Raw genomic sequence first — 61,634 nt, 5'->3', positions numbered from 1 at the left:
AGGGATCCCTCCCCTCAGAGACCCCTATTCCCCCCCAAGGCCTCTATTTCACCCCAGGGATCCCCTCCCCTCAGAGACCCCCATTTCCCAGGGAAGACCCCTTCACCTGGGGAGATCACCCCACAGGGACCCCTTCCCTCCAGTGACTCCCTCCCCCACAGGGACCCCCTTCCCACAGGAGGATTCCTCCCCCCTTCCTCCAGTGACCCCCTTTCCTCAGGGGAAACTCTGCAAACCCCACTCCTGCTCGTGGTCCCCGAAAGGGTGAGGAACTCCTAGCCCCTCTCCCCTTTCACCTTCTCTTTGTTATGGGGGTTATGCTCCAGCCTGACCGCGGCCCCGTTGTGCTGGGCACTGCACAAACACCCAGGAAGATGCAGCCCTTGCTCCAGTGAGTTTCCAGTCCGGGTCTCAAGAAGAGCTTGGTGCCTCCGCCCAAGGCAGCAGTGGCGCCTAACAGTAAGCGCTCCTGGGTGGTACTACAGGCGTTCGAGCCATTATTAGAATATGTTTTTTCATCTGGGTGCAGAGCTTTGCGTGCGTCTCTGTTAAAAACATAAGAGTGGCCAGACTGGGTCAGACCAAAGGTCCATCTAGCCCAGTATCCTGTCTTCTGACAATGGCCAATGCCAGGTACCGGAGAGGGAATGAACAGAACAGGTAATCAACAAGTGATCCATCCCCTGTCGCTCATTCCCAGTTTCTGGCAAACAGAGGCTAGGGACACCATCCCTGCCCATCCTGGCTAATAGCCATTGATGGACCTCAAGTATCAGACTGGTAGCCATGTTAGTCTGGATCTGTAAAAAGCAATGGAGAGTCCTGTGGCACCTTTAAGACTAACAGATGTATTGAAGCATAAGCTTTCGTGGGTGAATGCCGTCTATGACGGCATTCACCCACGAAAGCTTGTGCTCCTCCAATACATCTGTTAGTCTTAAAGGTGCCACAGGACTCTCTGTTGCTTTTTATTGATGGACCTATCCTCCGTGAACTTATCTAGTTCTTTTTTGAACCTTGTTATAGTCTTGGCCTTAACATCCTAATTGGGTTGGAGTCCCAATTTTTCCTGGCCTGGGCTGGTGCTGGAGTGAGGGGATGCAGGGTAGCAAGTCACCCCCATGCCAAAAGCCACAATATCAGTGTTACACTCCTTATGGTCTTGTGGAGCTTTGATCACAGCTTTTGCCCATGTGTCATGGCATAGTGTAAATATGGCCTGATCTATGTTAGAAAAGTTATGCCAGTATAACCATGTGGTTAGAAGTGTGACTTTGTAAACCAATATTGTTATACCAATGTAAGTGCTTGTGTAGACAGTTATATCAGTATAAAGGTTCTCAATAATGGTATAGCAAATTTCACTTCCCAAACCAGAATAGGCTACATAGTGTAGGCCCTTTAATACTGGTATAACTGCCCAAACTAGGGAAGGGTTTGCTCCTTTAACTTTATGGGTATAGTTAATGTGGTGAAACTTTCTAGGGTAGACAAGCCCATGGGGTGCTTTATACAACAGACTTGAATTCACCCCCCAGGGACCTCAGGCTCTCTTCTTCACAATATTCCCAGGGGTCTCGGAAGGAGTGCAACATATGATTAGACAGGCATAAAGTACCTGGAATTAAGAAGTAATCTAACATTAAGAAAATATTTTGAATTGCTCAGCTTATCAGTGAATAGATACTTGTGTTTAAAAACATCTGCCATAAACCTACAGAAAGGGATTGTTTTTATTTGTATTGTAGCAGTGTCCAGAGGCTCCAGTCAGGATCAGGGCTCCCTGCTATACAAACAATCAAAAAAACCCACCCCAGCCATAAAAAATCCCCAAACCCAACCACCACCAGTGCAGTACAAAAAGGAGGAGGATATAGAATGTAAAAGTAACTAAGAAGGTTTTCAAAGAGTAGTAGAAACACAGACAAAGCCTGTCTTTATTGAGCATTATTTAAAGGTCAGTTTGTTTGGCCTTTGTTGCCTTACGATTAATTTAGGGTGCAAAATGCACTTGTTACTAATAACAGGTTCGTTTTTTGGCAGCTATTTAAAGATTAAGTGTGAAGAAGATGATTGGTGACACACACAGAGACACTGAATTGTATTAATACCATAATCAAAATTACAGAACTAGAAAATTGTAGGGTTGTAGCTGTGTTTGTCCCAGGATATCAGAGAGACAAGGTGGGTCAGGTAATAAATATCTTTTATTGGACCAACTTCGGTGGGTGAAGGAGAAAAGCTTTCAAGCTACACAGAGCTCTTCTTCAGGAGGAGAACTCTCTGTAGCTCAAAAGGTTGTCTCTTTCACCAACAGAAGTTGATCCAATAGAAGATATTACCTCACCCACCTTATCAAAACTAGAAAAACAGGATAAAGATGACAGAAGAATTTGCATCGTGTATACACTCTCAAATCCTCAGGGCTGTGAGTTTCCATTAAGGTGAGATAAATGTGAAGGTTGCCAACATCCTGTCATCCTAAGGACCTGCTGAGGGTCATGTTTGGTTACTTTTTATGCACCTATTACTCACACCACCCATTTCTTACACCCACCTATTTCTGAGACCATATTTGATTAAGTATTGGCCTCTTGTCCATGTTTGTCATTACTGCTATCTGGTTTTGGGGTTCAACGGTTGTCGCAAGCGTTTGTGCTAATAGGAATTGCTATGTTTCTTTATGCAATGCTGTTAGGAAAGTACCAAAATCTGGCTAGATAAAACCTGAACTATTACTTTGTGGTCTAACAGTCTACCACAAGATACATATTGCTAAATCTTCTGACCCAAGGTTACTTATGCTAACTTATATTAGACCTAATGTGGCCTTATGCTATCCTTCTTGTGTGAACAGAGAGCAACAATACCTGAACTCCGAAGGTGCAAACAATTTGATGTTTATTGGGGTGAACTTCCAGCAAACTTAAATCCAAGTTCCTTTTCCCTTATTTTCAAATCCCCATTTACTTCCTGTTTGCCCCTAATTTATATAGTAATATTTTCAGCTATACCTTAACCAATCATTTTACTGAAATGTACCTAACCAATCCTAACCTATTGTAACATGATTAGCTAACCAAGTATATCCCACCACCTTAATCCGTTTTACACCCAGCCAAATTAATTATACAGCAGACAGAAACAATCACAGAACCAGACCGAGACCATGCAAATAAACAATAGCAAAGTGGGAACTATAATGACAAAACAATACAGAAATGAGGATTTCACAACTACATCTATCAAGGCATGCGTCTGATGAAGTGGATATTCACCCACGAAAGCTTATGCTCCAATACATCTGTTAGTGTATAAGGTGCCACAGGACTCTTTGCTGCTTTTTAAAGGCATAAGGGTTTCCCAACTATGTCTATTGGTTAGTGACTTCTTACCAAACCGAAAACTATCAAACTAAATTTCCTTTTACATCTTCTAGGCTCTTCCCTTTCTCTGCAGTGATGGATCGGATCCCCTTTCTTACAGCCCCAGATTGCCTGAGTTCAATATGACTAATTTGAAATGTGTGATGACATGACGCTTTCCAGTTTATGGCTGCTCCCACTGCTTAGCCAAAGGCCTTAGCTTAAGAACAGGGCCTCAGACTGTCACAGTGAGAAAAGGCCCTGACACCGGCAGACAGTGATTTTGATTCTTTTATACCTCTATAACTAGCTAAGTGATAAACATATACCTACATTCTTAAAGTATAGGCGTTTACAGATAGGCCTGAATATCTATATCCTAACACTCCACCTCCCCTTTTTTCATTCCTTTTCTTTTGGGATCCTCCTGCCCAGGTATCCCTGGAAAAGCATAGGACATATGGCAACACACTTCCTGATAGGGCCAGGAATCAAGATGGAAGGTGTTGATATTCCATCTGCCCCTTGTGTAGTACTGTGCCCTGCACCTTCTCTCGTATGAGCATACCATGCCTATTCCAATTAGTGTTCCAGACTTCCCATTACAGTGGGCCTGAGAAGGTTGGGTCCAGGCTGTCTAGTTGAGTAGGGGGGAGGGCTTACTACATTACTTATAGGTTATAATTAGTGGCTGTTCTCTAGGCAGTTGTGCCCCCCGATGTTTCCATACGCAATGTAACATTGGGGTTGGGGCACGGACTTACCTCCAGCGGCTCCCAGTCAGCGGTGCAGCCAGGGTGCCAGAGACAGGTTTCCCACCCGTCCTGGCACTGCGGACCATGCTGTGCCTGAAGCGGCCAGCAGCAGCTCCAGCTCCTCTTGCCTGCAGACCCCCCCCCCCCAGCTCCCATTGGCCGGTTCTGCCAAAATATGGCAGGTAAGCTCACGACATCCTGGGCCATGGGTTCTTGTGAGAGAACCTGTTTTAATTCTTGGTTCTGGTTTCTCGCTTCCTTTGGCTGCCAGACAACTTGCAACAATCCCCTTCTCCCACCTACTGATTTAGAAGCAGCATTGAGGAGATATGAAGAGAGTCTCATCCAGATCAAAGCGAGGTTGCTACAGTGTGTGGATGTGTATAAAATTGGGGATACTTTTTGTAGAGAAAAACTCACTTCCCATACTCAACCTCAGGAAATATTTTTTTCAGTCTTTCTATTGACATCCTTTCTAATGTGAGGAAAGGTGTCCTGTCTACTCTGCTCTAGACAGAAGATGTAAAGCATACAAGGCTACATACAATGCACTGAGGGCTGAGAAAGCAGCCAGGTCTCCAGTCCCAGTGAAAGAAGGTCCATTTCTCTGCAGTGTTACTCCACCCAGCTCTATCATTGCCTTGGTTATGTTCAGTTCCTCCTCTTGCAGGGAGGAGACCAGCTTGGCATCCAGGCTGAAAGCGTCGTTCAGGTGGAAATCTTGCTTCAAGATGCTCTTGACCTTTGCAACAACAAAGAAGCAAAATCAAAATGTTAAATCTCTGGCTGCTACAGGAATAAGCCTCTGCCAGAAATCACCCGCAGAACTCAACTGGAGTCACTGCAGTGGATGTAAAAATGATCTGTCTTTCAGTTTGCAAAGTGCTCTGAGATCCTTCGAGGTGAAAGGTGCTGGGGTAAATGTGCATTACTAGAACTAAGATTCTTATTTTCTGTTAAGATCATGATAAACACTTACTGATTTCCAATTTTTCCTGGATTAGTTGTTCCCTAAAAGTGAGTATTTTGACTTTAAAGCAGGAGCGTGACATACAAATGCAACCCACAGCTAGGTTCTCCCAGTAACTGCTGAGTGAGGGTAAAACTGGGTGTGATGGGACGACTAGGGCCCTGAGGCCCCCTGCTGGAGGCATTGTGGCCCTGCCACACCCCGCCCCAGAAAAGGGCAGTAGATAGGTCCTCCAAGCTGCCCAGAGCAGCTGTGTGGGAAGCAGCCAATCAGGGCCCAGCAGGGCAGTATAAGAAGAGCTCCGGGGCCAGAGCAAGTTTAGTTTCTTGCTAGAGCAGGAGGAGAGTGGCTGGTGCTCCAGGCTGGCTGCTGGGACTCTACGAGGACAAGGGCCTGAGGGAAGGGTGAAGAATGTGTGGGAGCCATGGGAAAGTGGCTAAGGGAATTATAGCAGCAACACCGTTTATTTCAAGGGATGTTATGGATGGCTGCTATCTATAGGGTCCCTGGGCTGATTTCAAGGGATGTTATGGATGGCTGCTATCTATAGGGTCCCTGGGCTGCGACCTGGAGTAGAGGGTGGGCCTGGGTCCCCCTCCGCCACCAGCCACTGGGAAAGTAGCCTGGACTTTGAGGCACCCCAGAACAGGAACAGAACTGTAGTGGCCCAGCTGAAGAGTTGGGGCCAGAAAGGCCCTGGGAAGGCGAAGACACTGTCTCCAGCGAAGGAGCTTTGGGGCACTGCTGTATTCCGGACAAACTGAGAGAGACATTATAGAGGGCACTGAGAGAAGCCCTGTTAGACTTGTATCACGAAAAGGGTTTGCTTTGCTTTTATCTCACAGACGGACTGTGTATGACTTGGCCGGTGGGCTGAATCAGCAAAGACCCACCACAAACAGAGAGAGAGAGAGCATTCGGGCAAGGGGTGCTCACGAGAGGTGAATGCAACCCCGTTACACTGGGCAACAGCACAGCTAGAACATGCTGAATTCAAATTACAAAGTAATTTCTGTTCATCTTTTAAGGAGAATAAAAATTCCAACAATTGGTAGGGTTGCTTCTGTTCAGTTTTTTAGGCATATCCTGTATCTGCAATCTAGGTGCCACCCATGGCTTCCTGAGTAGATGCCATGTGGCCCTCAGTGTCAGAAAATTTGGGCCTCTGTGTTTTAGTGGATCTCTCTGAAAGTGGGCAGTTATGATCCGGGCCTTGTTTGAAGCCTGTAGTAACCCTTCCTCCTTGCATCACTTCAAGCTGTGGTGTTGCTGCTTATGCCCTGATAGCTTTGCTTTAATACCACAAAAGGGAAGACTTCATTGAGAGATGTGTGGTGCTGTATTTCACTGGCGTTCTCTCTCACCAGCTCGAGCTGTTCGGATACAATCTGCTTCTGCACAGACTGTGCCAGCCGCAGTAACTGATCCTCAGTTAGCTCTGGAAAAGAAGAAATCATGTGAGAGAAGGGTTTCTTTCTGGGCGGTGAGAGGGCAAGTGCAGAGGGTGGACAAGCCCAGGTGTATAATCATCAGTTGTCTGCACTCCCTTCTGATGATCTCAAAGCACTTCAATAATTGGACTAAATTAAGTTTTACTCTCCTTGTGAGGGGATGAGTGCTTGAAATTACTATTCCCGTTATACAGATGGGGCAGCAGAGGCACAGACAAGGGAGGAAGCGGCTTGCCCAAAGTCACAGAACAAGCTGCGGCAAAACTGAATAGAACCAGAGAGTCCTGATTCCCCCACTCTTGTTACTTAACCACCCTTCCTCAGGTTCTTGCTGAGGTTTCAGGTCCTCTGTGGGCTATGTTCTGGTTCCCCAATGCATTGTGTTTCCAAGTGGGTGCCTCAATAGGGTGCCATAACGGGATGCAAACTCCATCAAAATGCTACGTCTGGCAAATGGTACACTGTGTTAGCTGGCAATGGCGTCCAAAAGCAGGTCCAAATTCTCAGCAGTCTCTGCACCCTGCCCAGCCAAGAATCATCCGAGTTCGCCTTCCTCATTCATTCTGTTCTTCATAGGCAGACTCATTTCTTGTATTCTGGTGTGGTTGGGTGCCCCCGTTAAAATACCCAGAACTTATTCTTACCACCAAGTGCGTGTAGAGTGTAGAGAACTGGCCCAACAAGGTAAAGATGTATGCTTCCTGCAGAATCCTGTAAATTGTTTAGCAAGTCTTCCAAGTCTGGATTCTCACTCTTTAGCTCACGTTTATCAGCATCTTCAAAAGCCTCTTCTAGCTGCAGGTTAGGGGAGGGGGAAAAAAGCTTCAGGACTGAGAGTTGGAGGCTACAGATAACTAATCCAGTGTGGTCATGTGATGTACTGAAGTATGCATCTGACTGTGCTGGGAGGAAAGGGGTGTTGGATGACCATATTTTTCCTAACCTCAGCTATCTACTGTAGTACAACTGGGGATTAGGGGAGTTGAATATTCAAATTTGCTGCTGTAAGATACAGGATACTGGATGAAATGGTCCATTGGCATATTCAGATGTAGGAATATCTGTGCTCCTTTTTAAAAGATACTCATAGAAGTTAGATGGAAGAGGCCTACCGAGTCATTCTGTCTATCTTCCTTCCAGAGCAAGGCTGGGGTTGTGCGTTTAGTTATCTACTTATATGGCGATGGGGGCCAGATCAGAAGGTGCTGGACTGACAGATGGTCACAGGATAGGAAGGAACTCCGAGTGGGGGAGTGGGGGGGGGGGGGGGGGGGTGTGTGTCTCTAAACCCATAATGACTGAAAAAAGGAGCTTTACCTGGAGTGAGAGTTCTTGCAAGAGGTCGCTGTTTATTATCACGGCTATGATTGATTTTAAGAACTTGGCACGCAGATCTGTGGACAATTGTGAGAGCTCTGCACATTCTTTTTCAACGTCGGTCTGCAGGTCTTCCATTCCTCCATCTGAAAACAACGGAGGAGAGTCAGAATGCAGGATTACCTGCTAGTCCCCGTTCAAAAGTGTCAGACAGGACTCAAAATTTAGATTTGGAAAACTTAAATTTGGAAAGGCTTCTGTGAATATTCAGAGAATCACATGTTACTTTGTTCTCAGTTAATGCCTCCTATCCAAGGATCTTGATACGTTTTCTTATTAAAGTAAATATTTTTCCATGTTACAGAAATAACTTGTCCAAAGTCACATGATAAGTTAATAACCGAGCCTAGAATAGAATACAAGTCACCTCATTCTAATTCCTTCACTGAAAAAAAGATTAGTCCATTAAAATATTTCCAAGCCATAGTTTAAGGGTAGCCTATATGAAATGCACAGCAGCATAAACCATTGCTTTGTCAAGAAATTTTGTACGATGATTGTCAGGTTTATACCACTTTACATTGACAAGTACAGCGAGAGATGAAATGGTTATACAATGACATCAAATTTTTGTTTACAGACATTCTGATGCTGCTTTCTGATAAGTGAGAAATACCCAAATCACATGAAAGTCAACATAAATTGTCACTGGCTTATATAAGCCACTTAAACGGTGTCAATTTTGATTTTCATGCTGTGGCATCTGGTGAAATTTCAGATCCTGCGTATGAGATCTCTGTATGAGAGATGACAAGAATGTACCTTGTGAGCATGATTCCCCCACTCCTTTGAACCTTGTGTCATCACTTACACCTGTGCAAACAATGTGTGCATCACTTACACCTGTGCAAAATGGATGTAAAACATTTCAGTGGGTATGAGTAAGTTCTGAATCGGTAGCAGTTGACATCCATTTTGCACAGGCGTTCGTGACTGTAAAGGTGCACGGTTGGGAAGCAGTCAGACCCTGAAACTCAGTATACAGTCCAGAAACAAATCTTTATAACCTATGTGGTGCAGACAGCTCTGGAGTAATATTTTTTCAAGCTGGCTTGTGGCTATTTCCGTAGTCTGTGGGGACCTTTCTGGTAGTTTAGAGTGAAATGTTCTGAGACTGAAGCAGTGGGATGTCAGAAGAGGTGGGTCTGTGAGAGGATTTCTTTGTTATGAAGTGCTCTGCAGAGTGAAAAGTCTGGGAAATCTACGTATCTCTAGGTGGCTTCCCTGAGCAATGACTTACAAGGTCAGAACCACCCTGAAAGGGTTTGTCTACATTGTATCCTGATGTTGGATGAGGATGTTATAAAGAGCTACCTACCTGGGGAGTACTTAGATTTCGCTGTTGCACCTGTGAAGGCAGAGAGGTGAAGAAAAATTACCATTGAAGTTGAGCTCTTGTAATTATGAATTGTTGTCAACACCAACGTGCATTTATCTTACCTCCATTTTACTCCACTCCACTGTGTCAGTATAAAGGCTACATATATTTGAGGAAAGCCATTTTCCTTGTTAATAAATTTAATTTGTCATGAACTGACTAAAAGAATCCCTCTGGACTAGCTTTGTTTACACTGGAAATTTTCAAAAAAATTCCCACTGTTGCTAAGATTGGTTCAGCCACATCTGTATTAGCAACATTGGGGGCTTGTCTACATACAGATTGCACTGGTTTAATTTAAGAGAATTTAAAAACAGATTAAACTGGTGCAAGGCCCTGCAATGGTTTAAAACTGGCTATATCAATTTAGTTTGCTCCTATAAACGTACTGGTGCAAGGTAAACGGTTCTAAGCCAGGATTAAATTGATATGAGTGTCCATATACAAAGTTACACTATTTTAACTAAACTGATTTAAAAATCATGCTTTAGAGAGAGAATTAACACAAATGAAGATGGCAAAATGTTCTATTTACCGTCTGCAACAAATGTTTCATCATCCGGATGATGGGAAATGCCTGGGAAGATAGAAAAAGGGAAATGACCATTTATAACCTTTGAAGAGTTATTTGATGCCTCAGGTTTGGGTTTTTTTTCTTCAGATTTTGACCAGCAGTATTTAGGCCTGAAAATACCACTACCAAATATCTGTAACACACAAGTTACATCTTGGGAAGTTCATTTCTGGTGTATTGCTTTTTTTCCCCCCTAGTGGATGAGCTGGAGTTTTCTGGATGATACTTACCCCATGATTCACTTTGAATAATTAGCGGCTTGATTCTGAACGCTAGGACACAGTCCTTAGGGATAATTATGACACGCTTGCTGCCTCTGGTGCCCTGGTTCATGGAAAGAGGAGTTAGCGAGCTCACACAGCACAGAGATGTGCTAAAAAGAGGGGGCTATTCTCCCCCCCACACACACATTTCCTGAATCTAGATAGAAATGGAACCTTTAATGAAAAATGGACACAGATGTCATTCAGAATGTTGCCTTCCATGGTGTTGGCCTTGTATAATGTGCTCTCCTCCAAAGCCTGTACAGCCTCGTTGATCACATACAAGTTCTCTCTGCGCTTCCGTAAATCCTTAATGATGGAATGGTGCATGTTGATTTTCCTAAAAAAAAAAAAAAAAAAAAAAAAGTGGACTCTGCATCACTACTGAGTTTCTTTCTGTAGGTTAGTGTAGAGTCTTGATACCGGCTCCCCTTATTCTTGGATTTGCCACTCTGGGGGCAGAAATCAAGAGGAAAGCTGGCTTAAGTGTCCACCAGGGAATTCCTATGATCTAAGCAGAATCCCTGAGTTGCACAGAGCCATGGAAGCCTCTATTCCATCTCCTTTCATAGTACTGGTGAGAGGTGCAGCCAGGGGAAATGAGATGTGGCCCTGTTAGAGCTAGTCTCAGCAGCTGACATGGGCCCATGGGTAGCTACAGTAACTCCTCACTTAACGTTGTAGTTCTGTTCCTGAAAAATGCGACTTCAAGCGAAACAGTGTTAAGGGAATCTAATTTCCCCATAGGAATTAATGTAAACGAGGGGGTTAGGTTCCAGGGAAATTTTTTTCACCAAACAAAAGAAAACACACACACACACACACACACACACACACACACACACACACACACACACACACACACACACACACACACACACACACACACACACTTTAAACAAACAATGTAATACTAGTACACAGTGGTGATTGTGAAGCTTGGTTAAGATGGAGGAGTCAGAGGGTGGGATATTTCCCTTACTGCTAAATGATGAACTAGCAATTGGCTGAGCCCTCAAAGGTTAACTCTCTCACTCTGCAAAGCAGCAGGAATGGAGGGAGATATGTGCATTTCCGTTAAGTACACTGCCTTGTTAATTAGATCAGCATGCTGAGACGGCAGCCCTGGTGTGTCCCCCCTGCTCTGTGGAAGATGGGGTAAGCAGGGGTGCAGGGGGGAGGGGGACACCCTGACATTAGCCCCCCTCTTCCTTCCCTCCCGGCACAGCAAACAGGAGTCTCCGGGAGCAGCTCCAAGGCAGAGGGCAGGAGCAGCACGTGGCAGTGGGGGGGAGGGACACAGCTGAACTGCAGGCAGCTGCTACACAGGGAATTTAAGGGAGTGGGGAGCTGATGGGGGGCTGCCGGTCCACCCGGGTTCCAAGCCCCCACCAGCTAGCTGCAAGGGGCTGCTCTTCCTGCAAGCAGTAGACAAAGCAGGCAGCTGCCAAACGACGTTAGAAGGGAGCATTACACAACTTTAAACGAGCATGTTCCCTAATTGATCAGCAACATAAGAACAGGTTTCAGAGTAGCAGCCGTGTTAGTCTGTATCTGCAAAAAGAAGAACAGGAGTACTTGTGGCACCTTAGAGACTAACAAATTTATTAGAGCATAAGCTTTCGTGGACTACAGCCCACGTTATGCAACATAACAACGTTAACCAGAATGACTTTAAGTGAGTTACTGTACTGCATAAGTTAGAGATTTCCTTCCTTCTCCCCATTTGTGCCAGCCTCACCTTTCTCCTTGTAGAAACTCGAGATCTGCTGGGCTGACCTCTACTCTTTTCACCTTGATGGACTTCACTTGGTAGCTGCCAGCATCTAGCTTCATTTCCGTACTCACAAAGTCTTCAGGCAGCTTAATAGTCCACTCTACTCTGCCATCAGTGCAATCCTCAACAGTGAATGAGTGTGAATCCTGGATATCTGTGGGGAGGGGGGAGAGAGAAACCCTGCAAGAGTTAACACATTCTCTTTTATTCTCTTTGTACCATTAATACGTAATTATGGCCCATAGCTCCTGTGCACACAGGAAGGATGTGGCCTGACAGAGCTCAGACACAAGCTGCATAATTCCCTGGCCAGTCGCTGAAAGAAAACAGCCGCTCAAGCCCAGGATGCTGCAGGCAGTGTTGCCACACTGGACGGGTAAATAACGTGGGAAGACTGGCATTACCTGGATTTCTGCTGTCCTGTCCAGGTACCAGAATGGCACTGAGCTGAACTCCTGTTTTGTAGTAGCAGTGACGAGTCATCCAGAATACCTTTTTTGGTTTCTTTCGAACGAGGTATAGGGGTCTGAAGTGATCTTGGTCAATAAGGCTGCTAACTGGGAGCAGATCTCCATCTGGAGCCACCTGCTTTACCAGGTCTTTGGTTGCCTTGTGAAACATCCTGTCTGCAGCCTGATGTACCTTGAACTGAAGCAAAATGTACTTTTACCTTAGGAGGCAGAGACAAGTGAAATAAACACATTTGAAATCTGAACTGGAGGTTGCAGCAAGGTATTTTGCTCTTTGACAGCAAGTTTTACTGCTCAGAGCTCTTAAAAACAAGCAAAAAACCTAAGGCCATGTTGACCAACATTGTTGATCTAGCTTACGCTAGCATACAGCCACTGTCATTATTACATCACTTGTATGAGTGCACACTGGGGTCGTTGTGTCAGCAGTGTGTGTCCTCAACAGCAGTGCTTGTATTGATTGCATTGTCAGGGGAAGCATTGTGAGACTGCTCCTGGAGGCCAGTAACAGTTGATGTAAGCAGCACGGTGTCTACGCTGACACTGCGTTGACCTAATTACATTGACTGTGACTCTACACTGCTTGGCAAGGTGGTGTTACTAAATTGGCGTAGCGACGCACTTACAGTGGTAGGAGCCAAATTTAAGTGAAGACGTTGCCACAGCTAGGTCGACACAAGGCCGTGTAGACCAGGCCTGAGCTCCACAAACGGCCTCTGAGGTGGGCTGCTGCTGTTACACCCAATTGGAGAGAGAGACATGATTTGCCCAAGATCAGATACAGTGAGTCAGTTCAAGAATTGTGAACAGGACCTAGATCTCCTGAAGTAGGTCTGTTTAATCGTATCCTGTCACACGGTATACTTTCTGATCCTGGGCGGGGAGTGGAGCCCCCCTTAGGGGAGGTTAGCCCCTGACTGTGCCCCCCCAGGAACCCTCCCTACAGCCAGAGCCCTGAGACCCCCTTCCCTGCAGCTGGAGCCACAATTCCCCGAAAACCCCCCTCCCCCCCCCCGACCTGTTCAGAGGAGCCCCAGCCACACCTCCCATCTCCAGGCCCCAAGCCTCTCATTCTTTTCCGAAGACACTTTTGATATGCCCCATGCAGGTTCTGGGGTGGCTGAGGAGGGGTATTTGCTACTCAGCTTCCTGGATTCGTCAGTAATCTCAAATCCAGGGAGATTACTGATGAACCCGGGAAACTGAATAGCATATATCGCCTCCTCAACCGCCCCGGAACCTTCATGGGGCATAATAAATCAAAAACTTCCTCCAACGCCCCGCAACCGGGGATCTGGCGGCACTACCAGCGCCAGCCCTGGCCTATTATACCCGCTGCCCATGTTTTTGATCATGTAAATTGTTTAGGGTCAGAGAATGAAATTAGTTTCTAAAGGAATTTGATCATTACTCCCCCATGATGGGTGAACAATACAAATGAAATTTCTTGAATGATCTCAGATTAGTTGAAGAGGATTCCAGACAATGTTGTCCTCTCCCAGTGCTGGGACGCTAGCAGACCACTATACCTTATCTTTAAAACCAGTTGTCACCAGCAGGCATTCAGATTGAACTATCAACATCCATATTTCACAAAATATAGAGCTAGAGAAATTTCTTGCTGCAAAGAGCTTATGATCTAAGGAGGGCAATAACGAGCTATTATGCAGGTACTTTTCATCAGTAGATCCAAGAGCACAAAGGCAGGTTACTGTCACTGGCATTTCACAGAGAGGGAAACTGAGGCACCGAGTAGAAATAACTTGCCCAAGGTCACAGAGTGAGTCAGTGGCAGAGCTGGGAATAGAACCTGGAAGCTTTCACTAGTAAAAGCAAATAACATTTTTTAAATGTTTAAGAAGCTTCATTTAAAATGCAGAGCCCCCCGGACTGGTGGCCAGAACCCGGGCAGGGTGAGTGCCACTGAAAATCTGCTCATGTGCCCCCTTTGGCACGCGTGCCATAGGTTTCCTACTGCACTAGACTCAGAAAGGCAGAGCAGTCAAAGATGTGGGTCAACAAAGATGGATTAATGGATGCTGCATATAATAATATGTATGAGTAGGGTCCACAATGTAATTAACAGTCCCTGTCTGTGCTGTATTCTGATCATTCAGAGGTCAAAAGAACATCCTAGCGTTTAAATGAATTGTAAACACGGGATACCTCAGTATTCATCTCTCTTTGAAATGTACCGTGAATGGTGGAGGAAAAAAGCAAATGGCCTTATGTTAATTCCTATAACTAAGTCCTCGTGATGGACCTCCTTCAAGGTCATCCTAATGACCGTTTTTTCTTGAGGAAATCCCAACTTGTCAAAGAGGACATTAAATTGTATAAAATATCAGATCTGCTTAGACTTCATCAGGGGAAGTTTGAGTCACAAGACTGAGGTCCCAGTTATGCTGGTACGCCCTGAATATGAGATTTGGACATTGGACTCTGACCTGAACTCTAAAGGAACTCTTTGCAACTACAAAGCTCACCCTCTCTGCTGTGAATCTGAACCTCAATTAATTGAACTTCTGTCTGCATGTGTATAGATCTTTTAACCATGCTCTTTTTTGTGTTTTAATAAATTTTAGTTTAGTTAATAAGAATTGGCTGTAGCGTGTAAGATCTGAAACATTCATTAACCTGGGAGGTAATGTGTCCGATCCTTTGGGAGTGGTAGACCCTTTTCTTTTATATGATGAAATAAGATTTACAGAAGTTTTCATCATATTTGACGTGGGTACCTGGATGGAGGCCTGAGGCTGGATCACTTGAAGGGAACTGTGTTGTTTGGACTTCTTAGTAACCAGTAAGGTCATAAAGAAGCTGTTTTATGCTGGCTTGGTAAATCTAAGTATTGGAATATCCACCAGCTTTTGGGGGTTTGGCTGCCCCAGTCTTTGCAGTTCACCCTAATTGAGTGACGGTAGCTGGTTTCTCACTCAGACCCCGGTCACAGTGGCGTAGTCGTGCGTGGATACACATTACCGCAGGCTAATTGGGTTTTTGGATCAGAACCGCCTGCGTGTCAAAATTTAATTTTGATATTGGAGAGTTTAAGGGTTAAAAATCAGTTAGTGAGTGACCCATGATCAAGATCCTGATTGAAAAAGCCTGGAAGAATTGTGCTCACAGAGAGGATTGTATTTTAAGCAAAAGGCCGCAGAGCAGGAACTGAAAAATCTGTTAATTGCCAATGATAAGGAAGCAGACTCAGCGAAAATGCTTCCAGTGCAAAGCCAGCAGCTAGAACTTGAACAAAAGCAAACAATAGCTGATAAGGAAGGAGAAGTTGAAGAAGGAGAATACCTGGGTTTTGAACAGGAACAAAAAATGGCAGATATTCTATTGTAGGAACTAGAAGCTAAGGCAAAAGTGGACAGACTTAAGCTCCTACTCAAGAGAATAAATGAACATCCTGAATAACTGTGTCATCCTGAAAAAACAGCTCCTCTAGACAGCAAAGCTGGGGATAGAATCTATCCAGTTTGTAACAATGTTGGTATGTTTGACTCTAAGCCCTTGTGTGTAACTAAATTTATCCCAACACAGCCACCTTTTATGTAAATGCTTTTACTGTGAGCTTTGGTGAAGGTAACCCCATAACTTGCGCAGAGAATGTAAAAGTCAATGGGAAAAGCTGTTTAGGGCAAATTATAGCTTCTAACATCACTCTTGTTAAAGCACATCTTGTCAGAGTGTATATTATAATCCTCTGAGTTTACTGTAAGTGTGCCTTTAGCCTGACTCCATCTTGAATGGAATGGTGTTAAATGTGAAGTTCTAGCTGGGGTAAGAAAGTTATTGCCTAAGGATCTTTTGATTGGGGATGATATTAAAGCTTTGTTCAGTCAAGCTGATGACATAAACCAGTCACAGGAAAGAAATAATCCTGAACCTGTGTCTACTAGGGGCAAGGATTTGCCTATGGAGGGTTTCTCCAAATGTTTGGATGAGGAAGGTAACTGTTTATCTGTGCAAAGAAGCAGGGCATATGTGGAAGAAATTCCTGAGTGCATGTCTGGTATCTCAGAAAGATGTGGTATGTTCTATGGTGACTCAGGACAAAGTATAATATGATTAGCGATTTACAAAACTAAACTTGCCCAGACAGAAGAAAGTTACGTGCTTTTTCTCTGTGCCCAGTGAAATTTCCCCTCACGGTTAGGATTCAGCTCCTATGGAGAAGGAAGGAAGGGTTGCTCCTCCCCACATTTATACTTCAGGTTAATACTGTCCACCCCTCCTGGAAAAAAAAATCACTGTTCTTTTCTTCCAGTGTTACACATAACTTGCTTTACTCCTAGCCCGTAAGTGGTGGTTCTTTTAAAAACCCAACACTCCAGTAGCGTGGCTTTGTTTAAAGAGCAGAAAGGCACTGATTAGAAATCAGAGCAGGAACCGGCACAGGGTCTTTTTTTGTCTGTTTGTTTTTGCACTCCAGTGGAAAAAGGAATAGCCCTCCCCCCCTCAGTATTACCCTAAGCTTGCATCATTATTACAGTCTCTTGATTAAACACTTACCACGCTGTCTGAAGACTGGAAGAAAGGAGGGTCTCAGCAGTAGTTAACAGGCAGCCTGTGTGCCTGCGCCTCTCTTACTGCAAAACTCACTCCGACAACAACATACCGACGCCTTGTGTGTTTCTTGTCCTTCAGTGGTGTCTCATCTTAGAAACAAACTTGGCAGAACTGTTTGTTAGTGCTGCAATCAGCTATGTTTCGTCATCTCAGCATGGCCTCATATAGTTTCATTTTTTCAGCAGTTGAAATAAAAATCCCCCACTTCCTCTCTACTTCCTGTGATGTATGGGAAGTGTGTGCTTGTTTCTAGTTCTGCCTCCAAGCAGCTTCTCGTTGTTTTTTTCCATCTCAGCATTTTGGCAAACTTTCTGTACTTGCAGCAAACTCCTGTTTGGCATTGCTCGTCCTATGTCAGGGGCCCAGAGGCTGTACAGTGGACTTGGACAAAGTGCCTCCTCCAGAGTTCTACAATGCCACTTTAGGGTGTCATCTACAGCAACTCCAGGCCCCAGCAGCATGCACTGCTCAGTATGGACCCTTGGGGGAGAAGCAAATGGGCAGAAGTGGAGTTGTGGATTGTATGTTTTAAACCCCATCAGTTACATATACAAAATTGTGTGTTTACTTTTGGAGGGACATCATATAAGACAAGAACCTAGACAGAGTAACTCTTTAAACGGGCAAACGCTGGACCCCCAACCTCAAATGGCAGAGGCGGTGTGAAGGGCGTTTACTTATGAAAAAAAAAATCTCCGGGAGGTGAAAACCAAGCTCAGGAACTACCGTGCACACTTATGATACTCCTCTCCACATTCTCCATGATCAGGCTCTTAGACTCTGAACTCTTTGGGCAGCGTCTGTCTTTTTGTTCTGCGTTTGTACAGCACCCAGTTAATGTCTCTGCCCAGTTACTGCTGTTTTCCCACCAGTCCCACAGGGAGGTGTAGTCCCCCACATAGACCCAGCTATGTCACCCAAAACCAACATCCAGGATCAGGCAAATTCATGCGCTGGCTCCATGTATATCACAGTGTGAGAAGAACAAACAGACCAGAACCAGCAGGAGCCCAAATGACATAAGCCAGGAGGCATCTCCATTAAGCAGGGGTCCTGGTTAAGGGTTATGGCCCCAGCCCACAACTGAGAAAATATTGATGTCAATGAGCCAGGTGCCCACCCTCCCCCCCTACACACAACTAACGAACCTGGCTGGGCACTGGGTAGAGCTTCCTGTCTTCCCCCACATGCTGCCAGATGAGTCTGATCAGACACGTTCCTCTGAGTGACAGGTTTCAGAGTGGTAGCCGTGTTAGTCTGTATCAGGAAAAACAACAAGGAGTCCTTGTGGCACTTTAGAGACTAACACATTTATTTGGGCATAAGCTTTCATGGGCTAAAACCCACTGCATGCATCCGATGAAGTGGGTTTTAGCCCACGAAAGCTTAGGTCCAAATAAATGTGTTAGTCTCTAAAGTGCCACAAGGACTCCTCGTTGTTTTTGTTCCTCTGAGTGTAACTTTCCAGGCAGCTCAGTTCTCCTGGCACAAATAACTTCTCTCTTGCAGCAGATGTGAGCCAGAAGGCTCCACGCTCATGGAGGCATCATCTGAGCTGCTCCGCATTGCTGAGGTGGATTCTCAAGAGATTTGCATCCACCCATTAACTCAATGGCCTGATGCATTGTAACCCCCCCTAACCTGCAAAGCACACCAGGGCTTTGAACTGCTGCATTTTTTCTACGTAGGTTCTCCTGCTGCCCTCAACACTGTAGTATGCAAGTGCCTGCCCATCATGCATTAAGCAACGTGACTAACATCTGTCCTGTCCTTGTTCTCTGACCCTCGCCCTAGGGAGAGAAGTATGTGAGGGCCGTGTTTTGTTTTGGAACATTTGGGGGCTTTTTCTCAGGACCACCCCCTTCTGCTGCCACATGAAACCACTGCAGCTGGGACCCTTGAATTTGCCTCCCCTCCCCAGTTAAACTGGAGCGAGCTGGCAGCAGGATATTGTCATGGAATCCACTGTCCTCCATGGCTTACCACAGCCTGGATTTGCCAACACTCAGGCCCTGCTGCAACCGGCTTATCGCTGCTTCCAGGCCTTTCCTGAGAGGGCAAGTTGAACATGGCCTGGGAGCAGAGGGTGGGGTCCAGCTTTATTGTGGGCTGGGGGTTGCCTTTGCAGGCAGGGAGTTGAGCTGAGTGTCTGTAAGCATCTTCCCAATCTGTGAATCAGCCAGAAACCAACCAACTCACCTACCAGTTTTCAAACTGAAGATCAGACGATTTTCCCAACCAGGACTTCATACATTTTAGCCCTTTCTATGTGAGCCTGGGGTGGTGACTGCCTCCAGTTCCTAGATTTTTATGGCCAAAAGGGCCAATTCTGACCATCTAATCGGAACTCCCGCATAGCACAGGCCAGAAAATCTCTCCCAGCAATTCCTGCCTCCAGCCCAACAAGTGGCGATTGAAAGAGGACATCTTTTAAAGACAACCACTTTTCATTTGACAACTCCAAGTGATGGCGAATCCATCTAATCTCACATGGATCTGTTCCAACAACTGATTGTCCTTACTGGTAAAAATATGCATCTTAGTTCCAATTTGCACTTTGCACACCTCAGCCTCCAGCTCTCGGATCTTGTTATGCCTTTATCTGATAGGGGATAGGAAAAGGCAGATTAAGTTACCGGCGTAGGTTTGCTATCTGATACTCATTTGCCATTTACTGTTTTTTCACTCTTGGCAGTACAGTTTGCGATTAAAATGAAATCTCTTCACATACATATCAAATGTAAAGCGCCCACACAGGTTGTTACATGAATACTGACCTTTATTAGTTTCTCTTAGAATACTGTACAAAGGAGTAATAAAAATAATATTCACACTTTGTCTTAGAAAGTTCCTCTAGATGAAACTTCTTTGTATACCCAAAAAAGAGAAGGAACTGGAAAAAACACAACTAAACTTCTATATACAATGCAAGAATGTTCCATACAAAACTGATTTAGCTCACTGAAATTGATCTCAAGAGTGTATTATTATGTGCACACACTTAAAAATATCTCTCTATTTTATGCACGATGGTAAATCAAAGCAATACATCTCACTGCTATTAAAGAAAATCATATGAGACTCTGACTGTGTGCTACTGCCAACAGTGACCCAGTTATTGTCCTCTCTTGGAGGACCAGTACCATTCTTTTAATATTTAAATTATGTTTAAATTGCTGTTGTTTTAAATAAATCCTCATTGACTGAACAGCCTTAGGTCTCAGGGGGAAGGGGAAAGAAGGCTCCAATCTTGCACTTGGATCACGTGGAAGGGCTGTATAGTGTTGGGTTAAAGATCCAGCTGTTGGAATCCAATTGCAAGACTGGGGCCTTCACTCAACACCCCCAAGCTGTTGTTCTGTATCTTTCTGTGCTGTGTGGACAAGCACACAGTTCTCTCAACGGCTGAGGAAAAAGGCTTTGCAGTAACAGCAGCAATAAGAGCAGGCAACGCGAATGGCTTGAGTCAGGCCAATGTCTGTGAACTGGTCTATTGTTATCGAGTTTAAAACCCTTGGTTTCTTTATTGTTTCTCTGTATCCGCAGCAGACAAAACTACACTGAAAAGCATTGGCTGTACTGAAATTCACACCTACTGCTATGCAGGGAGCCAGCACAAGGCCTGGAGGAAGATTTTCCCAAGGGCCTAAGTGAGTTAGGCACCTAAATCCCATTGACAGTCAAGGGGAGTCCAGGGTCTAGTTCACTTAAGCGCTTTACACAAGGGTTGAATTTCATTCTGGGATCGCCACCACACTTGGCTGCAGCCATATTTAAATGCTCAAGACTCTAAATTCCTCAAACTTCCCCACTTGGGGATGCACGCAATCCCTCTTCTGCCCAAAGCTGGTTTTTATCCCCAAGGAGCTTCCTTGGCGTGTGTGCTGTTTTCTCCAACTCTCCACGGCCTGAGTGGCCCTTCATCATTTGTCTTCTGAGTCAGAGCTGCCGTGTCTGGCCCATTTCAAACCCACCCGTTTTATAAAAGTGGTTTCAATGCAACGTTTCAGGAAATCTACAGTGTGGTTTGTTCTGTAATGTTTGGATTAGCATTTCATTGCTTTGTCTCCCAGATCACCTACGAGTGCCTAGTGAAGGGGGCTGTTCCCACTCACTGCATACTCAGACTCCCCCTTTTGAGTGACATTTTAATGGAAGCTACCCCTGCACACAGGGGGTCGGGGGGAGTAGATCTCTGACACATAATTATGCATTGCTCTTTTTAAAAATTAACCGAAATCCCTGTTAAACTGTTAAGTCCTAGGGCCTGATTCCCCTCTCACTTGAGCCAAGTAAGGCCGCGATTAAGCAAAACACTTAAGCGTGTGCTTAAATTCCATTGACTTCTGTGTGTCTTAAGCACATGCTGAAGTGCTTCACGGAAACTGTTTTCACTGAAATGCTCATAAAAGAGAAATCATTAGACTGGTCTATGAATATCATGTCTTTGTAAACCCGTTGAGGAAAACTTACACTCCAGGTTTTAAACTGCCCCACTGAAGAGTTCATGATTTTATTTTTAGTAGCTTTACATTTCAGCGTTAATTTAACAGAACTGATTGGACATGACCAGTGTCACTGAACCCACAAACACTGCAGGTCCAGCCGCCAGCTGATGTACGTCTGCCGAGCTTCACCACTCCACAGCTGCCAAGGGTCTGGTGCCTAGCGTCAGCTTACATTTCTGCTACAAACTCACTCCAGCTTTGCATAGTTTACATGCATGAGAGGGAGAGAAAAGGCAAAACCTACATGAATCCGGGAATAATGGTTTTAAGCAAATAAAGAAAAAAAAAGTCCTTTTTTATTTATGGTGGGTTTTTGCAAAACACAAGGATAAAGTGATTCCTGCCCCACTTCTCTGGGTCGAGATTCCCACCTTTAAAGTAATTATTTTGTCTCTCTAGTTAGGTTTCTATTTGTCCCCAAAGCTAGATTAACACCACGCTACGTGTTCCGTCTCTTTCACTGGAGAAGGTTCAGCATCAGCACTATAATTCTGTGGCCTGCCAGACCTGAATTGGTCCAGCAGTGTGCCCCTTAGACTAGGCACATCATCCCAGCAGTCTGGGTGAAGGTACTATCACTGCCGAGTGGAAACCTGCCGTCTCCCCATTGCCATCTGAGGCACGTATCTACAATGTTCATTTCTGAATCCACTCAGACATTCTCATCAGGAAATAGCACCAGCCTGAAACTATTTTTTTCCAGAAGTCACAGGCTAGTAGCTTGAAAAGTTACAGTACAGTAACTGAAGCAACAATCCACTCCCACCCAGGTCAGGGATGGGAAAAAAGGAAGAGCCTTGTATTAAATAAATTAACCTACATTTGACAGGCTCCTTTTTTCAAGAACCCAAAGCAGGTTTTCTCCTTCTCCACCATCTTCCTTTTCACTAATACTTACAGGAGCATTTCCGTCTTTGAAGCGCTTAAGAGACAATGGCTATATAAGCCTCACAACAGCCCTGTGAGGTAGGTTATTTCTCCCCCCTCAGCGGGGTACAAATGATGAAACTGAGGCAGAGAGGTTAAGCAGTTCACCCAAAGGCAGGTGAGGAGTCAATACAAGGGCCGAGATTCAAATTGGGGAATTTCTGTCTCCCAGTCCTGTCTTGGACCATTAGATCAGGTCTAAACTCTATCGATAGTATCCACTGTACCCCCTGCTCAGTTCCAAAGCTACATCTGGCTAATGCAGGAACTAAAATGTCTTATTTAAAATGTTTACATTGTCAGAAAACTCCAGACAATCAAAACACTAACAAACAAAAATCACCTTCATGAATGTGCAAGGGTATCATGAAAAATATAAACAAAGGCATAGTTCAACCAGCATATTGACCCTCTAGAAAATGCTGCAGTTACAAAGAGTGGACAGCTACCCCAACCACTGGGGCCAATTCTGCTGCTAACCCTTCGCTCTAGCTGGCAATTTTGAGAGGGGTGGGGGTGGGGGGGAGATTCAGTGTTGCAACTATGCTTCATCCTCAGTTATCCAAACCTCCCTGTTATATTGGAAATGCCACCCCCCCCTGTCTACTAATTACAAGCCTGTCATTTACCCCATACAATGATTATCAAAACTTTATTCAACAATCTCTTTCCACATTGGGATTATTGCATTTCTATTGCAGATTATAATTAAATTAAAAATCCCACATTGTCCTCCAAACCAGCTCCTGACTCTGTGGATAACTAGCTCATCTGCTAACAGCCACTTAGTAGAAACACACACACACACGCTCTACTAGGTAGGGTTCCCTCCCACACAGCAATGTAGGGTGCAGAAAACATGATGGCTCCACTAAGCAGCCTGAAATAAGCTCATGATGCATAAACAAAATCAAAACGAGTCAGAAACAGAAGGTTGGTTAGCTCCCCTGGTGGTTTAACTGCCCCCTGCAATGCCCCATTGCCCCTCACTTTCTTGGGGTGCAAGTTCCACCCACTAACTGACACGTGCCATACCCCACCTCTGGATCTAGCCACCAGTTCAGGGGCAGAACAGCAGGGCTTTGGATTTAAACAAGTACAACAAATCTGGATAATGAAGAAGGCAGCAAAGCAAGAGTTGCTGGTCTCCCTGCTGTGCCAAACACCTTCACTGTCCAGACCCGGACAGGTGGGTAACCTGCAGCCATGGTCTGGGGATGCGACAGACTGCACAGCTTGGATTTTCTATGCCACTGATAAGTTGAATGCTTCAGTGACCGGTCAGACCCGTTGCCCTCTTGCCGGCCAGCCACATTTGCCGTCTGCTCCTGCCTTCACTCAGCAATGCAGCACTATTGCAATATTCCTGTTCTACACCTCGCTTGTGGCCCATAGTATGCTGCTGACAGGTCATCAGGCCCAACCAGAAGTCCGAGAACGGTTTTCTGCATGGGCTGTCACATGCCGAGATGTGCCCACCACTGATATTTGGCAAATGCCACTGATCTAGATTTAGACATTGGAGTCCTGGGCAAAGGGGGTGGAAGAACGAGACCCATTTAAACCAGTCATGGTCACCTCTCTGCCTGTACCAACGCCCCATTACCATACCTGACGACGCTCCATCCTTCACCTAGAGCAAACCTGTCTGTCATCAGCCTTTCCCCTCCCCGATCTCCAAGTCAAGTGACTCCGATCACTCTGATGGGCAGTGTTAACATTTTTAATCACACAACTAACAAGCAGCACCATCACACCTCTTAGCCCTATGTGGCAGTAGGATTAAGGGTAACACTGCAGGGCTGCATGTGATGGGGGAGAATACCCCCCCATCACACACACTTTAAAATAGAACTACTTCCACTTTAAACAAAGACAGACATTGGTTATAGTTTAAATTAACAGAAACAACTTGGAATCCAATTCCTTCCCCCCGAATCATACAAACGGTACCTTGGAAAACAGGAAAGCTCCTTCCTGTTTTCTCATTAGAAAAAATGATTCCCTCCCCAGCAGGAGGAGAGAGGTTTAAGAATAAAATCCACCTCCCAAAATTAAAGTGGCCAACTAGTTTTTCACACCTGGGAAATCTGGCCATGCCCCCCTTTAATTTCCCCACGTAGCCCTTCGCGAGTGCTTCTAACCTCAAAAAGGGCCAATGTATTTTAAAGTGCATTTGCCATCGTAATAACTACTAGCTCTTAAAGCTTTCTCCCCACCCCTGCTCTCTCCATTCAGTGTATTGGCCTCTGGATGGGAGTCTCCCCAGAAACTGACCTATTTGTACCTCAACGTCTCACTCTATCTGCATCTACTCTTGATACTGGAGCACAAGAAGTCCACCCCCCAGTCTCCTGGCTCCATGCTAAACTCTACTCAGGATTCTGCTACTCCAGAGTTTGCTTAGATTTATTGGGCACGAGGATCCTGCATGTGGTATACACGTCTATTGGATACTGCATTTAAAGAGCCGCTGTGAAATTATATCCCGGATTTGGCGGGGGGTGGTGGTGGTGGTGAGGGAGGACTAAGACGACCGGGTTTCCCCTTCCACTTCAGCTCACTTCATCCAGGGGGCTCAGTACTTGTTGATCCCAAAGATCCGGACTCCGTGGAGCTGGGGCAGCTTGGGGATCAAGACGCTCATCAGGGAGATGGTGTTGATTATGAAGTGTATCCGGTCATATTTCGTATAGAAACTGGTGAGGAAATACCTAGGGGAGAGAGAAGCGGAAGTTGAATCACAGCTACCCACAGCTCCCATCACTCCCCGGGGCCAGTGACGATCTGAGGAGAGATACTGGTTGCAAGTGACTCACTGACTGCTTTTCCTGCTACAACCCATACTGCTCCCTTGGTGTACAAGTTACACCCACTAGCCGACCCCACCTCTGAATCTAGCCACCAGCTCAGGGCAGACAGACAGGGCTTCAGATTAGCACAACACAGCAAAGCCAGATAAGCCAAAATAAAAAACAAGGATCCGGTTTCTAGCAGCTAGTGAGCCCTGATTCCAAAGTGGATTTAGTCTCACCCTGGGGGATCTCAGTCTCTCTCTCTCCTTCTGGCCATGAGCTCTGGTCCCAAAAGACTTTAAACAGCTGAGCATCTTTGCAGCAGCAGCTTGTGTGTGCTTTTGGCAACAGACACAGCAGAGACTGGCCCTTCAGAAATATCTTCAGTCGATGGTGATGGAGCCTATCCGCCACTCCTCGCACTGTAGATGGCTGGAAAATAACATTTCCCAGCAGCGATTACATGAGTCAGAACTGCAATGTGGGTGGCAGGGGAGCCAGGGGACAGAGTCGGGTGAAAAGCAAGATGTTCCTCTTGGTGATGTGATTTTACAGTCTGATCCAGCCTCCAACACGTCACTCCACTGGGACTCTGCAGACTTGGGATGCTCTGAAGAATTTCTCCATCACGTGAAACGCAAACTACTTGTCTTCGCTTTCAGAGCCCTTCGTGGCCTCTCCACCCTACTTCTCTCTCATTCCCTCCTGAGAGGTTGACACCTGCTTCCAGTAAAGCCAGGGTGCCAGCCTGCACTGCCCACCTGTTAGATTGTCAGACGAGCACCTTCATGCTTCTCCCTTGCTGCCCCTTGTGCTGGGGAGGAATTCCCCATAAAAATCCACAAAGCCATTTCATTGCCCTCCGCCAAATCCCTTTTGCCATGAGGCCAAATCCAATGCCCCTGGTCTGGGGGCAAGATTCAGTGGTGGGGTCAGTTAGTGAGTGTAACTTGGCAACAGTCAGGCTGCTGGTGGGCTGAAACCACTGCCTGTCGTTCTGGACCATACTGTCTCATAGAGCTTGCCCCAAACCATCCCTAGAGTAGCCACTTGTTGTCTCTTGTCTTATACGTATGTAGTAAGTGAAGGCAATGTAGTAAGTAAAGGCCTAATGAAGGCCCAGTATGAGGCCTGAACCAAACTAAAGTAATGGTCAAGACTTTGCTAATATGAAGCAAAGTTAAGCTGTGAGCAAGAGGCAGGCCCTGCTCACAGAAGTTGGCAAGGAAAGGGCTGATGTTGCATAGTTACAGCATAAACATGGTACCAAGACACACTATACCGGAACATTCCACAGATAACATGGAACAGGCCGACCCATCCCAATGACAGGGGCAAAAGGGTAAAATGATGGATAGAGTTGTTTTGATCGAACCAACAGGTACAAGGTGAGAGGCGGCACCTTATTACGTAGAGGGGTTGTACCTTGCTACGTAGAGGGGTTGCACCTCAATACGTCAGGAGTGATGTGTAACTTGTTTGTACCTGTGTATAAGAATGTGTCCCTGGGGTGGTGTCTTTGTCCGGCTGAGGGGGCAGTGGAAAGTCCCGCCACTGAGCTGAGTCCATTGCCGAGCGGCACTTTCTAGCAGTATGCCTGGTAGACTAAGTAATCTATGGGGAACTGAAATTGTGTCAGGGTCGCAATAAACCTGGCCGAGGTGCCTTTGTATCTTAGTAGACTCTGTGGTCATTGGGGGTTCTCGTCGGGTCTGCTGTGTCAGCTATCTGCGCAGAGCTGGGGCAGCACACAGAGGGAACACACGCACGCAGCCGAGTGATATCAACAGGAGAAAGCAGAAGCACCACACCAGTAGCCTCTCACAACAACGTAGACTGTTCACTTTTGGGGGTAGGAACAGTCTTTTTGTTCTGTATCTGTGCAGCACCCGGCACAATGGGGCCCTGGGTCTGTGACTGGAGCTCCTAGCTGCTACCATAATACACATAAATCATGTTAATGTTAATCAGTGCTAGCCCTGGTGACTTGTGAGATAGTGAACCTTCGAAGCACATCAGGGCTGCACTGGTCTCTTTCTAACAGTGCTTTTTATGGACACTGACCCAGGCTGAATAGCACCTGGACACAAGCTCAGAGCAAATCCCCAAGACATCCACGCAATGAGTGGTGGACAGCAGCACAGACACAAGTGGGCTATGGATACTGTGAATAAATCTGGTATTGCAACATATGTGGATCTGCTTTCAGGCCCCCGAGCTAGCATTGTTTTTGGAGGCCAATGGAGGGCTTTAGCTTCAGCTTCGTTCGACAGGGTGCCGCTGTGACCAGCCCGCCCGCCCCCCTGAAGTACTCACAGCACGATGGGCGTGATGGTCAGGAACTTGCGCGATGCCGTGAACTGCACCCCATAGTCCATCTGCTCCCAGTGCGTGAGCAACCGGGCTTTCCCCTGGTCCGGAGTCTCAAAGGGCGTTCCTTTCACGGTGTGCAGGAAGATGTACATACTCTGTACCAAACACGAGCAGAAGGTAAAACTTGGGCAGCCCTCTGAGACCAGGTATCTGGAGAGATTCCTCTGACCTTAGCCACCCACAACTCATCACTAGGAAAGCTCTTACACTTGCAAGCCAGGGCTGTGCCACTAGGGGGAGCTGTTGTCATCTGATGAGATTTTTTTTTTTTTTTTTTTTCGGCATTGGCAATTAGGGTCCCACCGGACGAGCTGGTTACAGCCCGGCTAGGAAGCCTGGGCTCTTGAGCTCAAGTTATAGCAGCTCCTGCGTTTAGTGCTGGAGCTCCCTGGTGCCCTGGCCAAGATGGTGACGGTCACGTTAGGAAACGCAGCTCCCCGGCATCAGAGGAGAATACACATGGAGCGGAATCAAACTCCAGTATCGCATCTCTTCCTGCTGCACAGACTGAGGCGTGACCATGGCCAGACAGTTGCACAGACCATACCAGGTGCTTCCTGCCTGTCAGAGAAAACCTTTGAAATGGAACAGCCACAGACTCGCTGCCCCCGGCCCTGCGTTGCATTGGGGGGGGGGGTTGTGTGTGTGTGTGTGTGTGTGTGCGCGCGGAGAGTGGCACCTCCCAGGCTCTATTCCCAGTTCTAACCTCAACTGACTTTCATCCCTACGTGCCACAGCTCCCTCAGTTGTGAAAGCGTGATAATATTGACCCCCACGCCACGGGGGGAGAAGGGTAACGCATTGCTGATGCAGTGAGCGTTGAGATTCTAAACGGTGCGGCTCTAGAGGACGGCAAAGGGGTAGCAATGTTATTTATGGGGAGGCAGGGCTGTCCAATGGACAGAACACTGCCCTGGGCACTCAGGAACCCTATGTCCAGCTCTGACCTTGGGCAAGTCAGCCTCTCTGTGCCTCAGCTTCCCCATCTGTAAAATGGGGATAATGACACCAACCTCCTGTGTAAAAGACTGTGAGCTCCACCAGTGAGACGCACTAGATAAAAGCGGAGTATTATTATAACCGGAACTTAAGCAATCTCCTGGAAAGATTCCAGTGACACACGCTCCAGGTACACACAAGCAACAAATCCTTGGAGAAGCCAACAAAAAATCCGTTGGGATTGTTGTTTATGAACAATTGCTGCTGGTCCTTTAAAAGCCTCCTGCTCCTAAGACTCACCACTCTAAACTGGACAGAGGCCAAGGCAAGGAGGTCTGATTGGCGGGAGAGCAGAGCACACCAGTGCTGATCTCAGCCCTTTTGCTCTCAGTTCTAGCTGCCGATTGCTCGAGATCTGGATGGTTTTTATGGGATGGGGCGTCAGGAGCCCTGCGAGGGAATCAATTCCCGGTCTCTGATTAATCTCAAGCCGAGAATCACTTTAACCATAGGGCACAAATAGACCAGCTGCTGCGTCTGTGCTAACGTCTGGGTTTCTCTGACCTGGAAATCAGGGAACAAGCTGCTGCATGGAGCCACGGTCTGATCTCCGGGAGACAAACAGACTAAAACAAGAGGGGAGTCAGGAGCGGGCGAATATATCATCAGTGAAAAGCTTGGGGCGTTTTTCTGAGCCCCAGAGGAAAAGGTTCCGCTCAACGGCTGCGGTTGTGTCATGTCCCAGCAGAGGGCAGCAGTGCGTCCACTCACCCGCATCCCCAAACCCATCCCCTGAAAAAAAAAAAAAAAACCCACACACTCCAGCCCACACCCATGAAGAAAACTGACTGTTTCATTTCTACGATACACCCGAGTCAATGACCCCCTGTTCACATTATGCACTTGCTCCAGATACAGTAGCATTAGACTCAGACAAATGGCCAACAACCCCCACCCCATCCCTCGGCTTTGCACCCTGGGCCTCTCATCTGGGCCCAGCCTACTGTCAGCTCACAAGTCAGCAACTGATTTTTATAAATCCTCCAGCTCCTGGGTACAAAAACCCACCTTGCCCTTCCTGCCTCTCCCTTTGTTGCCAGTAACACCAGAGGATTCCTGGGCAGCAGCAAAGTGAGCGTAACCAGCGGGTAGCAGGTCCCCCTCTGGGCCTGACCCTCGGAGGATGTGAGGCTGTCATAGCTCCTAATCCTTGATAGCTCAAGCTGTAGAGACTCACACTTCCAACCCAGGAGGTTGCTAGTTCAACCCTCTGAGTCAGCCAAGAGGACAGTCGTCACACAAGGCTCCCCCATCTTGCACTGCTCTCCATGTGTCCGGGCGCCAGACAGTAGTTTACACCCCACAGCCTATTCCCGCTCCTGCGGGGGCCTCTTCGGGTAGCTTTGGTGATGCGGACACTTGCCCGGATGGGAGCTGGTCTGAGACCCAAAATTAATTCACGTAGGGGACGGTGAACACCAAACGTTTGATTGTTACCACCTGGGCTGGATTTGAACCCATGACCTCAAGGTGAAAGGGGGCTGAGCCTGGGATGTGGCTGCTCAGTCAGCCAGACTGCATCCCACACACTGGTGGGAACTCAGGACTTGGGGTTTGATTTCACTGTAGGATCCCTCGGCAGCTAACCACCCATGTGACCATCAAGCCCAGCTGGGGGTTCCCCCTGGGGCCAGTGAGCCGTGGCGCCCCCTTACCATGTTGTGGATGATGTTGGTGAGAGTCCAAACCACAGGGACACTGAAGAAGGGGATGCTGAGGAGGACCACATGCAGCAGGCCAATCCCCAGCACGTAGGAGAGCCAGATGCCCCGGCTGTTCATGACCCGGGTGTTGGGGTTCACCTCGCTGTGAGCCGTCCCCACGTTCATGCTGGCTCATGCGTCGGCTAGACAGTCCTGAACTGAACCAAGAAGAACAAGAGACAGGTCAGCGCAGGGAGGCAGCAGACTCTGCCACTCCACTAAGCTGCAAGCTAACCAGAACCCTCCATGCAAACGGCCCCATCCTTCCCTGTCCCTGCTTCTCAGCCAAGACCAGCCCAGGATGGAGCATTGTCTTGCAGGTAAAGCAGCCGACAGGAAGTCAGGTCTACCGGATTCTGTCCCAGACACTGCCACCCTCTCACCACAAAACCTTGGGCAAGTCACTTCACTGCCCTCTGCCTCAGTTACCCTAGTTATAAAATAGAGACAATACTCTTGTCTGGGAGCTAAATCCACTCATGTTTGAGATTCAGGTGGAAGGTGCCAGGAAATGAGAAACATCTCTACAATGGGGGTATTTCTAACGCTGGTGGTATATTCTGGTGGAACCGGGGCATATGGATGATTTCAGTCCTGCGACTCTGCCAGTGAAGAGCCAAATAGGTAATTTCACAGCATAACATGGACCAAATTTTCTTTTGCAGGACACATTAGGGCCCTGGTCCTGCAAAATCTGGAGCATAGTTACCCACATGCTTAAGGGTTTGCAGGATCCAGGCCATAACATGTCCTGAGAAAAACTTCAGCCCCGATTCTGCAAAGTCTTAGGTGTGTGTAACCTTACACCTAGGATTAGCCCCATTGACTGCCACAGGGTTCTGCGAGGCTGCAGGAGCCTCCCCACACTGACCCACATCACAGAACTGGACTCTTGTTTCATAAGCAGGACCAAAAAAGATCTTTGGAGAGATCATTACAGCAACGGGAAGGAGAAATGAAGAGTTCCAGGAGAGAGATCCTTTGACACCGAGGTTAGAAAAGCCATGGTGAGGTAACGATGCAGGGAGGTCGCTTCACTAGGGGTGCCCTACAGGAGAAGGCTCCCACTCTGCTGTGGGGTAGAACGTGCAGACCCCAGGAGCAGCACAGAAAGAAGCATTTTCAAAGCAATTCTGATAAGGCCAGAAAGAGAGACTCACTGCTGGAATGGAGAAGATTGTCAATGACTGGACTGAGGCTGGATTTGGTGCCATACCCAGCAATCCATGAAACCTCAGGGCCTAGGGCTGCTGCACGCATTCGCCTGCATAATGAAACAGGTTCAACAGCAAACACCAGTCCCAGGATTCAATACAGAGCACGCTGACTGAACTTTCAGCTAATGACGAAACACACAAGGAGCGGGAGCAGAATGGAGCTGGACAGGCCTATCTGTGGCTAAGGTTCGAACGCTGCCACCACCCTACAGGGATAAAAACCACCATCACAAAGCGAACAGGAAATGAGGGTTTCCACTCACCCCTCAGCAGATCTCAACCGGCTGCTGTCCAGCCGGTACACTCCAAAGCTGGTTCCAGTTGGAAGGCAGATTGTGATGTCATTCACTCAGAGCAAGATCACAACCAAAAAAACCTCAGATTCCAGAGACAGCCAAAAGGTGCTAATGATGGGCCCAATCCTGTGAGCATATTGCTCCCAGACCGTGGGATAACTCGTGGTACTGAGCAATAAAGTCACTGCTGCCAAGTCAGCAAGTATTTTCAGGCTCAGCTAGAGTGACCAGATATCCTGATTTTATAGGGACAGTACTGATATTTGGGGCTTTTTCTTATACAGATGCCTATTACTCCCACCCCCCCGATTTCTTATACTTGCTGTCTGGTCACCCTAGCTCAGACCTTTGTGGGACTGAAGCAAGGAACTTCATCGCCATCTGTCTCCCAAAGGTGCCGAGCACCAAGGTGCCACCACACCTTCAACAGAGCAACAGGAGTATTCTCCATCACTTGACGTCTTGCTAAGAGACTCGCTCCAGCTCCTCCCTCACCACTTCCTGGGCTCAATGCAGGAATCACTGGGAGGGAGTTTTGGGGCTGTGAGATACAGGAGGTCAGACTTGACTATTAGAAATGTTCCTTCTGGACTTGAAACCTTTATGTGCCTAACCGTTTGGCACATAAAACCCTGATCCTGCAAACACTTCGGCATGTGGGACTTGTCAAAAGCATTATGTTGAGGGTGTATGCAAGGCCAGGGTCAACATTTGGAAATTTTTGGCCATCCTTGCCCAACATTAATTCCTATGTATTTGTCAGCCTTTATTCCAAAGCTGCTTTGTTGCTTTTTGGCTGATTTTTCAAAAAGTTGACCAATTTTTGCATTAGTAGGAGCACACTTCCTTTTCATTCAAAGTTTAGTAGCTACCGAAGTACAGATGCAGAAACAGATGCAGAAATAAAAAGGCCTAGACAAGCCAGGCTCTCCCTTCCTGGTAATTTTCTAGTGTTGTTGCTGGTTTAGCTCCCATTGCTGGGAGACCGATTTGCTGCTCTTCTCCAGCTCACATGCCCGTGTTGTGTGGGAGGCGGGTTGCAGCCAGACCTATTGTGTTCTTTACACAGAAACCAGATGTTCCAAGTTTCTTTACATAGAATCCTGGGCCTGGGTTATTTTGCAGGCTGGAGCTCTATCTTTTTTATTGTCCTTGACAAGGGTTATTACACAGAACAAACACTATCCCTCCTGCAACTGCTGTTGGCCGTGCTGTGTCCTTCAGGCCTCCTGTAGTCACCCACGGGTGCGCCTCAGCATCAGCCATCCAGCGCAAGGCAGGGCTGCTATCTGACAGACACACCAATTTCTCTGCCACTCAGAAACCTTGACACCACAGGCCGACAAGTGGTTATGGTTGGAGAGGACGTTGGACCTGCTCTGTTGCCTGCAGACAGGACACCCCAAATGTGCTAATCGCTCAGCTTCTCATCACCACTTCCCTGGATCACAGAACACCCCCCGTCCCGGTCTCCTTTTTGTGCCTCAGTTTCCCATTTGTAAAATGTGGATTAGACTTGGTTGAAATCTACTTCATGTGGACACCGTGGGGACCACGGCACACTGAGGATGTCAGCCACTGAGTAATATCAGAAAAATTTTGCAGGTTCCATTTCAAATTCTCTCTTCTCCTGCCTAAAATACCCACCATCATCCCTTTCATCCAGGACACCCCTCTGTTCCTGGATCGATATTTACATCTCTTGTACAGAAGTCATCCCTAAACCCAGTCTCTCCACGGCTTACAGGTCTCTGCATCTTATTTCCAAGCTTACTTAAGAGCTACTAACCAATCAAAGCCAACGGCCCCTCCCCCCACAACACAGCTTATTAGCTTTACAGATGGGATTTGTTCAGGAAAAACAAAGCACATGAGAAAAGCAATGGAAACTTTGCTCCAACCCCCTCCCCCTTCTGAAGCAGATGACTGCTAAGCTCCAATTTCTCAGGACACCCAGCTGCGCCAATGCTCCTCAATCCCGACCCGCAGCCCCCTGCTCTCCCAGCACATGCTTTGCGATGCCACTCAACCTCAACTCACAACCCCCCCACCCCCCGACTATCCCAGCCCTGCCCCCTGCCGATGCCAGCTCTGGCCTGCCACACACACCCCTTCAGACTCAAGCTGCAACCAGAGGACAGGACCCAGGTCTCCTGACTCCATCCCACGCTCTATCAACGGGGCTACGCTGCCTCTCCTTCACTTCAGACCCACACTAGATACGAACCCAGCTCACAGAGGCTAGTGCGTGAATTCTCAACACCCAACCTCGTCACACACACAAAACAACCCGCTGACAGCCTGACTCAGCCCAGGTCAGCGGTAGGCACGTTGGGCTGACTAGCGCCTTGTGGGGCTCGGCTCAGGATGGGCGGTAACGGGCCGCCGTGCTGGGAGGCCTAGCACTGAATGGGCCACCGAGACTGAACTAGCCTCTTATTCGTTTGGAACGTCCCTCAGGCTGGGCCGGTGGGGGAAGGAAGCTGTCTGTTCTGCGGCTAGAGATCTCCGTCTGCAGGGCTGTCAGGCCAGCGTCTGAACTGGCAACATCGCCCCAGTTCAACAGGGAAGAAACCAAACAGCATCGTCAGTTTTCTCCTTGTCTTGTCAGCCACCGACCCTGCAGGGACCTTGCTGACCCAGGGAACTAGCAAGGACACAGCCAGCTCCCTGGCTTCACACTCTCAAAGCCCAGCACTCAAGGGGCGGGACAGAGATTGGGAGCCAGGCAGATTCCTGTCCTGTGGCCGCTCAACTGAGAATGATGCTGACTGGTGTCTCTTGTGACGGGAGAGCAAGTCAATTCTCAGGTTTGTGCTGGGCCAGAGCAAACTGACAAAGATCACCACTGATGTCACTTGTCCCGCAGAGTCATAGACGGGAAGTGTCACAAGAAAGTGAATCACTGCATGGCTCAGCGAGCAGGGCACTGGAGCGGGAGCCAGGACGTCTGGATTCTGCTGCCAGATCTGCTACCGACCTGCTGTGGGATCCCCAGCAAGTCACTTCCTCTCTCTGTACCTCTGCACTCCTGTGCCCGCCCCCCCCTTTGTATGTCTAGTCAGACTGCAAATTCTTCAGAGCAGGGACTGTCCCTCTCTTCATGTTAATACAGCACCCAGTGCAACGGGGCTCCAATCTCACGGGGGGGGGGGCCAGCACCCTGTGCAAAGGGGCCCCCCAAACTCAATGGAGGCGTCTAGCTGCTACCACAATACAAATAATAACGTACGAGAGGCTGAAATCTCCACCAAAGTGGAAGAAGTCACAATTTCCTGGGAAAATGAATATTTTAAACCCGTCTCCACAGGAACATTATTTGCTCCTTTGCTCACCAGAGGACCATCAGAGGCAGGATTACACGGCGAAGATTTCAGGGATGATGGAGACACTGCTATATTGAAAGGAAACCAACATCTGAAGGAGCCAAGTGATGTGTTGAGAAATTGCCATTAACCTATCTCTGGGACCCAGGTTCTGATCCTGGTTTAAGTCACAGAGGGAACGAACTTGGCAGATCTCAGCCCAGTCCCAAAGGGCCATTTCTCCCTGCCACTAAACCATCACACAGGGATGCCTGGGCAGCCTGCACAGGGGGAGGCTGGGATTGGAATGGGGGGTGGGGTGGGGGGCTGCAGTCAGGAATGAGATGCAAAGGCAGAGCTGTGCAGGGGACACCAGGAATGAAAATGCAGGGGGTGCTGAATAACTGAGGTATATTGATAAGTACTGTGGTCAAGATTGAGGTGCACAGTCAACACGGACGATGGGAAGCCTGCCCAACCCCTGGTTTTAACCTCAGCAATTACCCCCCTCATCTCCAAATTCACAGAGAAGTCTCTGAGAAAAGGGAAAACGCTTCAAATGTAACTTCCTGTTGCCCAGGAGATCAGCAACAGGCTGTACCCAGAGCAGAGCCATTGTCATCCTTCCTGCACAGAAGAGGGACCCAATTTACAAGTTGGGGCTGAGGGGAACATGCCTTTGGCTCCAGCCGAAGCAGCGGAGGGATGATGCCTGCAACTAGAATGTAACAGACAATCCCTCTGAGCGTGTTCTGCTCACCCCTAGTCGGATGGACTTTGGTTAGCTGCTTGATCAGCACATGGTCTGCTGCTCTCTGCATGAACGGCAGAGACAGAGAGTGGGACCATTTGGCCACTGAGTTTGAACCAGTCCCGTTCAGCAAACTGAATCCCCTCTAACATCCCAGCTGACAGCCAGATCCACTCACCTCCTTTAACTTCTCACGTCCTTGAACTAACTGGCATGCATCCTGCCAGGCAGTCCCTGCGTGACATGTCAATTGTGAGAGGTGTGGTGCCCAGGGAGGCACTACATTGCTGCTCACAAGGGGTAAAGTCTCTTACATCCCTTAATGCAATTTGTTTACTATGCTGCAGCTTGTCTAGGGAGGCAAGGGGACGTATATCCCCTGCGGGCGCATCTCCTCAGGGGAACCCTGCGGGTGCATCTCCCCCAGGGAACCCTGCATGGCACACAGATCACATGCGAAAGAGGCAGCAGTAAGATCTGAGGTGCCATACAGAGTCTGAGCTATTGTCTACAGTCCCCACATCCTAGAAAGTGCTGGGGTCATCAACTCTCCTCATCATGAAGGATCAGATGCAGCTCTGGCCCAAAGCAAACATTCAGCTGGAAGGAGAGAGAAGTTTGTGCTGGTGAAGAGCAGAGCTCGTTTCGAAGGGTAGAAAAGCGACTCCCAAGAAGAATATAAGAACGGTCATATTGGGTCAGACCATGGTCCATCTAGCCCAGAATCCTGTCTCTGACAGTAGACAGTACCAGACCTTCAGGGGAGTGTACAGAACAGGGCAGTTGGAGTGATCCACCCTTGTCCCTCTCAGCTTCTGGCAGTCAGAGGTTTAGAGTCGCCCTGACTATGGGGTTGCATCCCTGACCATTTTGGCTAGTAGCTATTGATGGACCTATCCTCCATGAACTTACCTAATTCTATTTTGAATCCACTTATACTTCTGGCCTTCACAACATCCCATGGCAATTGCTGTGTGAATAAGTACTTCCTTGTTTGTATTCATCCTGCCACCTGTTAATTTCAGTGGGTGGCCCCTGTTTTTTGTATTATGGGAAAAGATAAGTAACACTTCTCTATTCACTTTTTCCACATCATTCATGATTGTATAGACCTCTATCATATTGCCCCTTAGCTGTCTCTTTTCTAAGCTGAACAGCCCTAAATTTTTAATCTCTCCATGTATGGAAGCAGTTCCATAACCTTGAATATCTGTGTTGCTCTTCTCTGAACCTTTTCTAGGTCCACCATATCCTTTTTGCGATGGGATACCCGAACTGCTCACAATATTCAGGGTGTGGGCGCACCACTAATTTTTATATATATATGATATGATATTTTCTGTCTTATTATCTATGCCTTTCCTAACCCATTATTATTCTGCTTTTGTAGCCTCTCTAACTTCTCATACCATTTCACAATCACTGTCCCCACCCTGGTCAGGTGTTCAGTAGTGTATTCCTACTGCTCTACTCTTTTTAGTCAAGCATGGAATTTCTGTCTATGGAGATTCCATGGTAGAGTTTGTTTCATGTAAGAACCTTATTTGACTCTCTGTTTTCTTTAACATATAATGCCACTCCCCCACCCACAACCTACACTGTCATTCCTATATATTTTACACCCTGGTATTACTGTGTCCCATCATTATCCTCATTCCACCAAGCTTCCCTGATGCTTATTATATCAATATCCTCATTTAATGCCAGTTACTCTAGTTCACCCGTCAGAGTATTGAGATTTCTAGCATTTGGTACATTTTGCCCAGAGGCACTCTAAACAAGAGCCAAATTAAACCCTGCGACTCTGGCTGAAGCCAGCAGGAGTTGCACCATCCCACGCCAGGGCCACGCTGGGTCAAGAACTCCAAAGGGAGGGGCCTTTGGAACCAACACAGACGACAAACAACCAACACATTACGCAAGACAGTATCTGGGACATCAGGCTGTTAATGGGCCAATGAGGCAGTGAGCCATTCGCTGGGTGGATGGACATGATGCCTTCAATATGCGTGGGCTGGCCACTGGGGAGCTAGTAAGTTCCCCACCCTCCTTAATGGGGATGGACGTGGTCTCCTAAAACCGGCTCTTCTCCATAGCGCCCCAGTTGAAGGGCCCTTCCAAACACACCTGCCAGCCATAGGATCGGTTGGAAGATGGGGACCATCCTACCACATTGCCTGAGGTATACAGTGCCTGTTCGCTGCAGCGTTATATGGGAAGGGGCAATGCCCCTCCCCCCTTGCCAAGAGACGTACCAGCACCTCCACCCCCTGCCAGATGGACTCTATAGCTCTGTCCTTTTACACCACCATCATGTTCATTTTCAAAGCACTTAATATTAGCTGATTAGTGCCAGGGTAAGTCTAATGTAGGTGATAGGATGATACTGAAAACCCCAAGAGATCATTAGGGCATCATCCACTTCTTAGCACCTGGCATTGTCTTTTTACGCCCACTTTACACAGGTAGGAATGACCAGAGGAGGGGTGAGGCCGTGGGGAAATCAGGTGTGGGGTGTGCTATGAAGTGCTTTCCAGACAGGTTGGGGTAGAACACAGCAGATTCCAACCCCAGCCACCCTGGGGACGCCCAGAATGACTCCTGTGAAGTCAATGGGATCATCTGGGGTTTACACCAGCATCAGTGAGATAAGGCTCCTGCCTTACAGCCACAAAGAGCTCAGGGAACGCTAAGTTGCAAAAAGCCCGTGGGTTTGAATGGCGATGTTTTGTACATGACCCACGAGTGCCACAACGTTTGCTCAAGCTGAGTGTGTGTCAGTCTGTTCCACTGGGTAGCAGGACCAGGGTCACCCGGTTTTTAGAGGAGGGACTGGAACGATAATTACCGATCACACCCCAGAGGCACAGAGCTCTCTACGCATTTACAGTAATAGATGCCGTCTAATCAATCCCCATCTGACAGCATCAGCAGCCTCGTTCTATAGATGACGCCAAGGTTCTCCAGAGAGGGGAAGTCACTTGCAATCAATAGCAGAGCTAGGCTAAGGACTCAGGGGGTTCCCAGCTCCCAGTCCCATGCTCAGACCACATTTAACCGCTCACACTAGTTCTGCTTTTGCCAGTCTCTCCCACCTGCGCCCTCTTTAGCTTGTTACCTAGAGCAAAGGGCCTGAATTAAAATATACAAGCGGGATCAAATCTGGATCCATAATTTGCAGCTTCCAAGGGCCATTTCCAGAACACATCATCTGAACAATCCTGCGCATTGGGGGAATATCCGGATCCCTAGTTATGACTGTGGGGTGATGTGGGGAGAAGGGGTTGGCAGCCATCCGTGGTTGCTGCCATTTGAACAGGGTTTGCTGTTATCAAAGCAAACACTGCACATACAAGCTTTCAATGGGAGTTCCCAGACGACTGCTATTCCTCAGATCATCCAGTTTTATTCCCTGAGCCACTATGGGGACCTGGGACTTTTCAATGATCTTCTCTCTTTGGAACCACAGGGGCTCCCACAGCATACAGCACAGCTGCCAGTTGCTTGGGTTTCCCCGTGGAAATAGCAATATGGCTGCACAACAGTATTATTTATCTGTACGGTGGTAGCACCTAGGATTCCCAGGCATGGACAAGGACCCGGATCCTGTGGTGCTTAGGGGCTGTACAAGCGCAGAATAAAACCGGTCCTTGCCCCAAAAAGCTGGCAATCTAAGTAAAGCGAAGATTGCAGGCTGTCCTGGAGATGCGTGTGCCCTGAGGCCTCTTCAGTGCTGCTTGGGATGCAGGAGGAAGGGGTAATACGTACCCAAGCGAGAAGTGAACCCACCATATGGGACTCATGCCCCAGCTTCTCTCAGCCTACAGACTCCCTAAGAAAAGGTCCCAGCCACACACATGCCTCTGCTGGGGATTTCCCGCAGCTGCGCGGAGATCCCCACGGCTTCTTGGCAGCGGGTATTGAGGGCTGCGTTGCCTATGAACTGCAGAAGGCCTCTGCTCCCCCCCCAGCTCCAGCTTCACCCCCCACCTCTGTTTGCACAGAAGAATTTGTTCCAGTCTGCACTTTCCCCATATGCCTCCCACTATTAACCTCTTTGTGGCAACGTAGGGACCTGTTGCTTCCTAGCTGCGCCAGCTCATTCCACTACATTGTATTATAGGAAACTGCTGCAGGAGTGGACGCCTTGCTCTAGTCGCACAATTTGATTTTATCCAACAGCTCAGCTAGGAGGCTTTGAGAGAGTCAGCAAGGGGAGGACAAAGCGGGGATGGGACACTGAGTCTTTCACCTCGAGGTCACCAGTTCAAATCCAGCTCAGGCTGGCAGAGCAGTTGGGTCTTTGGACAAAGACCCAGATCACAATGGAGATGACAGCCTCAGGGGAGAACCAAAAGATGCTGTCAGACACAGGGACCAAAGAGCCTCTACAGGTCAGTAGTTGTGGGGGGATGTGGCTGGGGATTTGTGGGAGACTTCCCCATAGCCAAGACTCTAGGGCTGCCAAGCCAGCAAGTCACCTCTTCCTGGAGACCTCCCTTCCATCACCCCCCTCAGAAAGCCTGGGATGCTGCCACTGAATGCCGGGAATGTGCTCACATCTCCAGGAAACCCCCCCTCCGTTGTATCTGAAGAAGTGAGGTTTTTACCCACGAAAGCTTATGCCCAAATAAATCTGTTGGTCTTTAAGGTGCCACCAGACTTCTTGTTGTTTTTGTAGATACAGACTAACACGGCTACCCCCTGATACTTGATACCCTCTCCCTGCTGAAATCCCAGGGTGCTGAGAGTTGTCTTGTGGCTTTCCAGGCTCCCCAAAGAGCAATTGTTCCCCTAGAGACCCCTCTTGTGCTGCTTGCCTGCACAGTTTGGTTAAAGGCAGCCTGGAAGCTCCCTCCCAGTCCTACCCCCCAGGTCCCGGTCACCCCAAAAACTCAGCTGGACAGAAACAATACCCTCTGGAGTGCTAAGAAACGGTCCAAGGGCCTAACCCCAGATGCACACAAAAAACCGTAGCCATCCCGCCCTGGCAGGCTCCCAGCCCCACTCCCCCAAGGGGGAAGCAGGCGCCTCTCCCACCGGGCTCCCCAGCTTCTCATGGCCCTAGACAGCAGATCCCCCCATTATTCCAGAGCCCAGCACCCCCACACTCCCTGAGCCCCTTGCCCCTCCCATCACGGGGGCTTTCCCCCAAGCCTTGCACCACCACCCCCAACTCTGCCCCTCGACCGGTCTCTGCTCCCCTGAATGCCTGCCCCCCTCCTCCAGGTCCCTGCACCCCCTTTCCCCCGCCCCTCTCCTTGGCCCCGCCCCCTATCTCTGCCCCCCTGCAGACCCCAGGCCTGCCACACCGCCCAGCCCCGGTGCTCACCGCGCTGCGCAGCCGGCTCTCGGCCCGGGGGCCTCTCCCCGCAGCCCGGCTCCGCTCCGCTCCCCGCCGCCGCCGCGGACAACGCAGCAGCAGCTGCAGCAGCTGGCAGCTCCGCCCTCCCCAGCATCCCCCGCGCCCGCGGGGCGCGCTGGGAAATGTAGTTCCCCTGGGGCGCTCGGGACTCCCACATGTCCCATGGCCCCTGAGGGCCGCCGCTGGGCGGGGGGCGGCGGCTGCTGTACATTCCCTGTCAGCTCGCTGTAGATGTTTTTTTGTGCTTGTTCATTTTTATTACATTTCTGTGCATTGGTTCTCATTCTCTGACTTGTTATTGTTTGCCGCACCTGTGAATCTCTCGTGAATTGTCAGCAGCCCAGGTGTGTCCTTTTACTCAGTTATGGTTTGCTGATCATCAGCTGCGTGCGTGCCCGACACTGCATGGGACACACAGGTAAGGCATTACGCTGGCAAAGACTACAGTCCTGATCCTACACAGGCTTCACTTTCCCACCATGAATAGTCCCACTGAAATCAGTGTAGTAGTAAAGTTAAGTGTTGGAATAAGTGCTTGCAGAATTGGGGCTGTACGCGTGTGCTTAAACTTTGTGTGTGAATAAATGCACTGAATTCAATGGGGCTAAGCGCATGCTTCACTCTTTGCAAGGGACAGTAGCAAAACAGTCCCTGCTCTGAAAAGCTTACATGTTCTGTGAGCTCAGCCCCTTCAAACTCTCATATCTTACTTCCATGAGCTAGCCTGGAGCTTGTAATGGAAACAACATGGGTGGATTCTGTTCCCAGATGGAGCCCAACTGAAATCAAACAGGGCTCTGTGTGGGCATGAGGATCCAATCACAGGAACAGGGGGCCCTGAGAAATCAGATAAGTAAAGTTATTCACATCTAAGTGTTTGCATGGCCAGCTTCTATTTGTCCTGTGTTTCAGCAAGAACTACGCATTGCCAAGAAGCAGACACTGTGATATAAGTGTGTGATTTTGTGCTGAATAGAGAGGTGAGATGGGCCTTATGAATAGCAAAGTGGACTGAGCCTCAGGAAATCTGGGTCAGTTCTTGCCTATATTAGTGATCTGGGGGCAAGTCTCTCTCCTCTATTTCCCACTTATCTATGTAGACTGGGAACTCTTTGGGGCAGCGACTGCCTCACTCTCCTTTTTTCTCCACTTTCCTCCAAAAGGCTCCCCTGCTCCCATTCACGTCAGTCCTTATGTTCTCCCCCATGTTATAATTATTATTATGGTAGTACCTCGAGGCCCAGCTGAGATGAGGGCCCCCTTGTGATAAGCGCTGTATATATACATAACCAGAGACACAGAACTTACAGTCTAACTCCGCACACCAGAGCCCTGATCTTAGCTGAGGATGCTAGGCATGTCCTGTAATACTAATATTAAGTATGATTTTGCATCATCAATAATGAATTGTGGTAGTTGCCCAATAATCATTTGTCCTGTATTTTTTTCATATGCTCAGTCTTCATTTCCGTGACATGTAAGTTGTGAGGGCTGCAAAGCATTCTCAGGGCTGAGCTGACTCATGCCTTTCTGAGCCCCCGTAAGTTGCAGAGCTCACATGGGACATTGCCCCCCTCCACAAACGAGAGAGCTCCCAGGCAGCTGCTTGTGTTGTTTGTATGAAGAGCCATCCCTGCCCTTTGGGCTGCTGGGCACGGAGTGCAGCACACTTTAGCAAAGGCAGGCACTCACTAAACAGTTCTCCTTTTTCTCCACTTTCCTCCAAAAGGCTCTCCTGCTCCCATTCACTTCAGTCCTTATGTTCTCCCCCAAATTATAATTATTATTGTAGTAGCACCTAGAGGCCCCAGCTGAGCTGAGGGCCCCATTGTGCTAGGTGCTGTACGTATATCTAATGAGAGACAAAGAACTTACAGTCTAACTAGACAAGACAGACAAAGGAAGGACAGTTACCTGCTTTGTACAGAGGGGGAAATTGAGGGCTGGAGAGATTAGATCACTTTGCCCATGTCACTCCAGGAGTCTGTGGTAGAACTGAATCCAGCTTGCCTGAGTCTTAGCCCAGGATACCAGCCTTTCCAAAATGTCCAAGTTTCTAGCTTCCAGATACTGGCAGAAATATACAACGGGGAGGAAGGAAATTTGGCCTAAGGACACTGGGGCAAACTCTTGATCTTATGAAAAGTCCCTTATGGGTTCTTTCATGTCTGCACAGAGCAGAGTCCGGATTTTTAAGGTTGTTTCAAAAGATACCCTGACCCCACCCAATGCTTAACTTGTGTGTCCCAGGCAGTTTTCTAGCTGAGTCTCTCTGATGAGACCTTAAAAACTGGAGCCCTGTCCTCTCTGCTTGGGTATTAAAGAACCCATTGCCCTTCTTGTAAGAGTGGGGAGTTGGCCTTGAAGTGTTTGGCCAAAATTCCCCTCCCCTTCCCACAGTTGTGTTGTGTGTTAGTTGTTTGTTGGCCTCCACCCCAGAGGTGGCTGCACTTCAATAGTGCCATGTGCATACTGTCTGTATGGCACTTTGGGACTCCTGTGGGATGAGAGGTGCTGTAATAACATACAATAATGAACATCAGCTGTTAATAGCAATAATAATAACATGTAATGTAGCATACTCTGTGGGGTGCAAGTATAATACTATAGGGGTAGGCATAACATGTTCATAGCCAGCTGCAAACCGAGGCTCTGATCCAGCAAACACTTAAGCATGTGCCTCATTTTTAAACCCATGAGCAGTCCTGTTGACTTCCAGGGAACTACTCACTTGCAAAAAGTTAAGTATGTGCTTCAGTGGTTTGAGCATTGGCCGGCTAAACTCAGGGTTGTGAGTTCAGTCCTTGAGGGGGCTATTTAGGGATTAGGGGCAAAAATCTGTCAGGGGCAAAAAGGCAGTGATTAGTCCTGCTTTGAGTAGGGAGTTGGACTAGATGACCTCCTGAGGTCCCTTTCAGCCCTGATATTCTGTGATTCTAAGTGCTGATCAGGGTCTGAGAGTGTGTCTGTGAATAAGTGGCACCTATTGTGCTACTGTAACCCACACACCTCCTGGGTGTGGTGTTCTGTCCTATCTAGTGGCACCGAGACTACTTGAAGAGAGAGATAAAATGACTCTGCTCTACAGCCTTAGCTAATAGCAGGGGCTTGGACTAGATGACCTCCTGAGGTCCCTTCCAACCCTGATAGTCTATGATTCTAGAATAGCCAGTTGGCTTTTAGCTCATGTGGTAGAGGTTATGCACTAAGCTCCAAAGGTTCCAGGTTCGATCCCACCTGCTGATGACCAGGGTCTGGCGGTGTTACACTACCAATGTCTAATAATCCTATAATAGTTGTACACACTGTGACATCTTGGGGACCAGGGTCAGGATCCGGTCTCCACTCTGAATTCTTTGGCTTGTGCATGGCAAGGGAGTCTGCTAAATAATCAAAGCTAAGTACCTTGCCGCTACAGCCCCTCCGCATGCATGGCCAATTTGCAAGCTGGCTATATTTGCTTTGTGCAGCGTGTGAGCTTTTCCCACCAAGCAGCAGCAGAGGGGGCCATACTGTTATTTGGAAACCAGCTCCCAGGATGAGTTGCTTCTTTCCCTGGCACGGGCTAGTTTACTGTAGTATCTGCCTTAACTGACCAGGATCAGAGAGGGAGGAACAGAAAGCTGAAGACATCAGTGCCCCCTATTCATTGATCTGTGACTTGATCAATCACTGCTTCAGCGGAAATTGAAGAAAAGCAAATGTAACTCACTGAATGACTTACACATTCCCCTGTGTGTCTGATCCACAGGGATGTAAATCTTTTACAGTCTTCAGCTGCAGAACCTACCTCTTTGGCCCACGCTGTTCCAGCTCCTGCATTTAGCACTGGTATGCCTTGGTTCAGTTCCTGATGGTAGCCAGCTCAAACACTTGAGGTCCCTGCAATGGTGGAGAGAAAATCCCTTCCTAAGCTCACATGTGGGGCTTGGTGGAGTCTGGTGCGTGTGAGCCAGAGTCACTGGAGCTCAGCAGTTCTTTCTCGTTACCCCAAGGTAACGCCTGTCTCTTCCTCCGACCCTCCAGAGCGATGCTCAAAGGTGTGGGAACTGGGAGCTTAACTGTCAGATGTGCCTTGGAAAATTCCATCCTAAATCCACATTTAGGCACCCTAATAAAGTGGCTTGATTTTCAAAAGTGCGGCGTGCCCAGCAGCTCCCACTGAAACTCATACTCTACATGTCTGGCAGGGGGGGTTGTAATTGTCTTACCATGGTGTCCTCCTAATTAGCGCTCAGGGGGGCTCTGATGGCCTAGAGGAGTTAACGCTAGTGCACGTGGATTGCCATTTTAACCACTACCCAGGAGTTTGGAAAAGCATTCAGACCCTCCTACCCACTTTGCCTCGAGAACTAACCCAGCAGAGCAACTCAGATTCCAGGCTGCTATTACCAGTCACTTCCTTTCCTTTTTTATAAACACAGGCAGCAATCAGATGAATGTAGGTGAAGGTGCAGCTCCTGAGAGTGCGGGACTCTGAGCTCTGTATGGCTGGAGAGAGACCCATGGATGCTGGGCTAAGGTCTTGCACATGGCTCTGCAGATGCACCACAGCCCTGACCCACAGCACCCCCTGCTGTTTTGATTGGGAACTCCCTCAGAGCTCTGCCAATGCACCCCCATGCTGACAGGCCACGCCATCTGATAGGCCAGTCCTGGGCCTCACATACCCAGCTCTGCTGCATAGCACCCTGGGCTCAGGTCCGGGGTTCCCCCCAATCCTGACTTGCAGCCCCACCACTATTCCAGCCCTGGGCTCCTGCACGCTGTACTGTCAATACCCCTCAAGCCCAACTTGCTGAATTTCATTTCAGCCCAGATTTCCCCCCCACACTCCGATTGTGCAATAATTAGCCAGAAAAACCTTGTTTTCTTTGACTGGAATTTGAGCAGCAAACATAAGAACATGGCGAGCTTTCCGGTGGTGCTCTGAATAGAAGTAATTGAGGTTTTCCTGTGCTGTTACCGGCAATCAATGCCTCTCTGCCATGTTATAGCCCTCTAACTGCTGAGTGTGAGCTCCCAGTCAGGCACTCAGGAGCACATGCAAGGGGTCTGGCTCCTCATTTTTTGTCTCCGAGCTGTCAGCTGGAGTCATACTAGCAACCTGAGCCAAAAAAGCATGGCTGTTGATGGGGAGCAAGGTTTAATTTAGGGTTAAAAGCAACAGAGAGTCCCGTGGCACCTTTAAGACTAACAGATGTATTGGAGCATAAGCTTTCATGGGTGAATACCCACTTCGTCAGATGCATGGCATGTGTCTGATGAAGTGGGTATTCACCCACAAAAGCTTATGCTCCAATACATCTGTTAGTCTTAAAGGTGCCACAGGACTCTCTGTTGCTTTTTACAGATCCAGACTAACACGGCTACCCTTCTGATACTTAATTTAGGCTTGTGTGTGAGAAGAATGTGTTTGTGCGAGTTAGTGCGTGAGTACGGGAGTAAATTACATTTGTGTGTGTGTGAGACAGAGTCAGTTTAATAGGTGTGTGAGTGAATGTGTGTGTGTGAAAGGTACATCTACTACACTGCAGCGGCTTGGGTAGACATCTCCTTACCAGCTATGCTTGAGCGAGCAGCGTGGCCGCCGCGGCTCAGGCTCGTCATCCGAGCATGTACCTAGGGGCTCAGTGAGTAAATACGTTTGTGAATGTATGTGGGTGCGAGAATTGTTTATGTGACTGTGCATGCAAATGAGTGTGTTTGTGTGACAGCACAGCTCTTTCCACCACATTAATTACACTTGACGTGACCATTTTGATCTGGGAGATTTATTTGTACCAACTGCCTAATTAACCCGCCTGTGTGATTAATCTGTAATATCATCCATTACATCACGATGTAGTGCTGCCTGGGCTAGTGTTTTCTGTGATGTGAATAACTCTCCACTGAGAGCTGGACTGAGACCCCCCCAAACCATCACAGCTACTTCACTGAAGTGCCATGCAATGGAAATACTATTCTGGTGACTGCTGATGTGGGCTGGATTTAAGCTGGTGACCCAGAGGTGGCTGCATTTGTATGGCACGCTGGATGTACAGAATGGAAATCTCCATGACAGCCTCTAGCACTACAGAGATATTACATTGGCACCTCCTGCAGCTGCCCTCATTGGGCAAACCCAGAGCTATTGCCCTCCCTGTTTATTATTAATTGTATTATAGTAGCAATTAGAGGCTCTAACTGAGATCAGGGGCTGATGACGCTAGGCCCTGTATTATTCATAATGAGAAACAGTCCTCTCCATGAAGAGTTTACAGCGTGAATAGGCAAAAGGCAGGAAGGGAAACTGAGGCCCAAAGCTTGCCCAAGGTCACACAGCAGGTCAGTTGCAGAGCTGGAATAGAAGACAGCTCCCCTGATCCCTAGGGCAGTACCATGCCCACTAGACCTGGGCACGCCTGGGTCGCCCCTACCTTAAATCTCTCTCCTCCATACTTTCTCCTCCTTGTAATGTTGCTAAATGAGGACCCTCAACTGTCTCTGACTTGGGTGGCTTCCATGATGCTAGGGTGCTGGTTCTCCTGGAGTTGTAGCTCCTAGTTTTCTTAAGCAAAATTCAGGAACAAATGAAAAGATTGGGGCAGGGAGGAGAAATACCTCAGGGGTTTGAGCATTGGCCTGCTAACTCCAGGGTGGTGAGTTCAGTCCTTGAGGGGGCCATTTAGGGATCAGAGGCAAAATAATATGTCAGGGATAGCACTTGGTCCTGCTGTGAAGGCAGGGGAGTGGACTCAATGATCTTTCAAGGGCCCTTCTGATTCTATAAGATCTGCTTAAAATGATGTCAAGTATGAGAGGGGTAGCTGTGTTAGTCTGAATCTGTAAAAAGCAACAGAGGGTCCTGTGGCACCTTTAAGACTAACAAAAGTATTAGGAGCATAAGCTTTTGTGGGTAAGAACCTCACTTCCTCAGATGCAAGAAGTGAGGTTCTTACCCACAAAAGCTTATGCTCCCAATACTTCTGTTAGTCTTAAAGGTGCCACAGGACCCTCAGTTAAAATGATGGTTATTTGGGATTGGTTTTGCTTGATTGCAGGGGCACTGGAACCATTTTTACAGCAGGGAGGGGGGGCTCAGAGCCACTGAACCAAACTGTAAACCCTGTATATACTGGAACCCACTTCAAGCCAGGGGGTGTGGCAGAATCCCCAGCACCCCTCATTCCAGCCCCGCTTCTTGATTGTGAAATAATTAGTCCAAGTCTCTGATAAATGCTCCTTGAAGAGACTTTGGGCAAAATCCTCAGCTGGTGTAAACGAACCGCGTTCCCTTGAAATCAATATAACCACAGTGATGGACGCCTGCCCGAAGGAGCTGGCTCTCCCTGCCGGACTTGTACAGCTGCTGCATTCTCAGGGTTCGCCAATAGATGGCAATACGCCCTATGGGCACTGCTGGGCTAAGCTCTAAGGGGCTGCTAGGAATTGCTGGAGCGTGCATTACTCAGGATTGCCTATTTTATCAAAGACTGGGCCTGCGTGGCAGTGCAGAGAGGTGAGCTCCCTGAGGCAGCGATTTCCTCACAGCAGCTGCTTGTTTATGGCCTTGGCAATGTACGGGCACGGCAGAGGAAGCCTCCCGTGTACGTATTTTTAAAGGAGGCAGCAGATGGGCAAATTTGGTCTGTCGGCCGTGCTGTCGAGAGTTGCAGGCTGAACGCACTGGTGGATCTGGCTACGGCTACAGCTCAGGGGCGATATTTATAGTGGGGGGGTGCTGAGAGCCATTGAACCAAACCATAAACCCTGGATATAACGGAGACCACTTCAAGCCAGGGGGTGTGGCAGCACCGCTAATTCCAGCCGCTACCTCCAGGTGGGACTCACCAGCTGAGAGCTGGGGATCTTCCCAAGCCCACCCCCTTGATTTCAGTGGAATATTATTGACTGACCGCAGCACAGCCAGGGGAGGGGCAGTAAGGAGCAATGAAACAACTTATGCCGACATAAGCTGTAGTGTAGACGTAGCCTCATCACCCTCCCTCTGGCAGGGAACTCTCTCCAATGGGCCTTGTGCCCCACCCTCAGCCTGCTGCTCTTTGTTTATCTGTCTTGCACAGCCCGCACCATCTTTGAAGTATTTACCCTCACACGCCCCTGGGAGGCAAGGCAGGGCCAGTATCCCATGGTACAGAGGGGAACTGAGACCAGACAGACTGACCCAAGGTTACACAGGGCGTCTGGAGCAGAGCAGGGAACTCCAGGCACGTCTCTGGAGTCACAAGCCAGCACCCTGACCCCCCAACCATTTCTTTCAATGCGGTTTGGTTAGACCCTCAGCTGGGGAAGTCGAACAGCGCACGCAGATTTACTGAGCTGAGGGGCTGGCTCATTTACTTTCCCTGCTGACATTTGGGACTCAGTTTCCTTTGTGAGATTTTTTTTTTTTTAATTCCTGCCCTTGCCATGTGCACACAGGGGCGTGATCCCGGCCTTAGGGAGCTGGAGGGTTAGATAACCATTCCTGCTGGGAGGGACGATTGTGTCACTGTTTACTCGAGCTCCACCCAATAGACAATTACCAAGCACCATTCTTCTGAGCCCGGCTGGTCCGGGAGGTCAGAGACACGCTACAGCTCGATTAAGAAAAAGGGGCTGGACAATTTTACTTCCAATAACAACATTGTTATATATGAAGCTTGGTCCAGTTTCATGCTTCAGGGCATCAGCTGATCACTGCAGGGGGGCAAGAAGGAATCTAGTGGTTAGACTAGGAGGCTGGGTGTCAGGGCTCCTGGGTTCTATCCCTGATTTGGGGTAGAGGGTGTGGTTAGAGCCAGAGCTCCTGGATTCTGTTCCTGGGTTGGGTAGGGAGTGTGAGGTTAGAGCAGAGGACCTAGGCACTGGATTCTGCTTCGAGCTGGTAGACATCTTCTCAGAGACATTCCAAGAGCTTGAAATGTTGCAATTTGTTTTTGCTTTTTATCACAAATCAGCAGAAAGGCTCCGATTTTGTGTGAAAGACCTACACCTTTCCCTGCTCAATTATTTATTGGCTTGGAGTATCTCTGCTCTAAAAGCAAGAACAGTGCATGAATGAAAACAGACCTGGTGCTAGAACAAAGGGGATGGCGCAGGGGAGGAGGATGTGTTTGCAGCAGAGCTGGGGGAGCAGGGGAAGGCACTAGCTTGCTCAAAGACAGGGATGCCTGATTGGGGGAGGGAGCTCCCAGTGGAGTTTGCCCTGTTGTGTAGGAGACACATACACATACGCAGAATCTATTTTTATCCCTTCTTCTGCCTGAGCGAGCAGAATCCCTCTGCACTGTGACATCTAATTTAGCAGCTTCCCCGCATCCCGCTGGCTCTGCACGTGAGTGGGAAACTCAATGCGGCAGCTATTTTTAAATCCCATAAATATTAATCCCCTTCAGTCATTTATCAGGCAGCCTGGCTCAGCTGCCTGTGTGTGAAAGCACCAGGAGTCTCTCTCTCTGGGTATATGTATGCTGGGCAATCTGCTAGCACTTGCCATGAGAGGAAACAGCACCTTCCTCCAGATGTACCCCACACCTGCAACCGCATGCCAGGGATCCACAAGTGTTGGGGCAGCGGCTGGGGTTCAGGGAAAGGAAGGAGAATTTTTTTTAATCTCCTGAGGGGTGGGGGAGAAGGACCCTCATTTCCCCCGCCAATTTAGCCATCCCCCACTCTTCTTCCTTCACGTCAAGGGGTTGGGTGGGGATGGAGGTGAAGATGGGCTATGGGGTGGTTCTATCACGGAGAGGTACCATACCAGCACCCACAAAGTGGAAGCAAAGAGCACGGATTCTGAGCCGGACGCACAGCTGGTTAAATGGGCACTGCCACCTGGACTTCAGTGCAGCTGGGTTGTTTTACACCAGCTAAGGAGGAGGCCCTGGGTAAAGACGTCCGGATTTATTGCAAAGACCTTGAGCCTCACTGTGGTGGGGCAATAGGGAGGGGTCGTGGGCTCTTGGGAGATGGGAAAATAGATTCTACACATCGATCGGTTTCCTTTGTTTGTTACATTTTGCTCTGTTTTCTTCTCCTTATATAGTGCACTGAAAACCTCCTTGCCCCAAGGTCTCACTGAGGCTGGGAGCTTTGTCTGATTCCTTGCAGGATTAGACGTTTCTATGGAGAATAAGAACATCTACAGTGAAATACAAGAAATGTATACGGAAAATAAACTCTCCTGCTTCAGGGCGTCAGCCCAACCACTAACTGCATGGGGTCAGGAAGGAACTTCACCCCTGGCCAGGGTAGTCCATAAAATGTCTGCTAGAGGGAAACTGCTGAAGCATCTAGTTCAGGTGGCTGTTGGCAACCAGAGGCCAGAAGAGATGGGCTGGATAAGGGCACTGGAGCAGGAGGAGGTGCTAGAGCAGAGAAAAAAATATGTTGCTCTTTGTTATTTATTCTTTGTGGGGTGGTAGGTTCAGGAGCCCAGTCGTGGACCAGAACCCCACTGGGCTGAGGGCTGGACAAACAGAACAAACAGATTGTCCCCGCCCCAACCCACTGACGATCCAAAGCCCTTTAGAGTCCCCGGGGAGCCTTTCTGCAGATTCCACTGAGCGGTGGCTGACTCCCCATGTGACTCTACAAGCATTCAGCCGGCTGGCTTGGCCCCAAAGGGCCTCGGCGCCTTCCCAGCATGCTGTGCATCGTTGGCTCATCAGACTCAGCCAAGTGGAATGAGGTCAGTGGCACATGCTGGGGACAGCAGCTTTTTGGAAGTGAAGGGTGAGAACCGAGTGTCCCAGGTCTTCCCAGGGTGGTGCCCCTGCTCTGCTAATGAGCGTCTCCGGTACATCCAGGCTACGACTCCTAACACTGCATCAGCATCAGGGGATGAGAGATGAGGACCTCGTGCCACCTCCCAATTCTATGGGCCAGATCCTCCACTGGGATAAACTAGGGCATCCCTAGTGCTTCAGTGGAGCTCTCCTGCTTTATGCCAGCTGAGAGCCTTGCCCTATGTTCCTCCTCCCCCGACCTCATGCCAAAGCAGTCCCTTTCTTGCTTCCTTGCTTGCATTCCTTCCCAAGTGGCCACACTTCCCCATGTCCCCGTCCCCACCTCCTCCCCAGAGGTTGCCATTTCTGCCGCTGCTTGCAGTCTGGGTCAATAGGTTGCTATATTTAGCAGCGGCGCTGCAGCGAGAAGTCTCATCATCAGCTATTTTTAACCGGCTGCGGCCCCGTTTCTGTGCAGAGCGAAGGTCTGTGCTGGGATGGTATCGCCCGGCAGGCTCGCACCGGGGGCTGATTGATCTTCTGGCAGCTGCCGAGGGCTTTGTGGAGCCTGTAACGAGGCTGCCAAGTGGCCATCGAGGAAAATAAATAACTGTAATGAACTGTGACTAGCGGAGTGAAAGCCCTCGGCACTAGCAGGGCCGTGTCGATGTACAGCAATGGCTAGTGCTCTCCAGGCCTCAGAGAGCCAGGGCTCTATGCTGCCATGCAGGACGCCGGGGTTCCGTGCTATTGTCTCTCCCTGTGCCGGGGTAACAGTGCCACAGAGTCCCCACGGAGAGGGCAGAAAGACAGCCGGTCTTGCATGGCAGCTCCCCCGGGGGGCAAGGCAGGAGCAGTGCTCCTGGGATGTAAAGGGAGCCCCATCTCTCCTTGGAGAAGGGGCGGGAGAGAAGGACAAACCCTCTGTTCAGGGCCAGGATCCATCGCCCTCAGTTTAAGGAGGGCTGGCCCGCACACAGCGATCGCCCCCTGCCCTGCAGGCTCCTGCATCGCTGCTGGCTGCCCTGTGCAGAGCAGAGGGATTCCCCACCGGACAGACGTCACCCTGGGGGAGGAATCGGGGCAGCGCTGTACTCTGACTCCCTCTCCCCAGCCTGCCCAGGGCAGAGGAAGCAGCTGGCTCCCCAAGGCCTCCCCCTTTGCCAGGCTTAGCGCTCTGCACTCGATTGCATGAGAGAGCGGCATTAGCTCTGCCTCGCCAGCTCGCCTGTGCTGGGGTCCAGGCCATCGCGCCTTGGGACTCATTCGGTGCGGCTGCTGCTGTCCTTAGCAGATCGAATTTTGACTCCTGCTGCCCAGTGGGAACGGGGGCTGGGGGCCGGTTCTCAGGATGGTTCACTCCTTGCAGGCTGGAGATTAACTTCTTGGTCAGTAACAATAGGGCTGAGGAGGACAAAGGGGAGAGTGATGCAACACGTGGCCTGTAGCCGCACCAGCCCTCACACGCTAAGCTGGGCCAAGCGTGGTCAGCACTTGGATGGGAGCCCTGTGAGGGAATCCCAGCCAGCTGCAGGAAGACATGGCAGGGGTCCGGCTCTGGATGCTCTCCCCGCTGAGCCCAGTGGGTACCACCTCTCCAGTACAGTGTTAAATTGCGGTTCTGGCTACCTGTCCTGGCCTAGGGCAGTCCCCCCAAACCCGGGAGGGGTATGTGGTGCTCTGGCGCTCTGGCCTGATTCCAGCTGGGGTCATTGACATTGTCTTCGGTGGTTTCAGTTGGGTATGGGATTCTTCCTCACTTCCTGTTCTAAACAGTAGTCGTTGCTGCATTCTCCCCAGAAGTGGCTGCATTCCAGTGGCAGATCCTTGTATTCTAGTCTGTCTATAACTAGATATCTCATCTGTCTGTCCCTAGCTCCCTGTGCTGCTCTGTCTTTAGCGATCTATCACGAGTATAATGCACCCATTGCCATGGCATCTAGACTCCCAGTTCTCCTAACTGCCCTAGGATCCCATCAGCTATGCTGCTGTCGTTTCCCCTAGGGCACTGAGGGGGATGAATTCTGTTAGCCAGCTGAAATGGAGGGTATTGCTTTCGGGAGCCGTTCCCAGCCCCTCTCCATCTCGTCTGGAATGGCACCGGGGATCAACATCAGCGTTTGGGTGCAGACGGGTGCCTAGCGACAACCAGGTCCCACAGCCACCCTTTGCCTGGGCTCGTTCATCTTGCAGGGGAATAATGAGAAAGATTGAGCCACTTGGTCCTTATATTTAGCAGGGGATTTGGGTCCCGGGGAATTGCTAAGCTAAACAAAGTTGTCTAACACCATCCCTCTGTCTCCATGGGTGATTCTCTGCCCTTGGACATATCAATCTAAGGGGCATGAGCGTCTCCTAGCAGTGCCGGTAGAAGGCATGGAGAAGCCTGCAGCAGTTGGATCTCGGGTGATACAAGATTGATTCTGCAGGTGCCTCGGTGTCAGGGTGAAGCCAGTCTTGGGTGATGGGCCTGGAACAAGAGTCAGCGGGAGGGGAGGCCCCTCCGGACCCACGCTTGGGACAGACCCAGAAAGAGTGAGGCAAAACTGCTCTTTGGAAACAGCAGCATGGTCAGGGAGCAGCATGATGCAGGGAACAAGGCACTGGACTGGGAGTCAGGACACTGGGGTTTTAGTCCCACCTCTGTCACCGACCTTGGGAGAGTCTCCGTACCTCAGTTTCTCCCTCTGTAAAATGTGGCTGAGGGCACTGAGCTCTGCCAATGACCAGTGTGTCCCTGTTGTAGGGAATAGCAGCCCATGCCCTGCTGTGGTTTGACACTGGAGGAAACCCTTTGTCATGCTATGTGGGGTGGCACCATTGGCAGAAACCTACTTCCCTGGCTGCTGACATTAGCAACACCCAGAAACCAAGGAGGGATTTCTGCTTCCAGAATTAATTTTGTGCCTGTTTAGAAGACATGGGGGCTGGAGATCCCAGGTGCAGCAAGGGATGGAGAGAGGGTGAGGGAGGGGCCAGACTCGCCCCTTTTCCCTGAGCACAGGAACTCGGGTGGCTAATAAATGAGGAGCAATGAGTTCCCAGCAACCCCGCCCCCACTCCTAGCACCAGCCTTACGAGCACCATGAAATGAGATGGGTTATTGTCTCTCCAGTGGGACAGACTGAAATGTCCCTAAGGCATCTTGCCTGCAGCTAGCGAATATTTCCCAGCAAAGGGGAAACGGAGCCAAAGCCCCTCGCTTTGACTGATCCCCCTGTTCCCGCCCAGCCCTCCCAGAGCTTGAAGCTGCTCATATGGCAGACAGTTTTCTTCCTCCAGGACGAGGGACAATTGATGGCTCCTTCTAATGGATACATGACCAGCCTGGGTCGGGCCAATGCCTGGCTGGTAGTGTCCTGCATCGGACTGGCCACGGTCAACTTTATAGGGAGCTGCATTACACGGTGTAGTAGCGGGGGATGGGAGGACCGGCCTCCAGGGACAACTGTCCACAAATCAAATCTCAACACGGGACCTTCCCTGTGGGTCATTAGACAGGAGAGACTAATAAGGAGCCTGCAGGGAACATCCCCATGCGGGGCCAGTGTGGCCAGGCCCACCTTCCTATGCCAGGACTAGGGGCACTGAATAGCAATAACGAAGGAGCTAGGGATTAGGGCCGAGGGGCATCCGTGCAGCTGTGTGTGGGGACTGAGCGAGGGCTGGGCAGTGCCGTCACTTTCACGGGCACCAACAATTTCCAGTTCTTTCACTGAAAGGCCTTATTTGGAAGGGAAAAATCCCCAGGAAAGCAGCCTGAGGGCTGGAAGGGTGCAGCCGTCCTGTCCCATTGGCAGTGAGGGCCTCCTGCAGGAATAGGGGTGGAGCAGAGAGTCCCCGGAGGCGTCACGAAACCCAGGCCCTGCCTAACCCTGGGCACATGCAGGCTGGGGGGTCACGCTGTATTCGGTGCGCTACGCTGCCACAGATGCTGCTGCGGCATTCGAGCCCTCTCACGAGGCAGCAAGGCGACGGCGCTCAGGGATGCCCACGGGGGAGCCGTTCACTTGCTCCTCGTGCACACGCTGCTCCTGCGATAGGGCCGCTTCCAGCTGGCTGCAGACCTGCTTGGAATAAACATTGCTCCTGAATGAGGCAAACCCAGCGAGGGAGCTCGGGGAAGGTGATGGATGGCCGCCGCGCTTAACCGTCAAGGGCAGGTGGGGGTGGAGAGCGGGTCGGCACGGAGGCTGCTGCAAAGAAAGGTCGTTCAACCCCCCCCCTTCTCTGGCTGGAACTAATGGGGCACTGGAGTGGTTGCAGGTGGAAGAAGAATGACCACAGAGAAATACCTCAAAGGTGCAGTGTGGTGCAACCAATAAAGCAGTGAATGGGGCATCAGGACTCCTGACTTTTATTCTTGGCTCTGCCACCATCCTGCTAGGTGACCTTGGGCAAGTCCCTTCCCTTTGCTGTGCCTCAGTTTCTCCTCCCACCCTCTGTCTGTTTAGACCGTGAGCTCTCTCATTGCGTGTCTGTGCAGTGACCAGCTCAATGGGGTCTCTAGCTGCTGCCATAATCACAGTAGAGCAGCGGGTTTGCCAGGGGGTGAGAGAGAGTCTCAATCACAAGAACTCCCCCCTCCCCCCCCGTCTAGCAGCAAACACTCCCCAGTTCCCAGGCAACAGCAGCCCCATGGCCCCCATGATGAGCTCTCAGCAGGGGAACTCTGGGCATCTCAGAAGCACACACTTTTGCCCGTTGCCAGGAGACCAGGGATTAGCACGGGGAGATCAAAAACTGTTTGTGCCTACTGACAGCCATCCCCCCTCCCCACTTCCCCACCTCCCTGGAAATGGGCCAAGCATGCTAAAAATAGCCAGGCTCTCAGTGGGACTGTGGGGAATAGAGGGAAATCCTAATGAGATTCTGCTGAGGAAACACCTGGGCCTTTAATTGCTCCATTTTTCATCTGTCTAAACGAAAAGAGAGTCGATTTGTATGATCCTGGACCCAGGCCACTGCCAGATGGAGCCTCTCTGCTCCGTATCCCAGGTATGTCCATCGAGATGCACCTGCGTCACTGCTCTGTATCCCAGGTATGTCTGTGTAGATGTATCTGCCTCATTGTTTGTATCCCAGGTACCTCCCCAAAGCACTTTGTTCTGAGGTATTCTCGAGTAGAGACTCCACTGCAGGGAAATTTCCCTCCTCCAGTACCTGGAGTCAGGGATATATTCTGACTCTGAAGCCCCTAAACTCCATCCTCTCTGTCTTGGCTCAATCGTCCCAAGGCGCAAAGCCCTTCTCCTCTGCAGCTCTGGATTACAGCCTGTTTGCTGACCACATGTTAGAGCAGCGACCTGTTTTGGCCTGCTCCTTTATGCTGAGAAATCTAGACCCACCTTCATCGCCTCAGAGGCTGAAGGGTCGTTTATTTCTTCCAGGACAGCTTCTTGTGAACATTCCCAAATGCTCTTAGATCACAAGGATCTAAAATGAACAAGGCTCATTAGGGAAGAGGAAGAGAGGTTTATATTGAAACAACACAGCTGACAGAGAGACTGGAGGGATCTCATCACCTTTTCCTCATATGCAGCTGTTTTTTTTTTTTTTTCTTGCAAGTGTCAGTTTTTGTTCTTCTTAATTGAGCCAAGATCCAGGCTGGTCACCTGGTAAATAGTTGATCATTTTAATGGAGCTAAAGGAAAGGAATATAAATACACAAAGCTTACAATGTGGTTTTGGAGCCGCATAAAGACAATCTAATTACTGGGCTTCATTTCACCACCAATCTACAGTGAATGTTCACCATGCCAGGCTCTGTAAGGGCATAGTGCAGGGAGCATTTTGCCGATGTCATCGCCCAGCTGCTGGGATTGTCCTGACAAGCTCCATAACATTTCATTTTTGTCTTTTTCTCTGTGCGTGATGATTTGGGAGGGGAGGATGGTCTAGTGGTTACCGCAGGGGCCTGGGAATCAGGACTCCTACATTCTGTTCCTGGCTCTGGACAGGGAGTCACATCTGGTGGTTAGCCCAAGGGGAATATGGGTCAGGACTCCTGAGTCCTATCTCTGGCTCTGGAGAGGAGCCACGTCTGGTGGAGGAGTTCCCTGTAAGATTCCCTGGCTGTGTTTTCAGCTCTGGGAGGGGAGCTGTTGCTCTGGGCTTTGAAGGGCTTGCCCTATACATTTTGCAGGATGGAATATAACCTGACTGCAGGGACATATGTTTAATTCATTCCCTGATCTGCTTTATTTATAGCACGAAGTGGCCCAGCGACGCATCGAAATCATTCGCCGGTGGCATGGACAGATGGAGGGAGCTGGGTTCACATTCCCCCGCAGTGACACTTCTGACAATGGGCAACGCTTCTGCAATTGGCTTTTTCTCCTTGGCAGAGGGGATGAGCAGGACGCTCGGTTCTCAGCAGCCTGGCTCCCATCAATGGCTGTCGTTCTCCAGGGTTCTGAAAACCGTGGTGCGTTGAGGGCTTGCACACTCACTGGGGTTCGGGGAGAAAATGCTTTGGGTTAGAATGGACTAGCTGTAAGTGAAGCCAGAGGGAGTGTTGTCTAGCAGTTACAGCGGCAGGAGGACGCCTGGGTTCTACTCGTGTCTACGCTGCACACTCAGCTCGGGGCTGTGGGGCTTGGTGTTTCCCAGCCCACGCTTGGGCGTCCACACGGCCTTGTAAACCTGTGTTAACCATGGCTGGACCTGGGCCTCATGGCCGTGCTCACACATCCACACTGCACTACACAGAACTCCTGACTCGGGTCTGTGGCTTGAGCGGCGTCCACACTGCACAATGACAGGGCTTGGACCTGAGTCAGGGCAGAACTCGGCTCTGACCACCCTCCCCCGCAGCAGGGTTCTAGGACCTGCGTCCTTAGTGCTTGCTGACCCAAGCCCGACTGATTTGTGTGTGGATGGAAGGCGGTTTCAGATCTAGCTTGAGTCAGAGCCCAGGCTTAGTGTGCAGTGTAGCCATATCCTTGGTGACCTCGAGCAAGTCACATGTCTGCTTGGTGCCTCAGTTTCCCACTGTAAACCAGAGATAACAATACTGCCCTGTCTCAGAAGGGAGTTACTGAATCAGTATGTGCGAAATGCTCCCAGACCCCGTGTGGGGCGGTGGGAAAGGAAACTATTGTCACGACAGGTTCCTATTGAAAAGAGGAGATGTCACAACCGAACCTGGGGTGTCACATGATCTGGTGGGATTCACCCTCCCCTGGGCCAAGTCAAGGGATATCCTTGCCCAAACCATTCCCCGTGTGTCGCTACACAATGCATCCCTAAGGCCTGGCCTGGACTAGGAATTCCTGGAAGGGATTGTTGATGATGCTATAGTCACTTGTCTGCTGGTCATTTATTATTTGTATTACCATGTCGCCTAGGGGCCCTAGTCCTGGAACACGACCCCCATCATGCAAGGTGCTGTACAAACACAGAACAAACAGATTGTAAGCTGCTTTGGGGCAGGGACCATCTAAATATTAGGCCTTATAGCTTTGTATTTGTTGGTCAGATTGGAAAGTTAATTGCCAGTATGGGGGAGAATTCCCTTTCCAACGCCTAATGGTCTCAGAAGAGCTCACATCTCACTGCTCAGACATGCACAAGTATGTGTCTACGTGTCACGCTGGCTCCTGTGCTGGAGCAGAGAAAACGCCTTGCTGCATACGACCACAACTCTTCATGGGCAGCTGGGGTGGGGGGGGACGACGACTGGCCCTTCAAGAGGGTCAGGGCTCAGCCTCACCTGATCCAAGTGTAGCCCAGCTCCCCCCATGAAGGGCATGAGTCCAGGGGCCACGTGACGGGAGCATGCGACTCAGAACCAGGCCCTGCTGGGAGATATAAAGGGCAGCCTGAGATCAGCTAGACAGTGAGATCTGTGGGAGATGGGGTCTGGCCTAGTTGTTGGGTTGACATTGAGCTGTTTTGATCTGGAGAAATCACTCACCCCTGAAGCAAAGGGACTGAAATCCTGCTGTCTGGGGAGTTGGCCCAGCTATCTTACACAGCCGTAAGGTCCGATTTACTGTAAAGGCCGTGCAATGAGAAGGATGGTCTATCAGCTGTATCTTAACTATGTTTATCCATAAACTCCAATAGACCCAATACCATGGACTGTAAAAGAAAATCCCTGTATTATTAAATGGGTGCACAGGGCGCTGGCTGTACCTTAGGTGACCTGCCACAGGCAAATAGCCCACAGAGTCTGCCGTGGAAAGGCATACTAGGAGCAATACAATAGAGAACAAACACAGCCGCCGTGTTGCTGAATAGGGGCTGTATTATCAGCTGTATTTGGAGGAACAGGAGCTGCTCGCTGGGAGCAGGTGTAAAATAACAAGGTACTTCTTCAGAAAAAAATCACTGCCCTCCTTCCCACATGTCCACATTGTAAAGAGAGCTAAAAGCCCTCAACGCCTCACATATGCTGAGACTTAGTTTCTGCTCTCAGCTGCCAAAACTCAGCCCTCGAGAGCTATTTCATGACGATGGGCTGGGTCCTCGGCTGGTGGAGACTGGTGCGGTGCTGTTGACTTTGGTGGAGCTGTGTAAGTTTACACCGGCCGGGGGTCTGTCCCCCTACATGTGCTGTATCCCTACGTACAAAGAGCACCACATGCACATTCCTTTCTAATGCCTCTCTCATGGGAGATGAAGGAAAACAACCAAGAACCCACGTAAAGTCTCCAGACAGGAGCACTGTCACATATGGCTTCCTTGCAACAGGGAGCAGCGGCTGGAAGCCAGGGAGAGATCTGAGGTGTGGATGGAGGTTCTCAGTCTTTTCCATACCAGGACTCCACCCCTTCTCCTGAGGATCCCCCCCTTCCCCCAGTAGCTGGGATCCCCATCCTATTAACAATCTGGAACCCACATAAGGGTTGTCTCTCCTCGACAGTTTAACCTTCCTGGGCTTAGAACCCATGATTTAGACTTTAGAGGGAATAGCTACATATGCTGAAATGCACAGCTCAGTCTACACCAGACTCCTAGGAGACAGGCCTTGATTATCCCCCCAAAGGTATTGGGCTAAATTCATTCCTGGATGTGTAACGCCATTGAAATCCGTGTGGATTCAGACACACGTGACCCAGTTTTGCCCACTCCTTGGGCATACTCATAGGAGGATTGACTTGTCCACAAAAACCTTCCTGGAAAGTGAATGATTGGGGGTGAGTAGGAGCAGTTTATGCACTCAAGGTCATCAATCAGAGTGTCATATGATCCAGATGTCATCCAATGAGGGAGCAGAAGCCTTGCCACATGACTCAGCCGCGGTGAACTGCAAACAGGTCAATCATCAAATGCCGACGACTTAATTGCATTGACTATAACCGCCTTTAAAAGAGAACTGGTTAAATTCATGGTGGTTAAGTCCATTAATAGCTATTAGCCAGGATGGGTAAGGAATGGTGTCCCTAGCCTCTGTTTGTCAGAGGATGGAGATGGATGGCAGGAGAGAGATCACTTGATCATTGCCTGTTAGGTTCACTCCCTCTGGGGCACCTGGCATTGGCCACTGTCGGTAGACAGGATACTGGGCTAGATGGATCTTTGGTCTGACCCGATATGGCCGTTCTTATGTTCTTATGAGTGCTGGCACCAAACAGTTTGTGGGAGACCCCGGAGCTGGAACGGACGTGTGACAATTATGCATCAGAAAAAGTGACCAGTGAACTAGCTGTGATCCGCGTACAAGAGCTGAAGACAATCTCATTTCCACCAGCTCTAACACTGAGCTATTCCTTCCTATTGCCTGT

General features: G+C 49.1%; 2 protein-coding genes and 1 long non-coding RNA gene across 5 annotated transcripts; 1 reads left to right on the top strand and 2 right to left on the bottom strand.

Moving 5' to 3' along the window:
* Positions 1-3,680: 3,680 nt before the first annotated feature.
* On the bottom strand, positions 3,681-17,397 carry GSDMA (gasdermin A). Of its 2 annotated transcripts, none has more exons than XM_034756288.1 (11): positions 16,899-17,397; positions 12,315-12,558; positions 11,875-12,064; positions 10,308-10,473; positions 10,101-10,194; positions 9,832-9,873; positions 9,237-9,266; positions 7,859-8,004; positions 7,186-7,336; positions 6,392-6,528; positions 3,681-4,862 (listed from the first exon to the last, which is right to left on the bottom strand). In XM_034756288.1, the coding sequence occupies exons 2-11, from the start codon at positions 12,529-12,531 to the stop codon at positions 4,620-4,622; spliced, it is 1,416 nt and encodes a 471-aa protein (XP_034612179.1). In that variant the 5' UTR covers positions 12,532-12,558; positions 16,899-17,397; the 3' UTR covers positions 3,681-4,619. The 2 variants fall into 2 exon arrangements, with proteins under 2 accessions (XP_034612179.1, XP_034612180.1); XM_034756289.1 differs by having other exon boundaries at positions 6,455-6,528; positions 16,899-17,389.
* Positions 17,398-24,097: 6,700 nt separating this feature from the next.
* On the bottom strand, positions 24,098-41,289 carry ORMDL3 (ORMDL sphingolipid biosynthesis regulator 3). 2 transcript variants are annotated; one of them, XM_034756290.1, is made up of 4 exons: positions 41,162-41,289; positions 30,213-30,418; positions 27,502-27,653; positions 24,098-25,104 (listed from the first exon to the last, which is right to left on the bottom strand). In XM_034756290.1, the coding sequence occupies exons 2-4, from the start codon at positions 30,384-30,386 to the stop codon at positions 24,969-24,971; spliced, it is 462 nt and encodes a 153-aa protein (XP_034612181.1). In that variant the 5' UTR covers positions 30,387-30,418; positions 41,162-41,289; the 3' UTR covers positions 24,098-24,968. The 2 variants fall into 2 exon arrangements, with proteins under 2 accessions (XP_034612181.1, XP_034612182.1); XM_034756291.1 differs by lacking the exon at positions 41,162-41,289 and adding an exon at positions 31,421-31,554.
* LOC117869453 lies at positions 38,502-45,393 on the top strand. The gene is made up of 3 exons (XR_004643813.1): positions 38,502-40,223; positions 41,531-41,612; positions 44,946-45,393. It is a non-coding gene; the product is annotated as an uncharacterized LOC117869453 (long non-coding RNA).
* The last annotated feature ends 16,241 nt before the right edge of the window (positions 45,394-61,634 follow it).

Source organism: Trachemys scripta, chromosome 23, assembly GCF_013100865.1.
Source record: "Trachemys scripta elegans isolate TJP31775 chromosome 23, CAS_Tse_1.0, whole genome shotgun sequence".
Taxonomy (NCBI): domain Eukaryota; kingdom Metazoa; phylum Chordata; order Testudines; family Emydidae; genus Trachemys; species Trachemys scripta.
This window is presented reverse-complemented; position numbering and strand designations above follow the sequence as displayed.

Bases quoted from the DNA above. Each gene is read 5' to 3' on its own strand.
- ORMDL3 (XM_034756290.1), bottom strand. From the start codon at position 30,386: ATGAACGTGGGGACGGCTCACAGCGAGGTGAACCCCAACACCCGGGTC. The intron at 27,654-30,212 runs GTAAGGGGGCGC...TGTTTGGTACAG, and splicing joins CCAACATCATCCACAACATG to AGTATGTACATCTTCCTGCA. The intron at 25,105-27,501 runs GTGAGTACTTCA...TCTCTCCCCTAG, and splicing joins ACCATCACGCCCATCGTGCT to GTATTTCCTCACCAGTTTCT.
- GSDMA (XM_034756288.1), bottom strand. From the start codon at position 12,531: ATGTTTCACAAGGCAACCAAAGACCTGGTAAAGCAGGTGGCTCCAGAT. The intron at 10,195-10,307 runs GTTCCATTTCTA...TCCATGAACCAG, and splicing joins GTGTCCATTTTTCATTAAAG to GGCACCAGAGGCAGCAAGCG. The intron at 7,337-7,858 runs GTAAAGCTCCTT...CCTAACCTGCAG, and splicing joins TGCAAGAACTCTCACTCCAG to CTAGAAGAGGCTTTTGAAGA.